Source organism: Medicago sativa, chromosome 6 (genome assembly GCF_051527215.1).
Source record: "Medicago sativa cultivar Bolivia chromosome 6, Bolivia_mono, whole genome shotgun sequence".
NCBI lineage: Eukaryota > Viridiplantae > Streptophyta > Magnoliopsida > Fabales > Fabaceae > Medicago > Medicago sativa.
This window is the reverse complement of record NC_140754.1, coordinates 69918324-69990412: the sequence shown is the minus strand read 5'-3', so window position 1 is coordinate 69990412 and position 72089 is coordinate 69918324. Positions and strand designations below refer to the sequence as shown.

General features: G+C 36.1%; 2 protein-coding genes, 1 long non-coding RNA gene and 2 pseudogenes across 5 annotated transcripts in view; 4 read left to right on the top strand and 1 right to left on the bottom strand.

Moving 5' to 3' along the window:
* The first annotated feature begins 31352 nt into the window (after positions 1-31352).
* On the top strand, positions 31353-32407 carry LOC146916561 (carboxylesterase 1 pseudogene; annotated as a pseudogene).
* A 6679-nt stretch (positions 32408-39086) lies between these two features.
* Positions 39087-39745, bottom strand: LOC146916560 (uncharacterized). The gene is made up of 2 exons (XR_015013909.1): positions 39623-39745; positions 39087-39527 (listed from the first exon to the last, which is right to left on the bottom strand). It is a non-coding gene; the product is annotated as an uncharacterized LOC146916560 (long non-coding RNA).
* A 3234-nt stretch (positions 39746-42979) lies between these two features.
* On the top strand, positions 42980-45192 carry LOC146916559 (uncharacterized). Its single transcript, XM_085718604.1, has 6 exons — positions 42980-43217; positions 43308-43526; positions 43619-43711; positions 43789-43893; positions 44520-44837; positions 44943-45192. Exons 1-6 carry the CDS (start codon positions 43014-43016, stop codon positions 45021-45023), a joined length of 1020 nt encoding a protein of 339 aa, XP_085574730.1. The 5' UTR covers positions 42980-43013; the 3' UTR covers positions 45024-45192.
* Positions 45193-49191: 3999 nt separating this feature from the next.
* On the top strand, positions 49192-50459 carry LOC146916558 (carboxylesterase 1 pseudogene; annotated as a pseudogene). Its single transcript, XR_015015125.1, has one exon. The product of XR_015015125.1 is annotated as a carboxylesterase 1 pseudogene (transcript).
* Positions 50460-71220: 20761 nt separating this feature from the next.
* Positions 71221-72089, top strand: part of LOC146916557 (ankyrin repeat-containing protein BDA1-like) — a 2195-nt gene continuing 1326 nt past the window's right edge. The window contains exon 1 of one of the 2 annotated variants that reach the window (XM_085718602.1): positions 71221-72086. In XM_085718602.1, the coding sequence (XP_085574728.1) occupies positions 71469-72086 (618 nt within the window). In that variant the 5' untranslated portion in view covers positions 71221-71468. The remainder of the gene's footprint in view (positions 72087-72089) is intronic. The other variant, XM_085718603.1, reaches the window with a different exon arrangement.

Sequence of the window (72089 nt, the reverse complement as noted above, 5' to 3'; positions counted from 1 at the left end):
ACAAAGAGTCGCGGAAAAGACGACAACTTTTATTGATAACGGCAATGCCGAAACAAACATGCCTTTACAATGATATCACTTTCGCCTTGGGCAGAGCGAAAGGATTGTTATTTTGAAAACAAAGAAAAACATGAGCAACAAGACACATTACATGGAAGCATGCATGACTAAAGGAACATCAATGGCCTCCCAATTTCTCACAGTGCCTCCTGGTACAACAAATGTAGGCACATAACTACTCTCAGCAGCATCTTCAGCAATAGCATTGATAAACCCAGCACTGTAGAAAGTTCCTGTTGAAACGCTTGAGGTCGGGGAGAATCCAAGGCCCTCTTTACGCTTGTTTCCCAAAATCTGAATCACTTTGCCCCAGCCAGCAGCTTGCCCTTCTTGAACAGCTTTCTGGGCGTCTTTCAACGAAGCCATGCTAGCACCGGCTCTTCGAGGTTCTGCACCTTCAACAGTCAAGCCTTGAAATGACGTCCCTTCAGCGGACCCTGCTTCAACACAAGAGAAAGATGATACTTGGCTAACTAGATATGCTTCTTCACCATGTATAGTGACAATCTTACCATTCCTTACGAACTTGAGTTTCTGATGCAAAGTAGAGGTTACTGCCCCAGCGTCGTGAATCCACGGTCTTCCGAGGAGACAACTGTAAGAAGCATTGATGTCCATGACCTGGAAAGTGATCTGGAATGTCTCAGGACCAATGGTAATTGGCAAGTCTACTTCCCCAAGAACATCTTTGCGGGATCCATCGAAAGCCTTAACCAGATAGCTACTTCCCCTCAAAGAAATTCCATGATGACTCAACTGTCTTAGTGTAAACTCAGGCATTACGTTTAAGGATGATCTAGTGTTCACCAACACATTGGATATCATGTCAGACTTGCAGTGCACTGAGATATGCAAAGCTAATCGAACTTACTATTCCATCGAACTGATCCACAGAGACTTCATGATCAACATAGGCCTGTTCCAGTACTTTCATTAATACTTTCCTGTGAGCTTCTGAGCTCAAGAGCAGAGACAAGATGGATATCTTTGATGGAGTTTGCAGCAGCTGGTCAACAATTTTATAGTCACTTTTCTTGATAAGCCTCAGAATCTCGTCCAGATTGGACTCGTCAATAGACTGGCCTGGTGGGCCGGGGCTTTTGTCAACAGGAGGAGCAACTGGTGGAGTTATTGTAGCAATAGGTGTAACCACCTTCTTTTGGAACAAGGGTGGACGGACTTTTCCGCTTCTCAGAGCTGTAATTTCACCCGCAACATTATCAACTGTAGCTGGAGATACCAGAGGCACTTCCACTCCGTTCTCAATCATGGTAGCATTGTACTTGTAAGGGATTGCTTTTGTAGAGGCATAAGATACAGGACCAGGTAACCTGATCACCAAAGGTTCAACATTCCTTGTCTGAGATGTACCTTCAGCAGGAGAGTCATGAAACACTGGCACAATCACACATACATCACTGACAATCAAGTGTTTGTCATCCATCAGGCTCTGTATATCATCTTGCACCACACAACAACCCATAGGATTTTGAAGACATTCTGAACAAGAAGCATGATCGTGATTGAACAAAGAAGCCTGGCAAAGTTTGACATGTAGCGGTACCAAGGGAGTAACAACATTGCGGACATCCAACATGGGATCCTCTTGGGGAACAGGAACTCTTTCGAAAGCCTCAATCATGTTAACAGCAGCATGGTTTGGAAGTGGATTGTCGAGAACATGAGGAACACTGTTTTCAAAAGTCAACCTTCAACATATTTCAAAGCATAACAACCTTCAACATCATGGCCTTGAGCGCCCTGATGGAATTCACATGTAATATCTTGTCGAAACCTAGGAGGCAAAGGGTTAGGCGGAGGCCTGCCTGGTCTGGTGGCACAATGTCCTTTAGCAAGTAGAGTTGGGAGCAGATCAGCATACCGCATTGGTATTGGTGGAAAATAAGTCCTGGGCCGAGGACCCTGTTGTTGCTGCTGTTGTTGTTGAGCAGGAGGTTGTGGTTGTACTTGTTGAGCAATGGCATTAACAGGCACTGGTGGTTGACCCGGTGGCAAAGGATATTGCTGGTAGAATGGTGCGAAGAAGGGATGTTGAGAGTACCGCATGTATTGGTAGGGCAGAGGCAACTGAGCAGCGTTAATAGGAGCGACAGTAGCTGAAGATTGGTTACCGGACACCATCCCTACTTCGGATTCCTTCTTCTTATGGTGGCCATTACCATACTTCTTAGGTGCGCTAGTTGAGGATTCACCCTTCTCAAGAACAATAATACCCTCTCTGACAGCCTCCTCTAGACGAGTTCCCATAGTAACCATGTCGGAGAAATTATTTGGAGCAGAGACTATCATTCTTTCAACATATTCCTTCTTCAAAGTCTTCAGGAATGTCTGTGTTAATTCTTCCTCATCGAGTCGAGGAGAAACACGGGCAGCTGCCCCTCTCCATCTCTGGGCATACTCACGGAAGGTTTCATCCGATTTCTGAGACAAGGACTTAAGAGAGTCCCTATTTGGCTTCAGACGGGTGTTGAACTCATAATGACTTTCAAAGGCAGCAGCAAGATCCTCGAAAGTATGGATATTATCTTTGCTCAAACCAGTGTACCAATCTGCCGCATCCTCTGCTAGGCTGTCTTGGAAGCATTGTATCATCAGTGCATCATTATCTGCATAATTGGCCATCTTTCGGACGTACCGAATGACATGGCTATGTGGACAGGAAGATCCATTGTATTTGTCAAAATCTGGCACCTTAAACTTCTTAGGGATCTCAAATCGGGATACTAGGCATAGATCACGAGCCTTTGCAGAGACGTTGTTTCCACGGCTAGCTTTGACCTCAGGGAGTTCTCCAGCCAACTCTCTTAACTGTCGTTTCATAGCTTCCATTACAGGGTCTTGTCCACGCGGAGTATCGATATCAATCACCTGTTGCATAGTGTGGACAATAGGATCGGTAACAACGGTGGTCACTTGAGGCATAGCAGTGGATATGGGAATCTGTCCTTGACCAGCAAAACCAAAGATACCAGCAGCAGTATTAGGAGAATAGTAAGCCGAGAGTCCATAAGGACGCCCATTGGGCATAACAAAACGAGCATCGGTAGCCACAGTAGACAGTGGGATAGATTGAATTGCTTCAGTAGAAGCTGGAACAGATGTGGCTGGTTGTTCTTGTGCAGCCATTAGAGCAGACATAGTGTCATGAGCCTTAGCCAAGTCTTCTTTCATAGCAGCCAATTCGGCGCGGAGCTGAGCATTTTCTTCTTCAAAGTTAGCCATAATCCTTCTCTTGTGAAATCTTGTTTGATGAACTCTATCTGGTTGGTAAACTTTGCGAACACGAGCCACTTTTCAGACTGCGGCGGACAAAACCAGGAAGCAATGAGCACGAGAGAAGCTTTTTGCGACCAATGAATGCATATGATGCATGAAGTGTGTAAATGCATATGCAAAAAGACTCTTTTTACGTTATCGAAGGGTTTTAGACAAATTAGAAGTTTGTAAGCATTACTAAACAACAATTAACGGGAGACAAACAACCAACATATAGTTTTACAAGACGATTCCCTTTGAAATGCTAAGCCAAGGGATAGACTTTGAAATGTAAAACAACATAAACAAATGGAAATAACAACAGGAAAAAAGGAAATCCTCAAGCATAGGAAGTGGAAGCATCATCCTCAGACTCAGACTCATAGCTGCAGTATCGTGCATAGAAGTCACGGGCACCCCTAGCCCTCTTGGAGTCCCTCATAAGCATCCTATCTTTTTCTTCAATTTCCTTCCTAACTTTAGCCAACTCCTTCTTCAGTGTCATCACCTCATGAGTCTGTTGTTCATCTTTTCCATCCAAAGTCATGATCAAGTTCTCAGCCTCATAGTATCTAGTCCTCCACTGATGCTTCTCCCGACTCTCCATAGCTAGCTGCTCCTGATACATCTCCTGAGTAGGTGGGAGTAGAGGCAAAGGCATGGTAGGAATAGATGCAGACACATATCTCATAGAGGGGTAAGGCATACCAATCTCCACAGCTTGGTTTATCACCCACTGTGTATAGGCCTCATAAGCAACATCGGACCTTACACCCATGTGCTTCACCTCTTTCTTCCGAAGCTTGGACCAAGCTCCTATGAAATCCTCTCTTATTCCTGTGGGAGCATTGGAGTAGTGGAAGAAGTAAGTAGCTGTAGCAAGATTGATGGGCTTTTCCTTCATCGGGAAACCAAATTGTCGCAAGGCGAGCTCCGGGTTATAGTTGATTCCACCCCGGGTACCAAGAAGAGGTACATTAAGAAACTTTCCACCACCAAAGATAATTTCTTTGACTCTAGAAGCTGGAGTGAGCCAAACCACTTCATTAGGAGTGAGAGCCATAATCCTCTGTGAAATAGACCAATTCTCCGGATTGTCGTGGAAAGACTTCGGAAGGTGCGAAATAAACCACCTATAGAGGAGAGGCACACAACAAAGAATGTATCCACGACCCTTGCCGGAACGATCGTGAATAGCATGGTATGTGTCAGCTAGAGAGGTAGGAACCGGATTCTTGGAATGGAAGATCATAATAGCATTCATGTCCACGAAGTCATCAAGATTTGGAAAGAGAATAAGCCCATAGATGAGAAGTGCAAGAATAGCCTCGAGAGTGTCCTGACAAGTGGTATTAAGGTTGGCTTTCTCAAGTAGATACTTTGAAGTGAACCCTCGGATGCGAGCCTTAGTGACAAGATTCTTGGAGACATCGGTGGTCTTGAGATAGAGATCTTTAGCAATAACCAATGGAGTAGGAGGATTCTCAAGTCCCGCGAAGGGCACCCCCTTAGCAATAGATAGACCCATCAAGGAGGAATAAGCCTCTAGAGTAGGTACCAACTGAAAGTCCGGAAAAGTGAAGCACTGATAGTCCCGATCATAGAATTGCACTAGAGTGTGCACAAGCTTCTCATCAACATTAGTCTGGAGAATAATAAGTAAAGCCCCGTAACGATGTCGGAAACCAGTCGGATCCTCAACCTTGAGTGCCAAATCTCCCAAACTAGCTAAATCCACCTCCTTGAACTTGTAGGACTTAGTCTTTCCCATTCCTACAATGTTTACAAATTCAAATTTGTCTAAGCCCTTCGATAGCAATGCATGGAAAAAGTTTATGCATGTATGCATGTATGCATGAATGCAAGGTTATGTTCAAGTTCGGAGAAAACATGGTGGGTTGAAATTCAAAGTCGAGGAGTCACGGGTGGACACGGTGTCCGGTGAATCTAGGGCTTTAGGAAATAGTAACCGGGTTCTAAAAGGTTCCCAAGTTGCAACCTCTCCGACGTATATCACGGTGTCACGAGACAACACTCGCTCCATGATTATCCGTAAGAAGGTCTAACTTGAGTGTAGTATCGCGTGACGGCTAAAACTCGAGACAACACTCGGTTTAGCCTCCGCACTACGTCCTAGAAAATGGCCATGGATGGGTTTGGTTATCTACGGTTCATAGCGTCATAGAACAATTAGAAGTAAAGTGCCTAAACGCGACAACACGCGCCGACAACATCACCTCCAAAATGCCTTAGCTATGTGGGATTGATCGCATAATCCGAAACACGAGGCAACCCCCGGAATGAATTGTCGATTATATCCCCCCTAAATCCTAAGTTCACTCAGCCCGGGTGCAGGACTTTTGATATTCTCACCCCACACGTTTGCAAGGATTTAAACATTTATTCACATAGGAAAGCAAGTAAAAGAAACAAGTAAAAACGAAGCGCAAGCGTGGAAATAAAGACTAGGCGTAACTCTCGAATCTCCCCAGTGAAGTCGCCAGCTGTTTTATCTTGGTTTTCGGGTGTCAAACATTGATTACGTTTGAACCTTTTTAACCGGTGATATCTTATTTTTTCTTGGGAAGGGAAAAAGTAAGCAAAACCCTTGAGAATCGAGGTCCGGGAGTTGTTTTCGCTACGGGAAGGTGTTAGACACCCATAACGACTATAGTATCCTATAGGAACCGTCTTTATTTTCTACGCGCGCGCTTTATTTTTAAATGCTATTTTGAAAGATGATATTAAGCCTAAGAGTATACAAAGTGAAGAATTGGAGGGAGAATAATGTTTTTGGATTTTTATTTTATTTGAATTGAAGGAATTTTGATTCCAAAAATGTTTTTGTTTTTGTTGGTTGATTTTAAGTTTGAAAATTGGAATTTTTAAGAATGAGAGAGAGAGGCCTTAAAGGCATGAGATTTTAAGAAAAGAGTGGGGTTTGATTAGTTATTTTGAAAAAAAAGAGTCAAGTATGATTAATTTTCATTGAAATTTGATTAAGAAAATGAAAGGAAAAATACAATGGGATCTTGATCCCAAGGTTTATTGTGAAAATGATTTGAGTGATATTGTTCAAGTTTTTGGAAAATTGATTTTTTCTAAGTGTAAACCCTAGTCATACATCTAAACATACAATCCTAAACATACATCTAAACATGCATATCCTAGCCATACATCTAAAGCTATCTATGTGATGTGTGTGCATGTGTCGGTGCTTGTGTCGGTGTACATTATTAGAGTCCATTGTCCTTATTACATCCTTGGCCTAGATACATTCTATGGTCTTGCAAGAAATTAGAATTGCATAAAAGTAAAGTACAAAAAATCCTAAGTGTTACATTCTAAGCCTTTGCATGAAAATTAAAGTGTATGATAATAAGGACTAAGAATATAAGATGGAGGATGAAATGCTTATGAAACAATGAACAAGTGGTTAGTGATAGAAGGCATGGTATAGTAGAAAAATTGGCAAAGAAATAAGGCATGATAACGTGGTAAAATGGCAAGAAAAAGTGACAAAAATGCACCTAATAGAACACCAAAATTCCAAGGCGAATGCAAGACCTATAACTCTCACATTTTGATCTTTTTCAAGTATTTTTAGGTTCAGCCCCAATGTGAGTGTTACAAGGAAATTATGAGCCAAGGAATTGTAGTATACTACTAGGCCAATTTGGCACTAATTCACATGTTAAAAATAACAAGTAACTTCCTAACTAAGCAACCAATTATCACATATCTAAAACAGCACCAAAACACCAAATCAATCACCAAACAATACTCCAAAATTATCCAACATGCCACAATTATTATGAACCAAACAATTGGAATTAAAACACGCAAAAACTCCACAAAATTGGACAAAACAACACAAAATTCAAACAATTTCTCCATGTATTTTCTCTAACAATTTTCAGCATACAAAATTAACAAGAAACAATCCTAAATCGTTCAACAAAAATTGCAACAAGAATTCACCAAATTTTACAAGCTTTTCATCAAGATTTTTCAACAAAAAGTACAAGAAAAAGCATTAAACCAAAGCAAAATAATTTTCTAGTATTTCTTGATCAATCTTGACATGCAATATATCAAAATTGATCAAAATATACTAGAAAAATTATAGGAATTTTCTTGGAATTTTTCAAAGAGATTTTAGGCATGCGAAGGTGTATTTAGCGAGAAATAATGTAGGAAACAGCAAGAAAATAAGGAGAAAGTAGTAACAAAAGTCCAGGCCCAAGGTAAATGGATCCTGGATCATCCAAACGCGTTAGGAGCGTTGGATTGATCCAGCTAGATCTAACGGTTGAGGAACAAGAAGAAGAAAACCAAGTGAATCGGTCCGGTTCAAGCGAACCGAACCGGTTCGTTTACACCTATAAAAGCCAATTTCGGTTTATTTCCTTCATAATTCCTTCTTCTTCCTCTCTCTACAAATTTTTAGTGAGAGAAGGTCTGCAAATGCAGCCTTCTTCTCCGATCAACCTCCGCCGGTCCGGCGCGGTGGCCGACCACCGCGAGGTGGCGGCACCACCGCGTCGGAATTTTTTTTTTGCCCGATCCAATTTTTTTTTAGCTTTTTAACAATCCTTTTTCGTTCTAATCACGAATCCGGGCTTAGTTTTTCAAGAAAATCAACGGTGAAGCGTAGATCTAAGTTTGAAGTTTGAGAAATTTTGAAAGAAAAAGTGACAAAAAAAGATGGTAAAAAGCTTCTAAATCCTTACCTCAAGTCGAATCCGGTTCGCAAGCGTTCTTCCCTCTCCGGTTAAGCTCCGACCGCGAGTTTTTTCCCGCCCCTTGTGGTTGTTGTGGTTAGAGTGGTGGCCGGAAAAGTTTGTTGTGGTGGTTAGAGTGGTGGTTTGGTGATGAATGTTCAAGAATGTTCTTGAATATTCATGAGATTTTTGTGATTTTGATTTGTTTTGATGGAGAGAGAAAAGATGAAAGTGTTTGTGATGATGTGTAAAAAAATGAGTAGTGTTTTGACTTTGACTGATGACTGGGCTTTTATAGATGATGTGTATGATGACTGGACCAATGGAATAATGACACGTGGCACTGGACTTGTAACAAGCTCTTGTGGACCAATCTGCAATTAACTGAAATAAAAGGACTAAAATCCAAAAATGACAAAAAAGGACTAAAAATGTAATTAAAATAAAATTGGTAAAAAATGTAATTTGAAAACAACGTAAAGTGAAACGATTAAAAAATGACAAAACGGACTAAAACGAACCAATTACTTAAATGAGGTACTTTAAAGTAACCTCTCTCTGCCGAAATTTTGCGTGTAATGACCAAAATGCCCCTTGGGCTAAAACGACTAAAAATGACTCAGATGCAAATTTTGAAATGGATTTTTAACAGGGAATTAAAGCAAGAATTTATACAAGCAAAATTAAAAGACTCAGAGACAATTTTAAGAGATTAGACAGAGCTTTAACACTTGAAGAGACTAAAATGCCCCTAGGGGCTAAACTGACTCAAAATGACTTCAAATGCAATTTTTGAAATGGGTTTTGACATAGAATTGAAATGAAGACTTATTCAAACTATTTGAAAGGACTCAAACAAATTTTTAAAAGACTGAAAGAAATTTTAACATAGGAAATGACTAAAATGCCCTTTTTCATGAATTTTGCAAGTAATATTGAAATAAAATGCAGAGAAAAATGCAACTGATCAGAGACATATCAAATGAGTTAAAATGTAAGAAAAGAATGAAGTTAGTATTTTTAGGTCCAAAATTAGGGTATAACAGCTGCCCCTATTTAAGTTTCTTTGTCCGGAGAGTCAAGGGACGAAGTCTTTGATTTGGCAGGACGAAGATACTTAAATATTAACATTTGCACTGCTTTTGGACATAAAAATACGTTTTCAAATTTTCAAAATCATGAATGCCATGCAACATTTTGATTATGAATGCAAGACAAACAACTGGAGTCTATGGAACATGTCATGTCACTGGGGGATTCAGATAGACACTGACAGGGTAGACAAACCAGAGGATAGAAAATAAGGTACAAGCTGTTCTTGGGATCGAACTAGGCACTTGACCAAGGAATACAAAACAAGAGATAGGTGCAAGCTGCTCTTGGGATCGAACTTGGCACTTGACCGGAAACACAGACATATAGGCAGATACAAGTTGTTCTTTGGATCGAACTTGACACTTGATTGAAGATTCAAACATATAGACAGGTACAAACTGTTCTTTGGATCGAACTGGCTGTTTGACTGGAGATATAGACAAAAGGGTAGATACAAACTGTTCTTTGGATCGAACTTGCCGTTGGATCATCACCACATCATGTGGGTAGGTGCAAACTGTTCTTTGGATCGAACTTGTCGTTTGACTGATAACAGAGCATAAGCTGGGTACAAACTGTTCTTTGGATCGAACTTGTCGTTTGTCCAGAAGTATAGGTATATAAGTAGGTACAAGTTGTTCTTTGGATCGAACTGGTCACTTGACCGATAACAAGATATGCATTGGAAGTTTGATTTAGAAAGATACAAATTGAGAGTAAGTTGATATTGATTTGATTTGGAGACTGACATGACCATTTTTGTTGGCCCAAAGCAAATTGAAACTGAATTAACATTGACAAAGACATTGGATTGAAAATTTGAGATTGATAGAGAGATTGAGAATTGAGATTGATTAGAGACATAGACATAGATATTGGATTGAGAGTTGAAATTGAATTGGATTGGAGATTGAAATTGAGTCGAATTGGAGATTGAAATTGAATTGAATTGGAGATCGACATTGAAATTGGATTGCAAGTTGAGATTGAATCTGAATTTGGCAGTTGAAATTGAAATTGAGATTGGATTGAAATTGGAGATTGAGATTGAGTTGATAATTGAGATTGAATTGAATTGAGTTAGAGATTGGAATTGAATTGAGTTAAATTGACATTGAAGTCGGATTGACAGTTGAAATTGAATTGAATTTGACAGTTGAAGTTTGGATTGAATTGAAATTGGGGTTGAATTGAAATTGGAATTTTGAGTTGAGTTGGAAATTGAAATTGATTTGAATTGAATGTGGATTCAAATGGAAAGTGGAGATTGAACTGAGTGGAAAGTGGACACTGAGTTGATTTGAAAGTCGAAATTGGAAATGCAACATGTATGTATGGTATAACAAGATTATTGATTGTATGAGCACATAAAATGCATGATTATGCATGTATGAATGCTTGAAATGCATGATTGGCTTGTAATTTGACAAAAAAGCTTCACAGAGATAGAGGAAACATTGGAAGATTGGGCACGTAGTGGCTCGTGCTGCAACATATTCACGTAGAAAATTCTCTTTGGAGAGACCGTCGTTTGGAAGACGTATCAAAACCATGGCTGAGGGCAATATAAGCTTGTAGAGGAGGGACCTTTGGAAGATTCTTTGATACAAGTTGCCGTTGTTAGGCGTGTCAGTGCTGAGTAAACATCGGATGTTCGCATCTGTGGTCAATGCTTTTATTTCATTTTCATTCTTCATTTTTCAATCCCATTTTTGCCTGAACCGCCCTTTCGGGTTTTCGATTCACCGGGGAGTAAGATTCTTTTCATTGCCCCATTTTTGCCTGAATTGCCTTCATAGGTTGTCAATCAGCGGGGTGCTCATTTTTGCCTAAGCCGCCCTTTCGGGTTTTCAACTTAGCGAGCTTTTTATTTGCATTTTTTTTCAATTTTTTCATTTTCATTCTGTTTTTTCATTCTTGCCATTGACCACAGATCATCCTGGGGAGTAACCTGCTTGTAACATGTATTGAAATAGACATTGACATTCATTTATTCATGCATGTTTCATTGAAATGTACCCTATTGCTCAGGTTTGTTTTCGAAATAGACAGGAAAACATGTTTCAATTTTCAAAAATGTTTGTTTCAGACATTGACATTATCAAATAGAAAAATGTTTTGTATAAAGCGTTGAAAGTAGAAAGAGAAGATAGAGTTTCAAACAATAGCACAGGCTCAAATTGATGTAGAAGAGTGAGAATTAGCCAAAGGCATAACTCCACGGATTTACAAAGCTTGGAAAATGGTAATTTTATTGGTTGGTGATACATTGAACACGATGACCGCTACATTTCATAGAAATTTTGAATTCACAAGTACAGAAGTTTCGGATGAAGACGATCATTGACAGTTGCAGATGCCCCAAGGTGTGATGGTGATTTGCCAGATATAGTTACTTGTCTTTTATTGTCAACCTCATTTTTGCATGAACCGCCCTTTCGGGTTTTCGGCTCATCGAGGCGCTCATTCTTGCCTGAGTTGCGTACAATCTCAGCAAGCTCTTTCATATTCATTTTTTTTTTGTCCCTAACTTTTGCCTGGATCGCCCTTTCGGGTTTTCGATCCACCGGGAAGCGCATTTTTGCCTAGGCTGCCCTTTCGGGTTTTCGACCTACCACGCTGTTCTTTTCTTTCTAGACAAAGTATTTCTTGACTATATCGGCATTAACAGGATTTGGGAGTTCAACACCATCCATGTGTGTGAGGATTAAAGCACCACCAGAGAAAGCCTTCTTGACAACATAAGGACCTTCATAGTTAGGTGTCCACTTGCCCCTTGGGTCGGGTTGCTGACTTATCCTTCTTTTCAATACAAGTTCGCCTTCCTTGAATTCTCGAGGTCGGATTTTCTTGTCAAAAGCATTCTTCATTCGCACTTGGTACAATTGTCCATGAGCCATAACATCCATACGTTTTTCTTCAATCAGATTCAATTGATCATACCGACTTTGGCACCATTCACCCTCAGTTAATTTTGCTTCCATGATCACTCGAAGAGATGGAATCTCCACTTTCAGAGGGAGAACTGCTTCCATGCCATATACCAGAGAGAAAGGAGTTGCCCCGGTTGAACTGCATACTGTAGTACGGTAACCATGCAAGGCAAAATGTAGCATTTCATGCCAGTCTTTGTAAGTAGTGACCATCTTCTGAACAATCTTCTTGATGTTCTTGTTAGCGGCCTCAACTGCACCATTCATCTGAGGTCTATAAGGAGAAGAGTTGTGATGTTCAATCTTGAATTCTTCACATAAGGCTTGCATCATGCTATTGTTCAGATTGGAACCATTGTCAGTGATGATCTTGTTAGGAACACCATATCGACAGATGATGTTATTCTTGATAAACTTGACAACCACTTGCTTGGTCACGTTTGCATAGGAAGCAGCCTCAACCCACTTGGTGAAATAGTCAATTGGCACAAGAATGAAACGATGTCCATTGGAAGCTTTTGGTTCAATTCTCCCGATCATGTCAATGCCCCACATAGAGAAAGGCCATGGGGAAGATATAACATTAAGGGCATGTGGAGGCACATGAATCTTGTCAGCATAAATTTGACATTTGTGACATCTCTTAGCATGTTTGTGGCAATCACGCTCCATAGTTATCTAGTAATAGCCGGCTCTTAACAGTTTTTTTGACATAGTGTGACCCGAAGCATGGGTCCCAAAAGTACCGTCATGTACATCATGCATCAATTTCTCAGCTTCTTGCTTATCAACACATCTTAGTAAGACCATGTCATAGTTCCTCTTGTATAGGATTTCTCCGTCCAGAAGGAATTTGCTTGCCCATCTTCTCAAGGTCTTTTTATCCCTGTTGGAAGCACCAGGTGGATATTCATGATTCTGCAAGAATTGTTTGATGTTGTAATACAAAGGCTTTTCATTATTCACATCTTTATCAGCTTGATCTGGCATATTTTCAATAGTAAACACATGAGCGGGTCTATCAAGACGCTGTACTTTGATTATAGGCACGTCATTCCAATGGTTCACACGAAACATGGAAGACAAAGTAGCAAGAGCATCAGCCATCTGGTTTTCATCCCGAGGGATGTGGTGCAGTTCAACCTTGGTAAAGTATGTCAACAGACGTCTTGCATAGTCATGGTATGGGATCAGCTTCTCGTGATGAGTCTCCCATTCACCCTTTATCTGATTAATAACAAGTGCAGAATCTCCATAGATGTCAAGGTGCTTAATTCTCAGATCAAGGGCTTCTTCAATGCCCAAGATGCATGCTTCATATTCAGCTATGTTATTTGTGCATTCAAAGGTTATTCGAGCAATGAAAGGACTTAGTCTTCCCCATTCCTACAACGTTTAGAAATTCAATTCGTCTAAGCCCTTCGATAAATGCATGGAAAAAGAGTTTATGCATGTATGCATGTATGCATGATTATGTTCAAGTACGGAGAAAACATGGTGGGTTGAAATTCAAAGTCAAGGAGTCATGGGTGGACACGGTGTCCGGTGAATCTAGGGCTTTGGATAATAGTAACCGGGTTATAAAAAGGTCCCCAAGTTGCAACCTCTCCGACGTATATCATGGTGCCACGAAACAAACACCCGCTCCATGATTATCCGTAAGAAGGTCTAACTTGAGTGTAGTATCGCGTGACGACTAAAACTCGAGACAACACTCGGTTTAGCCTCCGCACTACATCCTAGAAAATGGCCATGGATGGGTTCGGTTATCTATGGTTCATAGCGTCATAGAACAATTAGAAGTAAAGTGCCTAAACGCGACAACACGCGCCGACAACATCACCCTCAAAATGCCTCAGCTATGTAGGATTGATCGCATAATCCAATACACGAGGCAACCCTCAGAATGAATTGTCGATTATATCCCCCCTAAATCCTAAGTTCACTCAGCCCGGGTGTAGGACTTTTGATATCCTCACCCCACACGTTAGCAAGAATTTAAACATTTATTCACATAAGAAAGCAAAAGGAAGCAAGTAAAGACAAAAGCGCAAGCGTGAAAATAAAGACTAGGCGTAACTCTCGAATGCTCCCCAGTGAAGTCGCCAGCTGTTTTATCTTGGTTTTTCGGGTGTCAAACATTGATTAAGTTTGAACCTTTTTAACCTTTGATATCTCATTTTTTCTTGGGAAGGGAAAAAATAAGCAAAACCCTTGAGAATCGAGGTCCGGGAGTTGTTTTCGCTACGGGAAGGTGTTAGGCACCCATAACGACTATAGTATCCTATAGGAACCGTCTTTGCTTTCTACGCGCGCGCTTTATTTTTAAATGCTATTTGAAAAATGATATTTACACCTAAGAGTTTACTATGTGAAGAATTGGAGGGAGAAAAGATGTGTTTGAATTTTATTTTATTTGAATTGAAGGAATATTGGTTCCTTGCCTACGTACCCTTTTAAGGGATCAAATCCACCGTAGTTCTCTTCCACAAAAAATGTTTTTGCTTTTGTTGGTTGATTTTAATTTTGAAAATGGGATTTTGAAGAATGAGAGAGAGAGGCCTCAAGGGCATAAGATTGTGAAAATATGAGGTTGAATTAGTCATTTTGCAAAAGAGGTCCAAGTATGATTAAAATTCATTAAGATTTTTGTTTAAGAAAAGAAAAGGGAAAATTCAATGGGACTTTGATCCCAAGGTTTATTTAGAAAATGATTTGAGTGATGTTGTTCATATTTTTTGAAAAAAAGAGAATTTTTGTCTAAGTTTCAAGGCTCCTAAACATACATCTAGGCATACATTCCCTAAACATACATCTAAAGTATCCATGTGATGTGTGTCCATGTGTCGGTGCTTGTGTCGGTGTACATCATTAGAGTCCATTGTCCTTTACATATGCCCTAGTTTACATGCTATGGTCTTGCAAGAAATTAAAAACATAAAGAAAATTCCAAAATTCCTAGGTCTTTACATCTTAATTCTTTGCATGAAAATTAAAGTGCAAGAAAATAAAGACTAAGAATATAAGATGGAGGATGAGATGCTTATGGAATGTATGAAACATGAAGTAAAGTGGTTAGTAGCATAAGGCATAATAGAATGGAAATTATAAGCAAAAGAGACAGTAAAAAAACTTGGCAAAAAGTGATAAAACCCTTAACCTAAAAGTAGCAAAATATGCCTAAAGTTTATCATAACATCAAAACAAGTATATGACCTATAATTCTCACACCATGACAATTTTCTAAAGGTTTTATTACAATCAATAATGTGAGGATTATAAGAACGCATTCAAGTCAAGAATTATGATATGTTTAGACATATTTGGCACTTTATCTTCACAAACAAACATTAAGTTGCCTTGTAAAGCAAGTAATTAACCACACATATTCACATACAGCAAGAAGCACATCCAAACAGTGACAAATCAATCCCCAATCCACACACCCCAACTCACAAGCATACACTAAAAATTGGAATCAAAATTATGCATATTTTCACAAGTTCTTAACCTAAAATTCAAGAAATAAAGCAACACACAACACATTATTTTTTATCCATTTTTTATATGTCAAAATATCCTAAGTAACAAGTTTTAAGTGTCAAACCTACTTGCAAGGAGGTTCACAAAATTTTAGAAGTTTTTTAACAAGTTTTTTATCAAAAAATGAAAAAGAATTGAATCAACAAGGAACAAATTATTTTCATGTATTTTCTATCAAGATTAACATGTAAAACACATCAAGATTTATTGAGAATAACAAGAAAATATTGAACAAATTTTTAGGAATTTTTTAAAGGATTTAGAAAGAAAAGATAAGCAACAGAACAGGTGCAATCGGCAATACAGGGGGTGTAATCAGCATAGGCAAAGCAGGAAACAGGAAGCAATAAAACAGTTTGGGCTTAAGAACAAAGGGAATGAACCGGGTAGGGTTTGGAGCGGGTCGAACCGGTTCACAGGCCTATATAAGGCCTTGAACCGGTTCCTTGTCTCACTTTCAAACTCTCTTTCTCTCTCTAAAGGAAAAACTAGAGAGAGAGAGTCTGCAAAAGACTCATCTTCTTCGACGAAGCTTTGAATGCCGGTGACGGTTTCCGGTGACGGTTTCCAGCGCCGGCGAACTCCGTTCCACTCCAATCTCAAAAATTCTTACATCATTAGATTCCTCTAGTCATGTTCTTTTCGATTTCAAAGCTTATTTTCGAAAAATAAGCTCGAGTTGGAGTAGATCGGGTTTCAAAGCTTCGAAATGTTTTTTTTTTCATATGCACTAAATCAGAAATTTTACAACGAAGAAAGAACGGGAGAGTTATGTACCGTGTTTGAATCGTAGGCTTTGAGGAGACGAAGATGGAAAGCTTTGTGGAAAGATCCTTTTCACTGGTAAATCTGTTCACTTCTTTGAATCACTTCTTCTTCTTCTTCTTTGCTCCTCTGTGTTGATTCTTTGATCTGTGGGTTACTTGAGTTAGTTACGATTTTGTAACAAACTCGAGTTGTGCCTTACGATTCGAATTTGTGTTCTGATGATTTCTTGATGAATTGACGATCGGATTTGGTGGATTTGTGTTGAGAATTGGTTGAATCAGTGATGGATTGTGATGAATTTGGCGAAATTGTGTTGGTTCTGGGAAAGTTAGAGATGAATCACGGTTGAATGTTCTTGAGGAACTTCAATGTGTTCATCATTTTTCTGTGTTTTTGATCTATTTTTGGTGGAGAGAGAAATTGTGAAAGTGTTTGTGATGAGTTGTAACAGAATGAATGGCTCTTGTGATGACTTGGCCTTTTATAGGCTGACACTTGTACACTCTGAACCAATGGCTTGCTGCCACGTGGACCTGGACATGTTACTAACTCTTTGGACCGATCTGCAATTAACTAAAAACAAAGGACTAAAGTGCAAAATAACAAAAGGACTAAAATGTAATTAAAATAAAATTGGTAAAAAATGTAACTTGAAAATAACATAAAGTGAAACAAATAAAAAACACAAAATGGACTAAAATGAACCAACTACTAAATGAGGTACTTCAAAGTAACCTCTCTCTGTCAAAATTTTGTGTGAAATGACCAAAATGCCCCTAGGGACTAAAATGACTCAAAATGACTCAGATGCAAGTTTTGAAATGGGTTTTAACATGGAATGGAAACAAAGGCTTATTCAGACCAATTGAAAAGACTCAGAGACAATTTTTAGAGATTGAACAGAGTTTTAACACTGGAAATGACTAAAATGCCCTTGAGGACTAAACTGACTCAAAATGTCTCAGATGCAAATTTTTTTAAAAGGGATTTTGACATGAATTAAATCAAGGACTTATACAAACAACTTGAAATGACTCAAAGACAATTTTCAGGGATTAAAATGAAGTGGGACACATGGAATGACTAAAATACCCCTTGGTTATGAATTTTGCAAATAATATTGAAATAAAGTGCAGAGAAACATGCAATTGATTAGAGAAAACTTCAAAATGACTTGATATGCAAGAAAGCATTTGGATGGTTTTAAATGCAAGAAAACATAGACAAGTTCACAGTTGACAAGATTTTTAAAGCTAAATTGGGAGATAAAGCAGAGTAAAATATCAGTGTAAAACAATAGCAAATTGGCAATCTTTCAAGAGTAATAGACATATATCAAAGATGAAAAAATATTCTGAGCAAGTATTTTTAGGTCCAAAATTAGGGCATAACACACTTGAGCCAGAAGTAAAAAAGAAGATTATTCACCTTCTCCATGATTATCCAGATGTCTTTGCATGGTCCTATGAAGACATGCCGGGTCTAGATCCCAAGATTGTGGAACATCGGATACCGACAAGACCTGAATGCCCTCCCGTTATACAGAAATTGAGAAGGTCTCGTCCAGACATGGCTCTTAAGATTACGGCTGAGGTGCAAAAGCAAATTAACGCAGGTTTCCTCATGACAGCTGAATATCCTGAGTGGATCGCCAACATTGTACCAGTGCCAAAGAAAGATGGGAAAGTTCGGATGTGTGTTGATTACAGGGATTTGAATAAAGCCAGTCCAAAAGATAACTTCCCATTGCCTCATATTGATGTGCTCGTTGACAGTACTGCTCAATCCAAAGTGTTCTCCTTTATGGATGGTTTCTCTGGCTATAACCAGATACGGATGTCACCTGAAGATAGAGAAAAAAGTTCTTTCATTACTCCGTGGGGAACATTCTGTTATAAAGTGATGCCGTTTGGTTTGATAAATGCTGGTGCAACGTATCAGAGAGGTATGACTACTCTGTTTCATGATATGATTCACAAAGAAATTGAAGTATATGTTGATGACATGATTGTGAAGTCAAGTGATGAAGAACAACATGTTGTGTATTTGAAAAAGATGTTTGAAAGATTAAGAAAGTACAAACTGCGGTTGAATCCCAACAAATGTACGTTCGGTGTAAGATCTGGAAAGCTGCTAGGCTTCATTGTCAGCCAAAGAGGCATTGAAGTTGATCCTGACAAAGTCCGAGCTATCAGAGAGATGTCGGCCCCTCAAACTGAAAAGCAAGTCAGAGGCTTCCTCGGGCGCCTGAATTACATTTCAAGATTTATATCTCACATGACTGCTACCTGTGGACCAATTTTCAAATTACTCAGAGAGAATCAGCCTGTTCTATGGAATGATGAATGCCAGGAAGCTTTTGATAGCATTAAAGAATACTTGTTGGAACCACCTATCCTTGTCCCGCCAGTGGAAGGAAGACCTTTGATTATGTATCTGTCAGTGTTAGATGAATCCATGGGTTGTGTTCTCGGTCAATAAGACGAGACTGGAAAGAAAGAGCATGCTATCTACTATCTGAGCAAGAAATTCACCGACTGTGAGACTCGGTATACATTGCTTGAAAAGACTTGTTGTGCTTTAGCTTGGGCTGCCAAACGCCTGCGTCATTATATGGTGAATCATACAACTTGGTTGATATCCCGAATGGATCCAATCAAGTACATCTTTGAAAAGCCTGCTGTTACTGGAAAGATTGCACGTTGGCAAATGTTGTTGTCTGAATATGACATTGTGTATAAAGCTCAGAAAGCAATCAAAGGAAGCATCCTTGCTGAGCATCTTGCTTGTCAACCTCTTGATGATTACCAACCAATTAAGTTTGAGTTCCCTGATGAAGAGATTATGTATCTGAAAGCAAAAGACTGTGAGGAACCGCTGATTGATGAAGGGCCGGATCCCAACAGTAAATGGGGGTTGGTATTTGATGGTGCTGTCAATGCTTATGGTAAAGGGATTGGGGCCATTATTGTAACTCTGCAGGGGCACCACATTCCTTTCACTGCTCGAATAACTTTTGAATGCACGAACAATATGGCTGAATATGAAGCGTGTATCTTGGGAATTGAAGAAGCCATTGATATGAGAATCAAACATCTTGACATCTACGGTGATTCCGCGCTTGTCATTAATCAGATAAAAGGTGACTGGGAGACTCATCATGAGAAGCTGATTCCTTACCGAGACTATGCAAGACGTTTGTTGACGTAATTTACAAAGGTTGAGCTGCACCATATCCCTCGGGATGAAAACCAGATGGCTGATGCTCTTGCTACTTTGTATTCCATGTTTCGTGTGAACCACTGGAATGACGTGCCCATAATCAAAGTGCAGCGTCTTGATAGACCCGCTCATGTGTTTACTATTGAAAAAGCACCTAGTCAGACTGACGAAGATGTGAATGATGGAAAACCTTGGTATTATAATATCAAACAGTTCTTGCAGAATCATGAATATCCACCTGGTGCTTCCAATAGGGATAAAAAGACCCTGAGGAGATGGGCTAGTAGATTCCTTCTGGACGGAGAAATCCTATACAAGAGGAACTATGATATGGTCTTGTTGAGATGTGTTGATGAACAAGAAGCTGAGAAATTGATGCATGATGTACATGATGGTACTTTTGGGACCCATGCCACGGGCCATACCATGTCAAGAAAACTGTTAAGAGCCGGCTATTACTGGATGACTATGGAGCGTGACTGCTACAAATATGCCAAGAGATGCCACAAATGTCAAATCTATGCTGACAAGATACATGTGCCTCCACATGCCCTCAATGTTATCTCTTCCCCATGGCCTTTCTCTATGTGGAGCATCGACATGATTGGAAGAATTGAACCAAAAGCTTCCAATGGTCATCGTTTCATTTTAGTGGCGATTGACTACTTCACCAAATGGGTTGAAGCTGCTTCCTATGCTAATGTGACCAAGCAAGTGGTAGTGAAGTTTATCAAGAATAACATCATCTGCCGATACGGTGTTCCCAGCAAGATCATCACTGACAATGGTTCCAATCTGAACAATAACATGATGCAAGCTTTATGTGAAGAATTCAAGATTGAACATCACAACTCTTCTCCTTATAGACCTCAGATGAATGGTGCAGTTGAGGCCGCTAACAAGAACATCAAGAAGATTGTTCAGAAGATGGTCACTACTTACAAAGACTGGCATGAGATGCTACCTTTTGCATTGTATGGTTACCATACTACAGTGCGCAGTTCAACCGGGGCAACCCCTTTTTCTCTGGTATATGGTATGGAAGCAGTTCTCCCTGTGGAAGTGGAGATTCCATCTCTTCGAGTGATCATGGAAGCAAAATTAACTGAGGCTGAATGGTGTCAAAGTCGGTATGATCAGTTGAATCTGATTGAAGAGAAACGCATGGATGTCATGGCTCATGGACAGCTGTATCAAGTGCGAATGAAGAATGCTTTTGACAAGAAAGTCCGGCCTCGTGAATTCAAGGAAGGCGAACTTGTACTGAAAAGAAGGATAAGTCAGCAACCCGACCCAAAGGGCAAGTGGACACCTAATTATGAAGGTCCTTATGTTGTCAAAAAGGCTTTCTCTGGTGGTGCTTTGATCCTTACACACATGGATGGTATTGAACTTCAGAATCCTATAAATGCCGATATAGTCAAGAAATACTTTGTCTAAAAATATGAAAAGAACAACGTGGTATGTCGAAAACCCGAAAGGGTGGCCTAGGCAAACATGCGCTTCCTGGTGGATCGAAAACCCGAAAGGGCGATCCAGGTAAAAGTTAGGGACAAAAAAATGAATATGAAAAAGCCGCTGAGGTTGTACGTAACTCAGGCAAAAATGAGCGTCTCGATGAGCCGAAAACCCGAAAGGGCGGTTCATGCAAAAATGAGATTGATAATGAAAGACAAGTAACTATATCTGGCAAATCACCACCACCCCTTGGGGCATCTGCAGCTGTCAAGGATCGTCTTCATCAGAAGCTTCTGTACTTGTGAATTCAAAATTTCTATGAAATGTAGCGGTCATCGTGTTCAATGTACCACCAACCAATAAAATTACCATTTTCCAAGCTTTGTAAATCCGTGGAGTTATGCCTTTGGCTGACTTTCACTCTTCTACATCAATTTGAGCCCTGTGCTTTTGTTTGAAACTCTATTTTCTTCCTATTTTCAATACTATGTACAAAATATTTTCTTTCTATTTGATATTGTCAACGTCTGAAACAAACATCTTTGAAAATTGAAAAACCTTTTTGTCTATTTTGAAAGCAAACCTGAGCAATAGGGTACATTCCAGTGAAACATGCATGAATAAATGGCAAGAATGAAAAACTGAATAAAAATGATGAAAAATGAAAATGAAAAGCTCGCTAAATCGAAAACCCGAAAGGGCGGTTTAGGCAAAAATGAGCACCCCGCTGATTGACAACATGTGACGGCAATTCAGGCAAAAATGGGGCAATGAAAAGAATTTATTCCTGGTGAATCGAAAACCCGAAAGGGCGGTTCAGGCAAAAATGGGATTGAAGAATGAAAAATGAAAGAATGAAAAATGATATGAAAAGCATTGGCCACAGATGTGAACATCCAATGTTTACCTAGCACTGACACGCCTAGCAATGGCGACCTGTATCGAAGAATCTTCCAAAGTTCCCTTTTCTGCAAGTTTTGTGTATGTGAAGTGATATATTGCCCTCAGCCATGGTTTTGATACGTCTCTCAACGACGGTATCTCCTAAGAGGATTTCCATGTGTATATGTTATAGCACGAGCCACTACGTGCCCAATCTTCCAATGTGTTGTCTGTCTCTGTGAAACTTCTCTGCCAAATTGTAAACCAATCATGCATTTCCAAGCATTCATACATGCATAATCATGCATTCTATGTACTCATGCATTTGATATTGTTATACCATACATACATGTTGCATTTCCAATCTCAATTTCAATTCAATTCAATCTCAACTTCCAATTCAATTCAATTTCAACTCTCAATTCAATGCTTATGTCTATGTCTATGTCTATGCCTATGTCTATGTCTCTGTTAAACTTTCAATACAATTCAATGCCTATGTCTCTTTCAATCTCAATTTTTCAATTTAATGTCTCTGCTAAAGTCTCTGATTATGTCTATGTGAAAACTCCTGTGAAATTTCTGTGAGCTAACGTTACTTGGCCATGTTTCTACCTGAAAATTTGATGTCTATGTTAAAATCTCTGTGAAAGTTCCTTCTGGGCCAACGATAATGGTCATGCCAATCTTCAAATCAAGTCAATGACAATTTACTTTCAACTTGTATCTTACTAAATCAGGCTCCCCAAGTATCTCGCTATATGTTTTGTTATTGGTCTAGTGGCTAGTTCGATCCAAAGAACAGCCTGTACCTGCTTATATGCCTGTGTTTCCGGTCAAACGACAAGTTCGATCCAAAGAACAGTTTGTACCCTGCTTATGTTTTGTTATCGGTCAAACAACAAGTTCGATCCAAAGAACAGTTTGCACCTGCCTGCATGTTGTGTTATTGATCAAGTAGCAAGTTCGATCCAAAGAACAGCTTGTATCTGCCTATATGTCTATGTTTCCGGTCAAGTGACAAGTTCGATCCAAAGAACAGCTTGTACATGTCTTGTGCTTCTATCCCCAATCAAGTAGCAAGTTCGATCCAAAGAACAACTTGTACTCACCTTTTGTTTGTATTACTTGGTCAAGTGGCTAGTTCGATCCAAAGAACAGCTTGTACCTTCCCGCTGTCCCCTGGTTTGTCTACCCTGTTAATGTCTACCTAGATCCCCAGTGATATGACATGCTCTGTAGACTCCAGTTGTTTGTCTTGCATTCATAATCAAAATGTTGCATGGCATTCATGTTTTTGCAAATGTGAGAGCGTATTTTTATGTCCAAAAACAGTGCAAATGTTAATATTTATGTATCTTCGTCCCGTCAAATCAAAGACTTTGTCTCTTGACCCTCCGGACGAAGAAACTTAAATAGGGGCAGCTGTTATACCCTAATTTTGGACCTAAAAAATACTTGCTTAAAATGTTTTTTCATCTCTGATATGTGCCTCTGACTCTTGAGAGATTACCAATTTGATATTGTTTTACCCTGATATTTCACCATGCTTTATCTGCATATGTTACTGTCTTTGTTTTGAAAATATTTTCAATTGTGATTTTGTCTGTGGTTTTCTTGCATTTCAAGCCATCCAAAAGGGTTTTCTTGCATTCCAAGTCATTTGAAGTTGTCTCTAACCAATTGCATCTTTCTCTGCATTTTATTTCAATGTTATTTGCAAAAATTCATAAAAAGGGCATTTTAGTCAATTCCTGTGTTCAAACTCATTTTAGTCCTTGAAAATTGTCTCTGTCTTTTTAATTTTTTTAAATAAATGCTTGCTTTAATTCCATGTTAAAATCCATTTCAAAAATTGCATTTGAGTCATTTTGAGTCAGTTTAGTCCCTAGGGGCATTTTGGTCATTTCACATGAAATTTTGACAGAGAGAGATTACTTTAAAGTACCTCATTTGGTAGTTGGTTCATTTTATTCCTTTTTTTGTTTTTTAATTGTTTCACTTTACGTTTTTTCCATTTTACCAATTTTATTCCAATTTTATTATTTTCATTTTAGTCCTTCAAAGTTTTAAAAAAAAATTGCATTCAAGTCCTTTTGGTCTTAAAATTGTTTTTCTTAGTCTTTTTCTTAATTGCAGAACCGTCCCTATTTGTGTCAAGTTTATTGTTTAGTCCTTTTTTAAATTGCAGTTTGGTCCTTGTTTCTAAAATAATTGCAGGACAGTCCTTTAATTTCCAAAAATTGCAGAAAGGTCCCAAGTCAGAATTTCAAGTCCAAGGCCGAGCCATTTTAGTCCAATACAGGTGTCAAAAGCTCATTGGATCAAAAATCACAACTGGCCTATAAATACAAGCCAACTCATCACATGTGTCAGAATCAATCAATAATCAGAAGCCACATCACACAAACACATAACCATTTTCTCTCTCTTGGCAGTTAGATCAAAATTCAGAAAAGCTCAAGAACACGAAGAACACATCGAAACCCTAATTTTCCAGAATGAAAAATTCAACCAAATTCTCAGGAATTAACAAGAGTTCTCAGTGATTCATTGCTGAATCTTCATCATCGAACCTGTTTCCTTCGCAATTCTGGTGCGAATTCATCACCAACGGTGACAAACTCAAGCACGATCACGAAGGAATCGAGTTTGAGAAGAAGAGGAATCGAAGAAGAAGAATCTAACCAGAGAAGACGAAGAGAAACATCACCGATTTATTTTCGGTTTCTAGAGACAACAAATCAAACACCAGAAGAATCAGAAGCAGTTACGAAGTTCTCCGGCGAAATCTTTGTTTGAATCTCCGATTAAGATAGGTAACATCACAAAACTTCTTTTCTTTTCTTTCAAAACATCAATGAAGGCGCGTGAGTGTGTCTAATCAACGAAACGATGTAGATCGGTGAGCTTCGAGAAGGTTTCTTTCGAAAAAGTTTTAAGATCTAAAAAAAAGGTTTGAAAACCGTAAAGTTTTTCTCCGATCCACAACGTTTCAGTGCTTGCATGTGATTTCTGGCTTTGGATTTGTGTTTAGGAGTAAAAATAGAATAGATTAGGGTTTGTTTTGTTTAAATCGGTGAAAGTTTCAACTTCGTCGGAATCTGGAAGTGACGGTGGTTTGGATGAAGATTCTGGCGGAATCATGAAGATTCCGGCCGATCTTCATCTTCTCTGACCTATTATTTCCAGAAACCGTCCAGAAAGAGAGAGAGTTGCAGAGCTTCTCTCACTAGGAGAGAAGTTAGAGAGAGAAAGAAGAAGAGGAAATGAACTGGACCGGTAGTCCTTTCCTTTTATAAGCCTTTGAACCGGTCTGGTTCATTTCCTGTTTACTCTTCCTTCGTTCTCCACCCTTAGATCTAGGTTTAGATGGAGCTGGATCAATCCAACGCTCCTGATGTGTTTGGATAGTCCAGATCCATGTTAACCTTGGGCTTGGCCTGTTTTTGTACTGGATTTCGTTTTTGCCTATTTTTTTTACTATTTTGACACTGTTTTTTGATAACTGAACCACTGCTATGTCAAAAACCTTGTGAAAAATTAATAAAAATTCCTATGTGCTTCTTGATATATTTGTGATGTTTTGTGATGATTTTACATGTTGAAAATTGACGAAAATTTGTGTGATATTTTCTTGCTTATGTGATATGTTAATTTTTTTTCTTTTTTTGTGAAATCTTGCATGCTCTTCAACTTAAATTTTGATACATGATGTTGAAACTTAATATGTGGATTTGGTGATGGATATGCCTCTGAGATTGTGGTTTTGCTACTGTTTGTGATTTGGTTTGCTAATTTCTTGTTTTACAAGTTATGTGAATACTTTAGTATGTGAATAAAGTGTAAATATGCCTAAGGATGTGTCATAATTTCTTGGCTTGATACTTGATTTAATTCCCATGTTAAGACTGAAATAAAACCCTTGAAAAATCGCCATGATGTGAGGATTAGAGGTCATGTATTTGCTTTATTGTTGTGATGAGTCCTTAGGTATATTTTGCTACTTTTTGTTAAGTCTTGCTACTTCTTTTGTGGTTAATTTTGGGTATTTTGCTATGCAATTTTTACTTGCCTATATTTCATTTTTATGCCTTATTCTACTAACATTTTCATCTCATGTTTCATACATTCCATAAGCATATTTCATCCTTCAGCTTCAGTTTTATTTCTTGCACTTTAATTCTTCATGCCAAGACTTAGCATGTAAAAACTTAGGGATTTTGTAATTTTCCTCATGCTTTTAATTTCTTGCAAGACCATAGAATGTAAACTAGGGCCAATGTAAAGGACAATGGACTCTAATGATGTACACCGACACAAGCACCGACACATGCACACACATCACATGGATACTTTAGATGAATGTTTAGGGAATGTATGCTTTAGATGTATGCTTAGGAATCACGATACTTAGAAAAATTCTCTTTTCCAAAAAATATGAACAACTTCACTCAAATAATTTTCCAAAGAAACCTTGGGATCAAAATCCCATTGAATTTTCCCTTTATTTTCTTAAACAAAAACCTTAATGAACTTTAATCATACTTAGACTTTTTTTTTTTTGCAAAATAACTAATTCCACCTCACATTTTCCAAAGTCTTATGCCCTTGAGGCCTCTCTCTCTTATTCTTCAAAATTCCATTTTCAAAATTAAAATCAACCAACAAAAACAAAAACTTTTTTGGAAGAGAACTACATGGAGTTTGATCCCTTAAAAGGGTATGTAGGCAAGAAGTCAAAACTTCTCCAAGTCCAATAAAACAAAAATTCAAACACATTCCTCTCCCTCCAATTCTTAAACTAGCAAACCCTTAGGTGTAAATAACATTTTCAAATAGCATTTAAAAATAAAGCGCGCGCGTAGAAAGAAAAGACGGTTCCTATAGGATACTATAGTCGTTATGGGTGCCTAACACCTTCCCATGACGAAAACAACTCCCGAACCTCGATTCTCAAGGGTTTTTTTTTTCTTATTTTTCCCTTCCCAAGAAAAAATGAGATATCAAAGGTTAAAAAGGTTCAAACTTAATCAATGTTTGACACCCGAAAAACCAAGATAAAACATCTGTCATCGCACAAACGAACCCGTGAGATATGTTCTCGTACCCACTAGTCATGAGGGGAGTCAGACCAGACATATTCACTTCATCCCAAAACCACTGATTTTGTTCCCCCGGTATAGGCAATGCCAAATTTTTAATGCTCCGCTTCTTCCTGTGCGAGATATCTTTCACCCTATGTCTTCTTCGAAACTGAAATACAAAAACAATACACAACAAACAACACCGTTAAATAAACAACAAGTAAAACAAACATTAAATATATGCTAACATAAATGTTAAGTCTAACATTAAATAAGTTAAATAATAACTAGAATAAGTTGTATAAATAGTAAAAGAAGTAAAATAAACACTGAGTAAGAATAGCATAGACATTTAACAACAACATTAATTATTTTAATTGAATTTCAAAACAAAAAAAGAAGTAAAATAAACATTAAATTATACTTACATCGGCATCAACCCATATCCTGCATGCCACATGTCCACCAAAGTTAGGTAAAAGCGTGAGATCAGAAGGCCCCCCTGCAAAGCCGTCCGGGCCGGCCTCGTACACCACCCTCAGCAACCCCTGAAAACGAGGCTCAAGCTGCTCATGCTGCTCAAGCTCATCATTCTGCTGAGGCTCCTCAATAACAGACGACTCCTCAAAAGCAGGCTCCTGCATAACAAACTGATATAGCTGAGGCTGAGGCTCCTGAAACTGATGCGCATGATCATGCGGCTGCTGATAGACCTCATAATGCTGCTGATACTGCGTCGGGTCCATAGTCTGGGATGGACCCGTCTGCGACGTTGACTCCCCTGCAACATCAACTCTAGCACGTCTCGTTCCCCCACCTCTCCCTCGACCAGCCATAGGAGGGCATAATGCTTCTTTCTCCCTCCGTGCACTACCAGTAGGGGCCATCCTCCCTGCCCTAAGTCTGTCACTCCTATCCTAATGCGGCTCAGGCGGTCTCTGAGACGTATTCCTCCGAGGCATATCTGCACAACATTTAACAAAACACAAATTCAATATACATTTTCACACGCACATTGTGTCATTTCCAACAATTCAACAACAACACTAAAATTCCAACAATGTCATTTCAATCTGTAAACTACCACATTGCAGTCAAACATGTTATAATCAAAATTAACAAACCATATGCTAACTAATTTGATAAGTCACAATCCAAAAAAGCAAAATAATTACCATTGAGACATTTTACCAAACACATGGTGTGCAGTTTTCAAACAACTACCTTAATCTAACAATTTGTAGACCCTAAACTACCACATTCTACTCAAAACAACTTCTAAACAACAATTCCTAAGTTAATTCGTCACTAACAATCATCAAAACTAACATGCAAGCCAAATATATAAAAACCTAAAAATGTCATATTTCTTCCAAAAAAACTAAAATTTCTACAAGTTAAATGCAATTAAGTAGGGTAATCATCACTTACTTGATAATGTGGGAGAAATTGGCTTTGAATGGCGCAAGAATGATGAAAATCGGGTATGGGGGGAAAAATTTCGAAGTTGGGAAGTTGGAGAAATGAGGGAAATGTGTTTCTGTGTTGCTGATATATGACTTAACTAACGCTGCGCAAGTTAACTCACGCATCGCATGTTAAGTCACGCATAATATATAACTTGCGCAAGTTAAGGTGCGCAGCTTGACTTAACTTGCGCAGGGGTAAAAATGGCAACGCTGCAGGGTGCGAGTGATTTGTGCTGGGTGGAGAGCAAAATTCGTAAAACACACGACCGTGTAATTGAATGGACAATCCAACACTCTTGTGCTATTTTTTTCATATTAAAATATCATATTCAAACCCGACAAAAATATATTTCACACGTTGCCACTAATTGGTTTGACAGCACATTCAAGTAAAACCAAACTCTTAAACAATAGAAACAAGGGGTAATTTTACCAAATAATAATAATAATAATTTTGGTTCATGAATGTATAATGAGTAGTCACAAAAATTCTTTAATGTATCAAAATTTTAAAATAGTTTCTGATTTTAGCGTCTGAAAGATATTTTTACTTACATAGTTTACAATCAAGACTAACAAGTGCATGGTTTATCGATGTAGTAATAAAAAGAGTATCATTCCAACAGGGAGTTGTTCAATTCAATTAACTTTTAGAGAATGATTAGAAGAAAATTCAGTTGAAAAAGGTTTGATTTTTAACGGAAGAAAATAATAATAAAAAGAGCTTTGGGATTATTGGTTTATCATAATGACGAATCCTTCACAAACAAACCCTAAACCTCTAACTTTGTATTTGATATACTTTCTAAAGACAAGTTTCTTTTTAACCTATCACATCTCCTCTCGGTCTCAGTGAGTGTGATCCTCTAACAAACACGCATATTCTCATGGTTGATTGTTATTAGAATCCTTGAAGAACGAAACTTTATGTGTCTCAAGGTTCACTAGACTATTCTCATATTTTGCAACCCTTGTCTAATTTTACTTGTTCCAATATTAAAACTTCATCTTTCGATCCTTCGCCTAATATTTGTGATGATGACTTAACGATTACTAATCCCTCCGCGTTCGCTTCCTAGCTTAGTAATTGTTAATTCATTATAAAAACGGTAAAATTAGATTAGAAAGTAGATGTATATAAAACTAGGGTTTATGGTTTGGTTTGATTAGGATTACGTCATTAGACTTATCCAACAATCCCAGGACAAGGAGAGTCTACTCACTCATGTTCATCGTAGACATAGAGAAGGAGAAGAAGAACATAAATAAAATAACAAGCAAGAAATAAAAGAAGAACTTTATTGAGAAAGACAATTGTCACTTATTGAATTCCAAGAATAAAGATGATTCTGTTTGTGATGGCTAGCTACTCTATTTATAGTTTACATTCGACTTAAAATCTAAGCAATTACATCACTAGAATGTTCCACAAGAAACTGCGGGCTTTTTGGTCAAACCTAAAATAGAGTAGCTTGAATTCTAAGCAAAAGCAGCAAAAAGCTGTCCTGGGAGGTGGCACGGCCGTGCCAATGCTAGCACAAGCCGTGCCAAGCTTCTGACTTGGGGGAGACGTATTTTTGTCTCCAAATCTTTGTATTTTTGCTCCGAATCAGCTCCAGACTCCTTTCTTTTGCTCCAAGACTCAATCCATCAAATATTTATTCCTGAAATATAATAATATGCAATTGAAGTAAAATAGTTCAAAAAGAAAATAATATTAAAATAAAATAAACTTAAATCTAATTAAAACGAAACTAAATATTATATAAAAATAACTATTTTTTTTGAGGGAATAAAAATAACTAATTATTGACTCATCAGAGACCAACATGACATTTACTGTTTACCGCAGTTGCCTCTAAAACAGAGATAAATGTAACTTTTGCCAATATACAAACATTTGAGCAAATTACAATTGTTTAGACGAATTTATGCATGTATCTCAATGCCACAATATATTTCAGTATAATTAAAGTAGTCAAAGGCTTCTTTAGTTGTGTGAATGAAGAAAAAATAACCAAAAGATCATCATTTGATTGTTCGTGTGATTCACGTGGATAGGTTGTCATACCAAGTAGCATTTTTCTTTTAAATATTATTTCCTTAAAAACACATGTAATTACACTATCTTATATTTACACTAATTCCTTATGTTTTGAATGGATTATTGATCTTCACATGTGACTTTTTAATTTAAACTTGAATAAAACAATGTTATTTTTCGATGAACATGTTAAACTTTTTTCCCCTCAAAATTTAAAATCTTTTGTTTATAAAAACAACTTTAAATTCCTCGGAAAAAAAAAAGCATAACGTTAGGGTTTTTTTTTTTTTTTTGTACTCGAAATTAGAAAAATCTCAAAAAAAATTTAGAATATTAAATATCGCAATGTAACTGCGTTATATCAGCCAACAACCAAAGATAAGTTTATATCAATCCTCAGTTTAAATAACTGCTCCAATCCATCTAACTCTTCTTGAAAGGATTAGTTTCATTAACAATATTAGCCGTTAAGATAAAAAGAGTTTCTTTTTTGAAAAAAAAAAAGTAAGGACTAATTTATTAACTGCTCCCAAGTTCTAACTATTTTGAGCAGAATTAATGTTATCTTTATTTTAGCAGACTTAGTGTTATATTTTAGCTGTATAATATCATATAATATAACAGTCACATTTGAATTTAGCTGTATAATATCATATAATATAACAGTCAAATTTAAAGAAAGAAAAAAAAAACGGTTATAACTAAAATTAATTAATATATTATATTCACAAACAAAATTAATTAACATATTATATAATAACTTGGTGTTCAATATTCATCGTAAGCATTGATCTTGAACCAAATCTCAAAAACGATCATGTCTAAGAATGAATCAATAGACGCTTTACCATTAGACTCAAATTCCACCATTGAACCTATTATCATTAATCATGATGGGAGTGTCACAAGGATCATGAAAATACCTAACACTGAACCTACACAAGACCCAAACAACATTGTTCTCACAAAAGATGTCCCACTTAACCCTATCTTCAACACTTGGATACGTTTGTTTCTACCTCGCATAGCACTTGACAATCCTAAAAAACTCCCTCTAATTGTTTACTATCATGGAGGTGGTTTTATATATTTTAGTGCTTCTTCAACGGACAACCATAACTTTTGTTTCAAATTAGCCGAAAAAATCGGCGTCATGGTTGCCTCCATCAACTACCGTCTCGCGCCTGAATCGCGTCTTCCTGCTGCCTATGACGACGCAGTTGAGGCGTTACATTGGTTGAGAACAACAAATGAGAAATGGGTGCAAGAATTTTGTGATATGTCAAATTGTTACCTTATGGGATCTAGTGCGGGAGGGAACATCGCATACCAAGCAGGTTTACGTTGTGCCACAACTGTTGATAAGTTTGATTTTGACGAACTAAAGATCAAAGGGTTGATATTGCATCAACCATTTTTTGGTGGCTCCCAAAGGACAAATTCAGAATTGAGACTCGAAAATGATCGTGCATTGCCTCTTAAGGCGAATGATCTAATGTGGGAGTTTGCATTGCCTGAGGGTGTAGGTAGGGACCATAAGTTTTGTAATCCGATGGTTGTGGATGAAGGAGATGATGAGTGTTTTGATGAAATCAAACGGTTAATATGGAAAATTCTTTTGACAGGTTGTTATGGAGATCCCTTAATTGATCGTCTGACTGAGTTTGGGAAGATGTTGAGAAGCAAAGGGGTTGATGTTGTGGAATACTTTGGGGAAGGTTTTCATGGGATGGAACTATTGGAGCCAAGCAAAGATGGACCACTGTTTGAACAAATAAGATATTTCATAAATCAATGTTGAAACAACATTCAAATCTAAAGTTCGTAATATATGTTACTTTGTTTCTTTTGGTTAATTTTTTTGTCCTCTTAGATTCGGTCAAAAAATAAGTAAAGTCTTAATCAACAATTGTTTCATATTGGGATCAAATTCAGATTCTCCTAAGCAATTTGTTATTGGTGAAATTCATTAACCGTACAACTGCCTGGTTCTTTTCTTGTTAATTTTGCCTGGTTCTTTTCTTGTTAATTTTCATTTATGACGAAACATGTTTAGTTCCTTTTTTTATGAACAAAATTATTAAAACAGGCGCAAGGGTAATGAAAACCCATTACAATGGTGAAGTTTAAACATTTTGAATCCAAGCAAGTGCACTCAACCACTGATTTGGATAAAAGAAAATTATTCAACTCTCCTCCGTACAAATAAACTACCACTATGATAAATGCTTGATTCGATCACTCACTTCAAATCAATTATCCACCTTTCCGTTGAAATTCTTTCTCTAAGTTAAAACCCAATTAGAGGATGCAAAAGATAACGAGAGAAAGAAGAAGAGAAAGACACAAATATTTACCATATTTTATCCTTCAATCTGAATTACGTACAGTCTCCTCACACTTGAGAGATTTTTCCACTATAATCGCACAAAATTGCAATTTACTTAGACACATAAGTCTAAGATTTCCTGCCTCTTGAGAGCTTCTACAATCAGAGTTTACAATAAGTTGAGGACTTCTAAGATATAAATTTTGTAAGAATTTTTCTTATTGCTTTTGTGTTTGAAATTTGATCAAAGTTTTTGTACAATTGAAAGCGTGTAGTGTGTTTTATCTTGGTTTTTCGGGTGTCAAACATTGATTAAGTTTGAACCTTTTTAACCTTTGATATCTCATTTTTTCTTGGGAAGGGAAAAATAAGAAAAACCCTTGAGAATCGAGGTCCGGGAGTTGTTTTCGTTACGGGAAGGTGTTAGGCACCCATAACGACTATAGTATCCTATAGGAACCGTCTTTATTTTCTACGCGCGCGCTTTATTTTTAAATGCTATTTGAAAGTGTTATTTACACCTAAGGGTTTGCTAGGTTAAGAATTGGAGGGAGAAGAATGTGTTTGAATTTTTGTTTTATTGGACTTGGAGAAGTTTTGACTTCTTGCCTACATACCCTTTTAAGGGATCAAACTCCATGTAGTTCTCTTCCAAAAAATGTTTTTGTTTTTGTTGGTTGATTTTAATTTTGAAAATGGAATTTTGAAGAATAAGAGAGGAAGGCCTCAAGGACATAAGATTTGGGAAATGTGAGGTGAAATTAGTTATTTTGCAAAATGAAGTCTAAGTATGATTAAAATTCATTAAGGTTTTTATTTAAGAAAATAAAGGGAAAATTCAATGGGATTTTGATCCCAAGGTTTCTTTGGAAAATTATTTGAGTGAAGTTGTTCATGTTTTTTGGAAAAGAGAATTTTTCTAAGTATCGTGATTCCTAAGCATACATCTAAAGCGTACATTCCCTAAGCATTCATCTAAAGTATCCATGTGACGTGTGTGCATGTGTCGGTGCTCGTGTCAGTGTACATCATTAGAGTCCATTGTCCTTTACATATGCCCTAGTTTACATGCTATGGTCTTGCAAGAATTTAAATTGCATAAAAGAAATTACAAAGTCCCTAAGTTTTACATGCTAAGCCTTGGCAAAACTTAAAGTGCAAGAAACAAGAAACTAAAAATATAAGATGGAGGATGAGATGCTCATGGATGAATGAAACATGAAATGAAAGGGTTAGTAGCATAAGACATAATAGGAATTGAAATAGAAGCAAGTAAAATAGCATAGTAAAGCAATGAAGCTTGACAAAGAAGTAACAAGTTCTTAGCACACAAAAATGGTGAAATGTGCCTAAACTTTGTCATAAAATTCACATAAACATAAGGCCTATAATTTTCATGCCATGACAATTTTCAAAGTGTTTTATTTCAACTATGACATGAAAGTTATAAGACAATATCAAACCAAGAATTATGACACATTTCAAGCACATTTCACACTTTGTTTTCACATAGAAATATTCACATGACTTGTGAAACAAGAAACTAACAAATCAAACCTCAAAACAGTAAAGAATAGCACCAAATCAGAGGCATACACATGGTAAACTCGCATATCAAGGATCAATAGATCATAGTGAGACTTTAGGATCAAGAACATGCAAAAAAAATCACAAAAAATTAACAAAAAGTAACACAAAAATCACAAGAAAGCTACACATATATTTTTATCAATTTTAACATGCCAAAATATCATAAGAAAAAAAGTTTTAAGTGTCAAAACTAATTGCAAGGAAGTTCACAAAATTTTAGAAGTTTTTAACAAAATTTTTATCAAGAAACGAAAAAGAATTGAATCAACAAGGAACAAATTATTTTCATGTATTTTTATCAAGATTAACATGTAAAACACATCAAAAATTATTGAAAATATCAAGAAAACATTGAACAATTTTTTTTAGGAATTTTATAGTACAAAAACAAGCATGCAGGGGTTCAAACAGCAAGAAAACAAGTATACATAGCAAGAAACCCAAGAAAAACAAAGAAACAGGCCCAAGCCCAAGGAAAAAACGGATCCAAATCACCAGGGAACTACAGGAGCCGTCAGATCGATCCAGATAGGTCAGACCTAGATCTGACGGTGAAGATTGAGAGAAGAGTGAACCAGGAGTGAACCAGACCGGTCCACTGGTTATATAAAGGCTTGAAACCGGTCTGGTTTCATTTCCCTTTCTCTTTTCTCTCTCTAAGTGTTTTTAGAGAGAGAAGCTCTGCAACTTCTCTCTTCTTCTCCGTTCATCTTCTCCGACGAACACAACGGCGGAGGTGCGGTGGTTCGCCGGTGGCGCCACCGCACCTGAACGTTTTCTGAAATTTTTTTACATCGTTGTGTTCGTCTTTGACTCCTCTTTATGATTCTGGAATTATTTTTGTGAAACTGTGATTAAAACGGAGTAGATCGGGGTTTTAAGCTTACGGTTTTTCAAGAACTTTTAGATTTTGAATCTTTTCACATATGTTTTCCAGAAAACACCGATCTACTTCGATCTAACTTCGTTGATGTGTTTAAAGAAAGACTGAGAAGTTTTACGTGTTTACCTGTGATTTAATTTGGAGATTCGAAGGAGAAGATGAAAGAAGCTTCTTGAATCTTTTCCCTGATCTTCTGGTGAATGCTTCGTTGTTGTTTCGAACTGAAAATGAATAGGTGAACACGTTCCTCTTCTTCTCTGGTTCAATTCGAATTCAATCCTTCTTCTTCTTTTCTTACCAAATCCTTCGTGATCGCGTTGGATTCGTCACCGTTGGTGATGGATCTACGCTAGAATTGCGAAGGTAAAAATTCGATGATGAAGATTCCTCAGAGAATCTCTGAGACTTTTTGTAAATTCGAACTAGTTTGGTGCAATAATTGTTGAATTGAGTTTGTTTGTGATGAGATTGATACGAATTTGTGATGAATTGGTGTGGATTTTGATTCTGGACAGTTAGGGTTTATGATTTGGGGATGAAGTTCTTCATGAACTTCATCGTGTTCTTGGTGATTTTTGGAAAACGGTTAGGGTTTGATTCTGTGGAGAAGAGAGAGAAATGGGATTGGTGTTTGTCGAGTTGGCACTGAATGAATGGTGATTCCCCTGTTGCATTGATTAGGTGGCCTTTATATAGGCTGCCTTGTGTACCACTGGACCAATAACAACTTGACACCTGGACTGGATTGAAAATGGCTCGGCCTTGGATTGTTTTGGACATAGGGACCTTTCTGCAAATTTAAAAACTAAAAGGACCAATCTGCAATTTTAAGAAAGGACTAAAGAAACAATTTTAAACAGTCAGGGGACTAAATTGAAAAAGACTTGAAAGGAAAACAAAATGGAAAAAGGACTAAAGTGCAATTAATCAAAAAGGACTAAAAAAAAATGAAAAAATTAATAAAATTGGCTAAAAAATGTAATTTTGAAAATAACGTAAAGTGAAAACAATAAGAAACACAAAATGGACTAAAATGAACCAACTACACAAATGAGGTACTTTAAAGTAACCTCTCTCTGTCAAAATTTTGTGTGAAATGACCAAAATACCCCTATGGACTAAAACGACTCAAAATGACTCAAATGCAATTTTTAAAATGGTTTTTAACAGGGAATTAAAGCAAGAGTTTATACAAGCAAATTAAGAAGACTCAGAGACAATTTTTTAGGGATTAAAAGGAGTTTTAACACAGGAAATGACTAAAATGCCCTCAGGGACTAAATTGGCCCAAAATGACTCAGATGCAATCTTTGAAATGGACTTTAACATGGAATAGAAACAAGGACTTATACAAACAAATTGAAAAAACTCAGAGACAAATTTCAAGGACTAGAATAAGTTTGAATGCAGGAAATGACTAAAATACCCTTTTTATGAATTTTGCAAATAACATTGAAATAAAATGCAGAGAAAGATGCAATTGATCAGAGACAATTTCACATAACTTGGAATGCAAGAAAGACCCTTTGGATGGTTTAAAATGCAAGAAAACATAGACAAAGTTACAATTGAAAAATTTTCAAAACAAAGGCAATAAAACATGCAGCTAACACATAGTAAAATATCAGGGTAAACAATACCAAATTGGCAATCTCAATAGTAATAGACACATATCAGAGATGGAAAAACATTTTGAGCAAGTATTTTTAGGTCCAAAATTAGGGTATAACATAGTGATGTATTTTTCATTAAATGCTCCAAGTCCTTTTATAAGAGATTTGAATAGAGGCTTTGTTCAAAGAGATTGTGAGCGCATCAAGAGCTTTCTTCTGGTTTGAAAACTTTTCCTTCAAGGGATAATTATGTTGAACAATACTTCAAAATTTCTTTTCTTCTTTTAGAATGATATGTTGCATTCTCTTTGTATTGTAAGAATTTTGTCCTTTTCTGGAACGTGTTCTTCATTTAATTCAGCAAGGACAAACCGTAATGCAGTACTTGGACAATGACGTTTCTTTAGAGGAATACAAAATTGGTCAGATGTTCTTCAGAGCGTTGATCATTGACTTTATCATTCAGAGCTTGTATTTAGATCAAAGCTTATCTTCATAACTTGATGCATACTGAACAAAGCTTTGACTTTTTGTTGAACATCTTCAATCAGAGCTTTGTCATGAAATTTTCATCTTGGGTACCAAATACACTATTGCATTCAGAGCTTGGTGTTTCAGAGCCAGCATTTTGATTTCAGAGTTTGAATTTAATTCTATGGTCTTGCACACTTGAATAAACTTTAAAGTACCTAATTATTCTTCTATACATTGTTATTATCGAAACCTTAGAGTTATTGTTCTAAAACTCACATGTCTTGATTCTAGTGGGGGGTGTTCAGAGATCATCCTACCAAGATTTCTGGGAATGGTTTGCTTTTAGTATTGGTACATCTTATGCTTTACAATTATGAGTGCTATTTTTTGCTATTGAAATATGGCTCCTGAGGAAGGATGGACTCATCTTTGGATAAAGTATGATACCTACTCACCAAACTTTTTTTTTAAAATGCCAAAAATTATTCCCTGGAGTTTACACATTACCTGGCATAATTGTTGCATATGATCAAAAACATGTCTTTCAATATCTCTCACATTTTCCAGGAAGGGAATTGTTGCTATGTAAAAATTGCTAATATTAGTTTTTTTTTTTTGAAAGGATTGCTAATATTAGTTGATATGTTTATAGTTACACCTTATGGGATAATATTCAAAATGCTATTGGGGAGGATTTTCATGGAAATAGGTTAGGATTAACCTGTATAGATTTTGTTGATTTGATGCTGAAATCTTTACTGTTTTACTTTGCACTCTTTTTTCCTACACCAATATTTTATCCATTTGGGTTTTCACGAGGAAGGTTTTTAATGGGGTAGAGATTATTATAGACCATGTGCGTTTCCTTGGCTAATTGTGTAGTCCCCAAGTTTGTACATTTTTTCCTTTATATTAATAAACTTTTTAAAAAGCTAGAAGATAATAGGTGGTAGGAAAAGTCTTTCATGGACACAAGCTCAAATAAATATCATTTAGGCACACTCACATAAAACTAACAAAATTAAATAAAAAGTATTCAGTCACACCAATTGATATATTATAATTGTTTCTTTTTAATTTTTGTATTGATTTTGTATGTGCGCCTAAATATTTTTATTTGGGTTTGTGCTTAACCAAATGTGCCTCTTAGATGGTAGCTATGAGGTGCCAATAATGTTGGAATGTCATGGCAATCACTTTTTTCATTCACTTTACTTCTTAAAAAGTAAATATTTTAAAGATCTAAATTACATGCACTATAGTGTATTGTGAGTATAATAAATTTTTATTATGAACTTTAAACATAAATTTTAGCTCATTTCAATGATTTGTTGATAACATATTAAATGTAGATAAAGAACTAATAACTGATTTACATAGCCATATAATACATTATTTATTATTATTGTATTTTATTATTGTAAATTACATGCACTATAGTGTATTGTGAGTATAATAAATTTTTATTATGAACTTTAAACATAAATTTTAGCTCATTTCAATGATTTGTTGATAACATATTAAATGTAGATAAAGAACTAATAACTGATTTACATAGCCATATAATACATTATTTATTATTATTGTATTTTATTATAAGTATATACTAACATTATTGTTTGTGATATATTCAATGTCCAATGAAGGTAAGAATATTTGCATATTAAAATAATACAATTTTGAACTTGTATATAAATTGAAAGAGCAAAGAAACATAAATAAAAACATGAAGTAAATTCTTAAAGTACAAACAATATTAAGTACTAAAATAAGAAAAAGACTGGTAATACTCTCTTTTCAACACTCTCTCAAACATTCATCCTCTTATTGAGTAAAATTAATGTATGTCTCACTGCTTTATGTGGGTTTCATTTTCGAAACATAAGACCCATATTGATTTAAACTAATTAGAGAGTGAGTATTAGGGAGAATGTTGCTAGCACTACTCCAAAAATAATTACCTATTTAATAATTCATTCTTCCCATACCAAAACATGACAAAAATTATCAATGCACTTGCAAACTAGAGGATATGATGCTGTTGGACATTCTTTGTCAGAAACGCATATAAAGGGAGCTGCTTTGTCAAATAAGAAAAAAGTAATGTTACTCGGTGATAATATTGTGTACAAGAAAAATTAAAAATTAAAAATTTTGCGAAAAATGGCATACTTTTGCTTGTTACGACGAGAAATAGAGAAATAAATATGACCCAAGAATAAACAAATACTAGAATGTGGACCATATTTTTCTTGTTTTACATGTAACAAATATAATTTTTCTATCACTTTATAAGAAAATATTTCATATTTTTTTTAACTTCAATAGTTTTTATCACTTAAGAGTTGCAAGAAGCCATTTATAAAATTACATTTCATTTAAAATGTGTCTAATCAAATGTGTCTAGTGTATCCTTTGTTAACGTCTCAATTAAAAATCTTGGTGATCATCTAAGGTCATTATGTTTTTATTTAACTTAATTATATATTGGAAACCTCTTGAAACAAAAACACTAGTTATGGATTTTAACTTAATTATATATTTTTAATAATATATATTGGAAACCTCTTGAAACAAAAACACTTGTTATGGATGATGAAAAAAAAAAGATTTTATAATTATAATGCATCAAAGAAGTTGATAACGGAGCATCATATGATAGTTTAGGCTATGTTTTTTGTATTTTTATTTTTTTTGCATTTTAAGACAAATAAGAAGTAATTTAGAGGAGTTGCTGATGGTTTGGGGAAAATATTGTATTATTTTCATTCGAGTCGACGTAATTCACTTTTATCCTAAATCATGCAACTCTAAAGGTGTTTTGAGTGTTTTGTAGTGAGGACTCGTGTAAATTGGCAAATCAATACATCATGTGAGAGATCAAGGATATGAAGTTTGAAAACCAATAGTTCTTAAAAGGTTTTTGAAGGCAATGCATATTAAAAAGAAAATTTATTTCAAAAGTTCTAAGGTATTTTTGAGGTATTTTTGAAGCTATATTATTTAAAATGGTTAAATTTAAATGGTCCTCTCCATACATCATAATTAAATGAAAAAATCTACTTTAAAAAAGAAGGAACCAGAACATAAAATAAAAAAGGGACTGCGTTGAAACATAAACTATAGATAAGTGAATATATAAACATAATTTATATTCACTACAAGAAATTTGCCATATAGCAACACACATCTTTAGTGACCGCAAAAAAAGGCGTTGGAATAGATAAAACATAGCAACTAAAATCTCATTCGGGCGTTGCTACAGGGTTGGAGGAAAAAAGGCTTCACATGTTTTCATCAAATATTCACATACCTCCAAAAGTTAGCGCTCAATTTTTCAGTCTCTTTTCAGTTTTTTTCCACCTATTCTTTCTCTCACACAACAAAATAAAACAAAACAAAACAAAAAAAATTAGTAATTTTCCTTTCTCCTTTCTCCTTTTGAAACCCAAAATCGTGAAACTATAATCAGTATTACTGAAACCCAAAATTTTCCTTTCTCCTTTCTCCGTCTCAATCTCCATTCTCTGTCTCCATTAAATTTCTCCTTTTCTCATCAAATTACTGAATCGTGAAACCCTTTTTTTACCGTGAAACTCAAACCCAAATCCTCCTTCGAATCCAACCACCCGATTCTGACTTCACCACCGAGCTCCACCGTTGAGCTTCACTCTTTCTTCATCGTCACCAACTTTGCAGTCTCCGATTGAATAGTGTCGTGAGACCCTCTCTCAGTTCCTTTCTAACCGTCGCTGTAAAACCATGTTCCGTTGTGGTTGCTGTGCCACATATGAACAAATCTCAGGTTCACTCTCTTTCTCCTTCCCTTTACATCTCTTGTTGCTTATTTGATTTATTTAGTAAAACTGATGTATAATAAGCATTTAGAAATTTTGAATTACACTAATAAATCTATAATAAACATTTAGAAATTTTGAATTAGGAAATAGGCGTGTGTACAATATGGATATATTGAAGTTTTTAAAACTGAGAAATTCAATTCAAGACCAGTTTTGAGGAAAACATAAATATGATTGTCCCTCATGTGTTTGCTTCATTTGGCTGCTGATTACAAATTTTCATTGTTGCAGATTTTTCTATCACAGTGATCTCTGGTGGTTTCCCCGAATTTGGGTTAGTTTACCTGTTAAATTGTTTTTTCTGTTTTTGATATTATTATTTAAGATAGCTTCTCCTATTTTACATATTGCTTTTAGGAAAAGTACTCGACAACTTTAATAAGGGTTAGGAACTTCTTATAGAATGAAATTGGAGAAATTTTGAATTAAGCTATTAAGCTATTATAAGCGTCTAATAAGCTACTTAATAGTTGTTAGATTTATTTGGTGATTGAATGGATAGAAATTATAAAAAAATTTATTCAAGGCATCTGTCTTAGAGGCAAACATTAATCCTTATCATAACCTAGTAAATACTGATCCGAAATATGTAGAGTATATATTATATATAACACTTGGCTATATATGTTGCTATGACTGATTACTTGAATTCAGATGATATTGACTGTAGTTTGCATGCTAAATATTTAGTATGTATCTAAATTGCACACTGTTGATTACTCTTAGAAACCATGAAGCTTGATTTTCTCCTTCTTCACAATTCCCACCTGCACGAGGAAAGTAGAAACATTCTTCCTTTGATCTCCCTGAAGTTGTATGCCTTGTCCCAACTCAGGGTCCTCGACAACAGTACCATTACAGCAGAACTCTTTCTTCAGGTCCATGGGTATCTTGCTATAGCTAGACTCTATCTTTAACCCTTGAACAGTTGTTAAGCTTTTCCTTCCGTTACGCAGATGCACACGAACATGAACATATTCTTTTGTATCAGGTACGCATGATTACCGGAGACAACCTTCAAACTGCAAAGGCAATAGCTCTGGAGTGTGGGACACTGGCTTCAAATGAAAATGCAGTTGAGCCATGTATAATTAAAGGAAAGGTATTTCAGGAGCTATCTGAAAAAGAAAGGGAACAGGTTCCCAAGAAAATTACGGTATGCTTCGTTCTTTCTTCCATTGTGAATGACTTTATACCTTTTTGTATGCAATTGGACTTAACTTATTAGTTCCTTGTGTTCATCACTCACTTAATTGAAAGTATTGAAGCAATGGCAAAGAAGAGAAAATTGAATATTGGGAGTCGTAGGCTAAAAGAATCAAGCCAAGGAACTAGTGCAACTCATACAGCCTCAGCTCATGCCCAAGGAAGTAATGTTGAAGAAATGCATCCAACATCAACTCATGCTCAAGGACGTAATGCAGAAGAAACTCATACAACCTCAACTCATGCCTAAGGAAGTAATGTTGAAGAAACAAGGCCCAACCCAAGTCATGTGGAAGCTGTCACACATGAGTCTGAAGATTCCTACTCTATTCCTTCAGATATAGAAGCAGAAGAAGAACTAGAAATTAATAAAGGTCTCAATTATATATAGTTTCTGTTTTTGTAATTTATTTTATATATAGTTTATGTTTAAATTATATAACATCTTTTGTTTTACCTGTAGATGTTCAACCCAAAAAAAAAGAGGCCCAACAAGAATGTATGATGTATGGGAAATGGATCCTAATAGTTACATAGTTGTTAAGATGGACAAGCGTGGTCGATTCATTGGTACGGAAGGGTCAACTCTTACTCGTTTCATAGGGAGTTTGGTTCGAAGGAATCAATATGCTCCAATTAACTACACATCTTGGAAAGATATGCCTGATGACAATAAGAATGACATGGTTCTGGAAATAGAGGTATTTGATTAACAATATATTTAAATAATTATGTACCCAATTTTTTTATCACTGATGCTGTATTTACTTAACACATCTCTATATGTGTAGAAATTCTTTGGGTTTGATCCTCCTATGAATGAGACTACAAGAGAATATCTGAAATATGAGATGAATATGAAGTGGAAACAATGCAAGTGTTCTATAAAAGAAAAGACATTTGACGCAAGTAAAACGGAAGAAGAAGTTGCATCCGCTAAACTAGATTCTCGTGTTGATCGAAGTCAATATCGTGAATTGGTTCATCATTGGTTTTCTGCAGAGGCACAAGTAAGTCAAATTTAAAAGAGATATTGTCATATTATAAAAATATTCGAACTTGATTCCTTCTTTCGACTAACATTATGTTGTATCAATTGTAGAAAGAAAGTAAAATGAATAGTCAGAATTGTAAAAGATACAAAGATAATCATTGCATGGGTACAAAAAGTCTCCCAAAATTGATGAGAAGGTTAGTTAATATTTGAACTTATAATTGAATAAATTGTATTTATAAAACAAATTACTTATAATTTCATTTGTTTGGTATTAGAAAGAAAAAGCCAAAGGAGTGTCGCCCACACGCAAGGAGATTTACATTGATACACGTACTCGTAAAGATGGTTCAATTGTTAATGTACATGCTGCAAGATTTATTGTAAGACTTTCTTTTGTTCATACCTTTTTTGATTCTATAACTTATACTGAAACAATATGTTAAATCAATGAAATTGGATCCCCGACTGTTGTATAAAATTGAATGTTGTATAAAATTGAATTGAATGTTGTATAAAATTGAATTATGACCGTAAGAATTGAAACTGGTTCAATTGTTCTGTTTTAATTGTTCCCTTTGAATGATTTTTATGATGCCATTCAGGTGGGGAATTTTGTTATTTATATTGGCCTTATTTCGGATTGTCTTGTCATGATGCTGTGTGTTTTTATTGTTGGTAAAATTGAACTAGTTGTTACAAATAACTGATATATTCAAATGAGCGGTCCCCTATTCGAATGACCATCCACAACCATTACTTTGATCCTGCTTATTTTGTTTTAATTGTTCTGGTTCAGTTGTTCTAATTTAATTATGTTCTGAATTTTGTTTTAAATTAATGAACTCTGTTTTGAATTCTGTTCTGAATTATGTTCAGTTGTTCTATTTTAATAATTCTGTTCTGATTATGACATAAAAGTGACCCTTTTCAATTGTTTTGATTGTCATCTTAATGAATTCTATTTTAAAATGAATTCTTATAATCTATATATCTTATAATTTTTCAGGAAGAACTAAAGAAATATAATAATGAGGCAGAAACTTCTCAATCGGTTGGGACACAAAGTCATATGCCTTGGAAGAATGACATTTATTCCCGAGTAAAAGGAGCTGAAAAGAGGGGACATGTGCGTTGTATAGGCAATATTCCCAAACCTAAGAAATCAAAAGCTTCTTTGTCTGAAAATCAAGAATTGAGGGATGAACTTAAGAAAATGCGAGAAAGTCAAGAGTGGACAAATGTGTTTATGGCAAATATGGTGTTAGTGATTCAAAATCGATTATCTCAAGAAGATTTGAATGATATTTTACAAGCTGCAAAACAGGTATATTATATAATTGATATTTTACTTTTCAAGTTCAGATTTCGAATATTATGATAACATGAATTAAGTAGAGTTTGTAACATATTTTATTTTTATTTTTAATAGGCCACAAATGGTGCTAGTACTCCAAACCAGATAAATTCTTCAAGTCGATGCAGTGATGAAGACGGAAGAGAGGAAGATTAGAAATTGTTTTTATCTTGGATATGTTTAGGCTTATCTAGTGTTTTTTTGATGTAGTATCTATTTTTGTGTTGGTTATTATATAAAATTGACATTATTTTGTTATTTTGATATGTTTGTAAGACTTACTACTTTGATCATATAATTAATTTTTTTTTTATGTTACCTTAAATTTTGTGTAGTGCAATAAAAAAGTATTGTCGAATATATTATTTTTTTGGTCAGGAATTATTGTGAAAATTTTATTATTATTAAAAAATATTTATATTAGGGTGAATTTTATTAAAAAAAAAACAGAGAGAGAACCTATAGCAACGGACAGTTTGGTCCTGTACCAACGGATATGGTGGTTGACTAAAGCTATTTAATAGGTGTAAAATGCCGTTGCTATAGCTCCGAAATCTATAGCATCAAGCTAATTTTCCGTTGGTATAAGCTATTGGGACGGCATTCTTGCCGTTGGTATAAGCATAGTATCCTAGATGGTAGCAGGTGGGCGTTGGTATAGGTTTTATGACCTATAGCAACGGCTTTTGAGACCTTTACCAACGGTTTCTGCCGTTGCTAAATGGCAAGTTTCTTGTAGTGATTCCTTCAAAAAAAAACATAATTTATATTGGATTATTATTATGTTTTTGCATGATACACATGTATTAAATTGACGGATCTCTTACAATTTATTCATATCTTAAATAAATAAATAAATAAAACAAAAGTATAAAAATATTACAAAGGATTAATAAAATAATCAAAATTGATAAAATAACAAAGCTACACTCTTCATCATACAACACACAAAATCCTAGACACACCCGATGATCATGAAGAAGAACAAGTTTTTGTAATCGTAAATCTCGTACAACCAAAGAACATGGTTGTCTTTTCACCAATAAGAAATTGCCAGCTTGTAAATGTCTATGTTCCACGTCCGTATCCGTGTTTCATAGAGAGAACCGAAATATGAAAGAAAGCTATTAATCCAAAATATGAAAGAAAGCACTTAATGCTTCTAAACTCTCAGATATGAAAGAGAGCTATTAATCCAAAATATGAAAGAAAGTTCTTAATGCTTCAAAACTCTCAAGTTGTGTTCGAATAACATATGAAGAGCCACTCTAACATAATTAATCAAAGAAATTACACTCGATCCATGAAACTATTCGTTTATGAATCCTTTAGACGGCGTCGGATATGACAAAGATATATAGGTCACTATTGACCATCTTTGTAGCATCAGATGTCTAACAGATGCACTGATGCGGCATGGGTTTGGTGCCTTGCTCATCGATTCAATCATAAGTAGGAAATTCAGATACATTAGCACAAGAAAAGTTGTGAGGATGAGATGAGAAGTGAAATTGCAGAGCAACTTTTTGTTACATATATAGAAGCAGTGGTGGCTAATGAAAGGGTTGGAGTGTGTAACCCTGTGTGAGAAAGAGAGAGTATATATAAGAGTGGGAGTGAGTGATGTAGGTTTGTGAAAATAGGGTTTGTTGGTGTAACGTGTGATGATATTGAAAGAGTCAGCTGCTGAAAATAGGGTTTTTTTTTTTTGGTAGTGAGGGAAAATAGGGTTTATTGTTAGGACTCTTATTTTTATTTTTATATAAACAATGCCTCTATATTGTTTTGATAGAATTCCACCTAAGAATATATTATATTTTTCTTTACTCAAAAAAAAAATATATTTTTCTTGTAAAAAAAATATAATATATTTTGGAATATAATATTTTTTTATTGAAATCGAAATTGCACAAAGAATAAGATGAGTTAATGAAATGAGATAATTTTATTCTTTCCATAAAAAAAAAAAAAGAATATATCTCATGCCCCTTACATTAGTGTCATTTGTAAATAGTTGTTAGTATTGTGTTTGTGGGAGTCAAGTTTTCCTATAAACTGTGTTTTTGAGGCACTTGATTCGATTCATATTATAACTCTAAATCGTAGCATCCTTTGCCTCTGGTTGTTTGTGATAATTTTACAATTTGCATCGATTCGGATATTCATTGAATATTTTGAATCGGATCCTTTAACCTTTCGGTTATGTGTCCTTATTAGAATCGTATCATTGTTCTTTGAATCGTATCAATCTTCATCTAGATTTTATGATTTGATTCAAACTCTTGCCCGTAGAGTTTTGAATGGTATCAATATTCATCTGGAAAAAGTCTTGAATCAATTCAAATTTCTTCTGAATCGTATCACATTTCATAGTTTCAGATGTCCTCTTTTTACATTAGTTGAATCAATTCAAACTTATTATGATTCGATTCAAGTTTGCGATTTGGTGTCAAAATTGAATCCTTTCGGTCACACCTATATATACCCTCTTTTCCTTTTTGTTTCATTATTGAAACATTTTGCAAATAGGCTATGAAATCTCCAAACTCTTTCTCTCTCTCTCTCTCTCTCTCTCTCTCTCTCTCTCTCTCTCTCTATATATATATATATATATATATATACACATACATCTTCTTCAGATTAAACACTTTTTCTAAGATCTTTGTAGAGCGTGAGGTCTAGATTGTTAGGGTGTTATAAGAGTTGTTAGATTTGTTTCTCTCAAGGGTCTTGGAGGTGGATCAAGGACCTAATAAGAATAAGGCACTTTTCACCCCCAAATGGTTTTGGGGGTTGTTACTCAACTACTCAAGGTTCAAGGGGATCAAAGCTTCAGACATAGCAAGTACGAATTCTCGGAGTAGCAATTCAAGGGATTGCATGGAAGCTTGAGATTCGAAAACCTTGTGGTTGTTCAATTTCAAGAAAACTTGAAGGTTAGATCTTTTGTGATTGCTTAGCATAAAAGATGAGGGAATCAAAAGAATCTTTATAATCATACACTTGTAAACATTTTCATGACAGAGGAAGACCATGATAGAGACATTTTCTATCACGAAGAGAGGATACACCCCTAGTGAGGACAAAAGGGGGAACCTCTATAAATCTCGGTGTCTTTATTTCCCTTACCTTTTTAATTTCAGCATTTTACTTTTGGTTATACTAATTTCTTGCATGAAGTGATGACCACTTACGTGTGAGCTTTGTTTTCAATAGCCTATCCAGAATTTTCTTAACTGAGGTTTTCACACTTTCAACTTTCTCACAAGCAAAGTTGGAAATTAGCTTCAAACAATTCTTTCATATATTTTGTAATCATTGGTAGTTAGTGTAATTTGTTGTTAATATGTTTGGTTTGAGATTGTTTAGTTTTGTGATTTGAATTGTGTATTGATTATTGAATAGTTAAATAAGAATCATTTGTGAATTGTTTATTCATATTTGAATTTTTATTTCTACTTTATTTTAAGTCTATCATCATAATTCACGCATAACCCAATATTCATCATCAAACTTCAAACTCACGATTTCACAAACTTGTTGAAAATCCGTAAACGCTATTCACACACCCCTCCTCTAGTGCAAAAAAATTATTTAAATTTGGAAAAACTAACTTCAAAATTAGTAAACTTACCAATTTTTGGATTTAGTATTTCAAAACTAATTTCAATTGCGGATAACCAATTTTAAAATAAGTGTTTATGGTTCTTTAATTTTTATGCACACATGTCAGAAGTGATTACAAAACTAAAGTTGTATTCCAATTCCTAAACTATATTCACGTGTTTAACAATTTTGAAAAACAAACTTCAAAAACACAAAAAACCCTAAATGCAAACCATCAACCCATGAATTGAAGAACCAATAACAAGATAAAGCACACCTTCGATAAAATCAACAACAAAGATAGAGAAACGATGATTGGGAGGAGATAGAGAAACTGGGTTATCGACGATGACATTGAGAGAACACAACAACGCCTTCAAGTGTGTGGGATCAATCATGTTGGTTGAGACGAAGTATGTGGTTATCGCTGACGAGAAAAACACAAGAGTAAGAGAGAGTGAACATTCAAGATGATATGGGAGAGGAGCATTTCATTTTTCTTTTTCTATTTTTTTGTTGACTTGGTATAAGTATATTATTTTATGATTATTTTTTACAAGTGGGAGGGTGTAAAAAAATGGTGTGCCACATGGGTACACATATCGTAACTGAAAAAATATATAGTTTCTTTTTAAAGATTAAAAAAAATACATGTGACATAGAGGAGCGGACACTTAAATTAATTTATTATTCACCAATTTCGTCCGCTAGCTATGTAGAACATGAGGTCCGAAAAATAGAAAGAGGATAAAATATAAAAAAGGACCTGCAATTATTTAACTTTCATGACCGTTTCCTCATTCTTCCTACATAGCTTTTTCCTTTTAATACCATCATATAATGTTTCTGAAATCAACCATGTCTCTCTTTTCATTTTCAGTTACATTTGCATTCACCTTAACATTCCTCTTAATGTTAAACTCAACAACACCCCAAACACAATCACCAAAACCATGCAACGATCCATACAAACAACTCAACCTTATCCTTAATCCAAATGGCACAATCACACGACCAAACAAACCTCCAGAGACTCCTCCCTCACTAGATCCCACCCTCCCCGTTCTCTCCAAAGATCTCATCATCAACCAATCAAAAGGCACGTGGGCTAGGATCTACCTACCCCACAAAGTATTGGATCATACCCCCAAAAAACTTCCCCTTGTGATTTTTTTCCATGGTGGTGGATTCATTTTTCTAAGCGCAGCATCAACAATGTTTCATAATTTTTGCCTCAACATGGCAAAAGACGTTGAAGCCATTGTTGCGTCTATAGAGTACCGTCTTGCACCGGAACATAGACTCCCAGCTGCATATGAAGATGCAGTGGAGGCTCTGCACTGGATCAAAGCTAATCTATCAGATGATTGGTTAAAAAACCATGTTGATTATTCAAATGTTTTTCTCATGGGTAGTAGTGCAGGTGGAAATATCGCATACAACGCGGGTCTACGTGTAGCCAAAGTAGAAGATGAAACTTCCAAGATGATCAAAGGGCTTATATTGATTCAACCTTTTTTTGGTGGAATTCATAGGACACGTTCGGAGGTTAGGCTTGCTAATGAGTCTCATTTGTTATTGTGTAGTAATGATATGATGTGGGAATTGTCCTTACCCATTGGAGTTGACCGTGATCATGAGTATTGTAATCCAACGGTGGGAAATAGTGTTTTAGGATTGGAAAATATTAGAAGACTTGGGTGGTGTGTGTTGGTGACTGATTGTGATGGTGATCCACTTGTGGATCGTTCAATTGGGTTAGTGAAATTGATGGAGGAAAAGAAAGTGAAAGTTGTGGGACATTTTACAAAAGGTGATTATCATGGTGTTCAAGATAAGGAGCCTTTCAAAGCCAAGGAACTCTTTGGGGTAATCAAAAAGTTTGTATCGTCTTTGCCTAATCATACCATCTAATGATGCACACTTTGTTTGTAGGTCATATATGTTTAAACTTTTAAAACATGACCATCAATTGAACCATTCTAACGCTTTTTCTAACATCAATTCTCTTATTTGTTGAAAATACTATGAGTATCACACTTTGAAAATTGATTCTACAGAAAATATTAAAAAGATAACGTTCTTAATCATCAATTCACTGCTACATCAATTCACTACCCACGAAGTAGTTTTTTTTTTTGAAATAGCATATTCAATTGAAAGCCAAGCACAAGCTGTGCAAATGGCAGAAAAATACAACAGTGGCTAAACATCCTTACAGGAGCAGTGAGCACAACCCACCTAATAATCAAAGGCGCTAGCACCACACAGAAAAACAGAAAACAGAATATGACAGGAAGCCAAAAAGCCATGCCTAATATACCATAACAGCCTAATGACCGAAATGAAAGTCAGAAAAGCCGAGACCCAAAAACTCCCACACCAAGACCTAGACATCACTTCCTATTAATACATTCTCTTGGGTTCCAACACCACTCATAAAAGAGGCAAGAAGCTATCCTCAATCTACTCAGAGACCAAACCCAAGATACCGCTTTGATTTCTTCCACTATCTCGTTCAAGTGTTTGGATTGGTTTCTAAAAATCCTCGCATTCCTTTCCTTCCAAATCATCCAAATAGATGCATGCCAAATCAACCAAAACGCTTTCCGGATGTGTCTCGAATTCCCCGCTCCACTCCAACACGCAAAATGTACAAGCAAATTCGGAGGAGTGATAAAGTCAATATCTAACCAATTTAGCACCTTACGCCAAACTAACAACGCCACCTCACAATGCAAAAAAAGATGGGAAGTTGATTCCTCCAAATCACCACATAGCACACAAGCACTAGGTTCCCCGGGAGCCAAGATATTTCGACGTTGAAGATTTACCTTTGATGGAATACGGTTCATAATTGCCATCCAAGAAAAAGCCACAACCTTAGACGGAGCCGGACTCTTCCAAAGATTGGCAAACACTTCCTCCTCTAACCCACTTAACCCCTCTTAAAGAGTATCAAATTCCTCCAACAATCTATAAGACGACCGCACCGTGAACATACCCCCCTCTTCCGGCAACCAACACCACCTATCCTCTTCCATACCCAAATTAACACCTTCTATAAGAGCTATTAAATTACCAATAAGATTTCTTTCCCATAGGAATGGTTGTCTCCTCCAAGTAAGGTTCCAAACCACCCCCCCATCAACGTTACTCCACAAGTCCCTTACGGTAGCCTCTTTGTGAGTCGAGATCGAAAAAATTCTAGGAAAGAGAAGAGCTAAAGGTTGCTCACCCATCCACCTATCCTTCCAAAAACTAGTATTCCTCCCATTTGACACCTTGCGAACCACATTTGTAGAGAACCAATTCTCCCCCGAACCAACTTCCAACGACTTCAAATCCTTCCACCACCCCGAAGCAAAACGCGACCATCTAGCCCCTTCCTCCAAATTAAGCTTACAAACACTCTCCCCATATTTCTCTATCAACACCACCTTCCAAAGAGGAAGGTCATCTTGGAGTAAACGCCACTTCCACTTGGCCAAAAGACTTGCATTTACCATCTTAACATCTCTCACCCCTAAACCTCCCTTACCCTTTGGTTGGCAAATCCGCTTCCATTTTACCCAACAAATTTTTCTCCCTCCACCCACCCCTCCCCAAAGAAACTCTCTTTGGATCCGGGTAACCAACTTCACCACTTTTGCCGGAATTTTCAAAAAGGACAAGAAGAATATAGGGATTGCATTCAAAATGGAGTTAAGGAGAGTAATTCTACCTCCAAGGCTTAAATATTTGTTACCCCAAGAGTTGAGTCTATTTCGAAGTTGTTCCAACATTGGTTCCCAAGTGGATAGCTTCTTGGAGATTGCTCCCACCGGTAACCCCAAATAGTTAAATGGCACACAACCTTCTTTACAATCCAAGAATCTACAAGCCGCCTCCATAAAATCTCTCGGGACATTCACTCCAATAAGAGAGCTCTTATGATAATTAACCTTTAAGCCGGACACCATCTCAAATCCACTTAACATTGCCTTTAGAGTCCAAAGATTATCAATTGTGGGTACCCCTATACAAAGAGTATCGTCGGCATATTGCAAGTGGGATATCACCGCTCCTCCTTGCTTAATTTCAAATCCTTTGAACAAATTCTGGTTTACCGCATTAGACATTAACCCACTAAAGCCTTCCGCCACTAAAAGAAACAAGAATGGAGCAAGGGGATCACCTTGTTTCAAACCCCTTTTGACATTTATTTCTTCCGTTGGGCTTCCGTTGACAAGAATTGACATGTTTCCCCCAAACACACAAGCCTTCATCCATCTAATCCACTTGTCACACATACCCACCCTTCTCATCATATACTCCAAAAAACCCCAATCCACCGAATCATAGGCCTTTTCAAAATCAACCTTGATGATCAAACACTCCCTTTTTGATTTCTTTGCCAAGTCCACCACCTCGTTCACAACCACCACACCATCCACCAAATGCCTACCTTTCAAGAATGCCGATTGTGAACCGGAGATAATAGAATTCATCACCTTGGAAAGTCTTGTAGCCAAAACTTTTGAGAGGATTTTATAAAGGCCTCCTAGAAGAGAAATAGGGCGAAATTCCTTCAAGGTTGACGGAGCTTTCACCTTAGGAATAAGAGTCACAAAGTAGGATAGGAAACTCCTTGGAAGTTTCTCATTCGCATGGAATTGGTCAAACATAATACGAATTTCATGCTTCAAGAGATACCAAAATTCCTTAAAGAATGCAAAATTGAAACCATCGGGACCCGGACTTTTACTACCATCACTAGTTTTAATCACAACCTCAATCTCCATTAGCGAAAATGGTGCTATTAGGTCCCGGTTTTCATCTTCGGATAAGGTGGAGAAGGGAACTCCATCTAAGTTCGGCCGCGTCCACCTTTCGTCCGCCACTTGTCTTTGGAAATACTCCACCACTTCTCTTCGCACCTCCGACGGAGAGTCAACCCATCCATGATCCACCTTAATCGCCTTTAGAGAATTTCTAGCCGCCCTAGCCTTCACACATCTATGGAAATACTTGGAGTTATCATCATCCTCTTTGAGCCACTTTGATCTTGAACGTTGGAACATACTTGCATCTTTGGTTTTGAGAAGTTTCCACATGTCTTCAAATTTAGCTTTTCTCCTCTCGACATCTTCGCTACTCAAGACCCCCAATTCCCCTTTTACATCAAGGTCCGCTATATCATTTACCAAGGAAGCCACTTTAGCATTTATATCTCCATATTCCACTTTGTTCCATTCTTTAATCGCTTCTTTCAAGACTTTAAGTTTATTCTTCAACACCACTCCCATCCAACCGGTGGCATTTTGATTTCTCCACACTTCCTCCACCATATTCTTGAACCTTTTATTTTCCAACCAAAAGTTATTGAAACGAAACGGTTTAGGCCCCCATTCCACATTCCCACTTTTAAGAACCAACGGGCAATGATCCGAGATTGATCTAGGGAGCACCCAAAGGGAAGTACTCCCCCAACAATTAATCCAACCTTCCGAGATAAGTGCCCTATCAATCCTACTCATAGCTTGCCCACTTGCATGATACCACGTAAAATTACGACCATAGGGAATAACATCTAGTAAATCCACATCCGCAACAAAGGAATTGAAAAAATTAATTTCCGTTACCGTGTTAGGAGAAGCTACCAAGTTCACACCCCTCCTCTCATCCACATGAGTCACCGCATTAAAATCACCCACCATACACCACACTCCATCTCCAAAGGTATTTTTTAGCAAAACTAGATTCTCCCACAAACTTTGTTTTGCCGCCAAATCACATTTTGAATAAATATTCACCACCAAACACCTCTCCCTTGATCTCCCCCATTCCAAACAAACTCCCACAAAACCTTCTCCCTTAAAAGAGAATATAAGATTTGAATCGGATTTTCTCCAAATAGAGATGATTCCACCACTATTGCCGACGGAAGGGAGATAAGCCCAATCACAATCGTCACCCCCCCACAAACTACGACACAACGAATCCGTGACTACTTCAAGCTTTGATTCTTGAATTGCCAAAAAATCCACCTTTTGATCATACACCAATTCCCTAATAACTTTTTTCTTCACTCTCCCCCCCCAAGCCTCTAACATTATAAGAGAGAACTATCATTGGGCAACCAACTCTCTCTCCCTAGTGACTTCCTTGGCCCACGAAGTAGTTCGTAATATCAATTCAATTATTTTATTTTTACTTGCAGATTCTTGTATGATTCCTTTGTTTTGTTGTTCTTTCTTATCATACAACTACATTAATTTCACCACTACAAATTTCTTTATTACTTGTAGCTAACTTCCTTGTAGGACATACATGTGAAATTTATTGTTGTATAAAGTTATGAAAATGCTTAAGGAATCTAATATAATATTTGCTTAGAGTCTCCTGAGTAGGTTAAGGAATCTAATATAATATTATTCTCTTAATTACTACCTAACCTGTACTTATCAACAAAATCAAATATTTATCATTCCTCTTGCACATGATAAAAAGCATATGGTTTGCAATTGCTCTATCAAAAATTTCTAAATGACAATTTTAAAAGGAAATTCTAAATCTAGACGTTGACTATGATGTATGATGACCGACAGAGAGATGTGGGAGAAGAGAAATAAATCAAAATTCTGATCTCTCTAATTGGTTTTATCTATATATAAAACCAATGAAAAAGATCAAAATTTTGATTAATTTCTCTTCTCCTACATCTCTCTTGGTCATCATATATCACAATCAGCGTCTAGATTTAATACTTTCTATCAAAATTGTCATTTAAATTTTTTTAATACTATTGCTAGCTTACTATTAATTCAATCGACTTTTTCATATATAGTCATCAATGTATTCTTTAGTTTGTTTTTTTTTTTTTTGAATAAGCAAATATAATTAAAAGCTAGGTTGCACAAGAAGCACAAACCCGCAAGGAGGAAAAAGAGTACAAAGGCCGCCAATAACGAAAGGTCGAACACCTAAAACAAACTCAATAAAAAAAAACCCTAAAAGTCGGATAAAAAACGAAATGGCTCAACAAAACCAAACAAAAGAAACCTCCAAAGACCAAGAGGCTACCCAACCTGCTGCCAAGACAACACTGCAAACACAGCCGCAGCGCCCAGACAGCAGGCCACACAACAGCAGCGGCCACAAGGCCCGAACAGAACCTCCTCGACGGCAGAAAACCGCATCAGGAGCACAGAAGCAGACACACACAACAACAAGGCAAGCAGGCCACACAGCCGCACAACCACCTCCAAAACAAACAGAAACTCCCTCCCAAAAAAACCAACAAGGCACAACCACAAAACACAACCAAAAGGCTGCCACCACAGTTATCGCAAAAGACACTCTTTCAGACTCCAACACCACTCATAAAACATGCAAGCCGAAATGTTAAATCTACTCAACAACCATCTCCACGAGAGCACCTTAACCTCTTCCACAAGCTCCTCCCACGTCACCACTACATTATTGAAAATAACATCATTCCTCGCCTTCCAAATCACCCAAATCGCAACATGCCAAATCATACGCAACCCCTTCCGAATTTTCTTATTAAAGGAACCCCCCCGACCAACACTCCCAATGAACAAACAAGTTAGGAGGCATTATAAAATTCAAATCCAAGCACAACATCAAATTAAGCCAAATGTTTCTAGCCAAATCACTATCGAGGAAGAGATGCAAAGTACATCCGGGAACCGATTCACACCAAACACAATTATGACTAACCTCAAGAGGTAAACAATTATGAAACTCCAAATTAACCTGATTTGGGATCCGGTCTAAGAGAGCCTTCCAAACAAAAGCACACACCTTAGTTGGCTCCCCGGAGTTCCAAATTTGACGACCCTCTTCTCCCATTCCGACCTTGCGTCATCCCCAAGCAATCTCTTATCCAACTTCAAATACATAGACTTAACCGAAAAAGAGTGATCATCCTCCAAGTTCCAACTCCAACAATCTTCTTCTAAAGTCAACACAAAGCCTTCTAAATCCTCCATTAAATCTAAAAGAAGATTATTCTCCCAAACAAAAAGCTCACGCCTCCAACTAAAACTCCACCGACCCCCATTAGCATTAAACATCCACAAATCCAACACCGACGCCTCTTGATTGCTAGAAATAGAAAAGAGCCTTGGGTATTTTATCATAAACAGAACACCCCCTCTCCAAGTCACCTTCCAAAAACTAGTCGTGGCCCCATTTCCTACCTTCCTCATCACCTCCTCATTAAACCAAACAATATCCTCCCCTTTGGCAAGAGACACCAAGTCCTTCCACCACCTAGAGATACTACCCGGCCACCATCCACCTCCACCCTCCACCAAGTCACTAACCTTATAACCATATATCTCCACCAAAACATCCCTCCGAAGATCATTCTCCTCCCGAAGCAACCTCCACCTCCATTTAGCAAGAAGACTCAAATTAACCAACCTTACATCTTTAACCCCAAGACCCTCACTCTCCTTGGATTGACAAACCACATTCCAACTCACCCAATTGATTCTCCTCCTTCCCTCCGTACCTCCCCAAAGAAACTCTCTTTGGATACGAACAACCTTCTTAACCACACTAGCCGGCATCTTGAAAAAAGAGAGATAGAAAATCGGGATCGCATTCCACACGAAATTGATAAGAACGATTCTACCACCGTGACTAAGGTACTTATTCCCCAAGAGGACAATTTCTTATCAAGTTGATCCAACATAGGCTCCCAAGTGGTAACTCTTCCCGGATTGCCTCCCATTGGTAACCACAAGTATTTAAAAGAGAGGAAGCCTTGACTACAATTCAAAAAGTTACAAGCTATCTCCATAAAGTTGGGTTCCACATTAATCCCCATCAAACAACTTTTAAAATAATTAACTTTCAACCTGGAAACCATCTCAAAACCTCTAAGAAAAGCCTTCAAAGTCCACAAATTCACCACCGTAGCTTTTCCCACACAAAGCGTATCATCGGCATATTGAAGGTGAGAATACACTTTCCCCTCCTCTTTTAATTTAAAACCTTCGAACAAATTGAGCCTCACTGCATTCCTCATCAACCCACTAAAACCCTCCGCCACCAAAAGAAAGAGGAAATGAACAAGAGGATCCCCTTGTTTTAAACCTCTATGAATGTTAATTTATTCCATCGGAGTACCATTATCAAGAATAGACACGCTAGCTCCACACACACACGCCTTCATCCATTCAATCCATTTCGGGCACATACCAACTATCTCTATCATATACACCAAGAAACCCCAATCCACGGAATCATAAGCCTTTTCACAATCAACCTTAAGAATCAAACAATCCAAATTTGGTTTCTTAGCGAAATCCGCAATTTCATTCATCTCCAAGACTCCATCTCCCAAACTCCTTCCTTTTAGGAACGTCGATTGGTTTTGAGAAATAATACGATTCATAACCCTAGCCAACCTCCTAGCTAGAACCTTTGCCAAGAGCTTATAAAGACAACCTAATAGGGAAATAGGGCGAAAATCCTTTAACTCAAAAGGCGAATTGATTTTAGGAATCAAAGCCACAAAATAAGCTAACATGGACCTTGGAAGCTTCTCATTACCATGAAATTGGTCAAACATGATTCTCACCTCCCCTTTTAGTAAGTACCAAAACTTCTTCACAAAAACAAACTTAAAACCATCCGGACCTGGGCTTTTATCCCCCTGGTGTAACAGCCCGATTTTTCGCTAGATTTATTTTATTATTTATTAAATTGCTTTTATGTGTGTGATATGTACTCATATGTGATTAATTGTCTCTGTGTGTGTTTTTGGTTGGGAGTATTAGAATTCGATGTTAGATGGGTATTTTAGTCATTTTGGACTCAGGGGTATTTTGGTCATTTTGAGAGTAAGGGTAATTTAGTAATTTTGTTGAGGATTATTTCTAGTGCTTAGTGAGAGCCGTTATTATTTTACTAAGTTACTAGAGAGTGTAGTAATTTATTTACAACCGGTAGGTGACCGTTAGTATTACATTTTACCGTTAAGTGAGTATTAACATTTTGGGTTAGAATAGAAATGGGTTAGGCCCATTAAGGCATTGTGAGTTGAGCCTAATTAGGTAGATCCTATATAAACTCTACTTTGTAGAGAAAATAAGGTTTTACCAACATTTTCACAATTGAGAAGAGATAGAGATAGAGAGAGAAGATAAGGGTTTGAAGAGGAAGATCTAGAGAGAGTTAGAGGAGGCTAGAAGCTTTGGGAGCTAAAGTGAAGCCTTAGTTGGTGATTGTGAAGAATTAAGGTAAGGGGGTTAGTCTTTAATCATAATCTAGTAGTTTAATTTCTACCCTAATTCTTTGCATAATTGTAGTTAAGTGGTTAATTTGATTTTAGATGTAGAAATTCGTGCTTAATTTTGATGATATGATTATATGCATGAATTGAATGATAATTGTGTTGTTGTTGTTGAATTTGTATGTCAAAATGGGTATATATGAACATGATGAGTTTTTGTATGAAATTGATGATGAATAATGTTGTGGTTGTTAGATTGATGATGAATTCATGTTCAAATGTTGTTGTTGTTGTTGTTGTTTTAACATATGTTGTTGATGAATTGATGCATTGGGTATCATGAATTGATGAATTGGTGATGAGATTTGTTGTTGTTGTTGAAAGTTGTAAAAGTTTGGTGAATTGGTGAATTTTGATGTGTTGATGTTACAATCTCAAAACTTGTGTATGTTTAAGTATTTTGAAGGGTGAGATTTAGCATGGGAAAGGGAAGTTCTTTCCCACCATGGGAAAGTAAATCTTTACCATTAGATTAAAGAGGAACACTGATTTTATTATAGTCTGCACACACTATATCTTTCTACACTTTATCTTCAACCTCACTACCATCTCTCTCATTTCACCACCACCACCACAAGTCAACAACCCAAAAAATTAAAATGTTGTTCTTAGGAAAACATACCCAGAAAATTAGATACATAAAAAATCTTCACGTGGTGCAATAAAGAAGCACACTTTTTATGGAACATGTAATTAAAAACAATCTTCATGATATGTAATCTAAGAACAAATTAAAAAACAATCTCCATGGCTTCAATCAAAGAAAGCCAAAACCACTGTTTATGTTTGTTTAGTTTTAAGTGGCTTCACATTGCAATGCGTCTTGAATCCTACGAGGTTCCATTCATATGCTATCTTTTTTTTTTAATGGTAGATTCACATGCTATCTAAAATTCCTTATGCTTGTAGCTTTAACATTTCAACTCAACATTATTCTAACAATCTAGCTTTTTTTTATCCTCAAACTCATCGATTTTTATTTGTATATGTTTTTGGGTTTTTACAAGAAAGGTCATGAACAATATACGAGATCTGTGAAAAAACGTACCCATGGAAGGGATTGAGAGACCAATTTTATGTCAAACTTCAAAGTTCAAATTGAAAATCAGTATTCAATTTGATATAATTTTTTCACGTCAAACTTTGGTGAGGTGGGTTGTTGACTTGAGTGTGGTGGTGAAATGAGAGAGATGGTAGTGAGGTTGAAGATTAAGTGGGGAAAGATATAGTGTGTGCAGACTATAATAAGATCAGTGATCCTCATTAATCTAATGGTAAAAATTTACTTTCCCATGGTGGGAAAAAACATCCCTTTCCCATGCTAAATCTCACCATTTTGAAGTGTATATAACCTATAAACATCTTTGGGATTAAGTTTTGGGGTTTGGAATAATCAAAATTGGGATTGAGGTGGAAAGTGGTTGGAACCCGAAACTTTTTGAACTGTTCTGGTGTAGGACGCTTAACCGTGCTCACCAGCGAGCCAAAAGCGTGCTGCAAGCGAGTAACTCCCAGAAGCTACTGGAAGTTGGACGCTTAAGCGTGCTGAAGACGCTTAAGTGTGCAGCTCCCAGTTCAGCCATTTTTATTTCTTTGGTTCGTGCACTTGGGGACCAATCCGGGCTTTCTAAAATGTTTCTTTAGACATGTTTAACCTCTGTTTATACATTTAATCCTACTGGAACTTCATTTGGATCAATTTGGACTTGATTTGGTAAATTTCACTTAACTTTTGAAAAATGGTCCAAAACGTCAATTTTTCGGAAACTCGTTTTTCTCGTGAAATTGAAGTAGGGTTAAGGTTGTATAATGTTTATATGATTTCTAAAAATGGTTGTGATTGGTTTCATCAAGTCTTAACATGTTTTGTTTTGAAAATGGGATTCCTTTGTAAAAATGACAAAGAGAGACGAACTTTGGGAATTTCATGATTTCGTCGTGTTTAGCCGGTGAAACGTAATTGTATGCTCTACTGCACTTATATGTGGACTAGAGGTATACTTAGTTGAGGCATTGAATCTTGTTTACTTGGTTTTAGTTCAAAAACTTCAATTATTTTAAAATGGTGAAGTTAGAGACGAACTTTGATGAAAATGGTTTTATGAGCCGAATGCTTTATAAATCCTCTAAGGATAGTCTGATATGATTGTAAGAAGGTGTTTAAATGATTTTTAGGTGAAGAATATGATGTTTATCATAATGTGTTGTAACTTCTCCTTTACTTGAATTGTGAGGAATTATATGGAGTTGTTGAGTTATAATGGTGTTATTGATGTTGATTACTTGCATATATGTTAAATGATGGTGATATTGTTGGTGAATGCATATATGCTAAATCATGATGATGAATTATGTTGTTGAGTCATTATATGAGAATGACGTTGATTGTTGGTGGTGAGTTCATACATGCTAGTTTTGATGTGATTGGTGATGAATGCGTGTATATACATATAGCCGTTGATTATAGCAGTTGTTTATAGCCGTTGAATTGTTGTGAACATATGCATGGTTGATTGAATCATATGTCGTGTCGGATGTTATATCCATATTGCCGTTGACTATAGCTGTTGATAATGATGTTTTTGTTGCATCATGAGGTGACGACCTTGGAGGAGTTTGGTACAACATGCATCTAGAAGAGTCTATAACATTCCATGCATTTGATTAGTTGATGAGTCGTGCCGTATTTGAATATGTGCATTGGTGAAATTTGGAGAACGTTGTGATTATGTGGATTGGTGTATATGTGCATTGGTGGATTTTGTTGATAGTTGCGAATAAATGATCTATTCTCTAATTGCATGTCTTGCCTATTTGTGCTTATACACTTGGTGAATCAATTGATGATAATTATTTTGATAATAATGATGAGGTGAGATTTGTATATGTATATACGTATATGATGTGGTGATTTCTTTGATAATGATGATTGCTTGCTTATAACTTTGAAATAATGAATTGTACTTGTTGAGTTAAGTATGCTAGATGAGGAATGAGGTGAGTAATCCTTTCATTGATTTGATGTTGATAAATGATGAGCTTATGTCGATTACTTGAATAGAGATTGAATATGCTTGCTATGCTATGTTAGAATTGTGATAGCTTGATGTGTATGGAATGAGGGATAATAATCATATGATGTTAGCATTCTATAAGGGATGGGTATGTATATATGTTATGCATGAATCCTTGAATGCCTATGTTTGTTTATATTGATTATGATTGATGTAAAGCTTACCCCCAGCGGTTTTGACCGCCTACCTGTCTGTATGGATGGGTAGACGTTGTGCAGGAGTAGTCACTTTGGTGAGTGCTTGGATAGCGGGAGCTATCTCCGCTATCGGTTGGAGTCGTAGGTTTAGGCTCTGATTAGGGTCGGTGTCTTTATGTCCTGTTGGATTTTGTTTTATTTCGTTGAGATTTGTCCACTTGTTGGGACTTGGAGAATTTTTATATGATGATGTATTTTTGACTATGGCATGTATATGTTGGAGATATTTGATTTGTATCCGCTGTGACTATTGAGATATTTTATATATGCATGATGATTTTGGATTTTGTGTTAGACGTAGCGTCTATTTCTTGAATATTTGTTATATTCGCGTGTTTTATCGCTTTAATAGAAATAGGGCGTTACACCTGGCACTCTTCGAAAACACCTTCAATTTCCTCCATAGTAAACAGAGCCACCAAACTAGCATTTTCCTCCTCCACCAACCCCTCAAAAGTTTTGGTCGATCCCACACTGATTCCGCTACATGATTGGTAAAATAATCAACCACCACCCTCCAAACATCCATCGGAGATTGCACCCAATCCTCACCCACCTTTAAAGCCTTAATCGAATTCCGATTATTCCTCAATTTTACACACTTATCAAAATACTTGGAATTTGTATCCCCATCCTTAAACCATCTAGATCTAGCTCTTTGCACCATATTGGAATCCTTCACCTTTAAAAGTCTCCATAAATCCCCAAAAAGACCTTTACGGGTTTGGACCTCTTCTTCACTCAAGCCCACCTCCTCCCTTCTCACATCTAAAATACGGATATCCTCCACAAACTTATTAATTTTAGCTTCCATGTCACCATACACTTCTTTATGCCAATCCTTAATACTCAATTTCAACCCCTTAAGCTTCTCTTTCAACACAAAGCCCATCCATCCTACACTAGGGAGGGCGCTCCACCTCTCCTCCACCAACCCTTTAAACTCCCGATGTTCCAAACAAAAGTTATTAAACCGAAAAGGCCTCGACCCCCAATCCGACCCACCTTTTTTCACAACAAGAGGACAATGATCGGAGACATCTCTCGGAAGCACCCAAAGCAAAAATTCACCCCACAAAGACATCCATTCTTCGGAAATAAGCACCCTATCAATACGAATCATAGATCTACCGTGAAGATTGAGGAGCTGCAAAGTTCACTGGAAGCTCATGAATTGATGGTTTCAGAAAGAAGTAGTGAAATATCAATTCAACAAGCCTTGCAAGTTCAAACTATCAAGAAAGAGGATTATGATAGGAAGAACTTCAAGAAAGGGAAGAATAACAATAAGGGAGCAAAATAGTCTAAAGGCAAGAACAAAGCATCTGAGAAAAGTGAATCTTCAAAGGAAGGAAATTCTAATCAAAACAAGAAGAACAGTTTTGATAAGAAGAAGATTCAGTGCTTCAAATGTGAGAAGTTTAGACACTTTGCATCAGAATGTTGGTCTGGTAAAGGAAAGCAAACAAAGAATGATGAAGAATAAGCTAAGATTGCACAAGACTGAGAGCTGAAATTTTGAAAGTTGGTTCTTAGATACTAGTTGTTCTAATCATATGACTGGAAATATGGTTTGGTTAAGGGAATTTGCACCTGGAAGGAACACAAAGGTGAAGCTTGCTGATCATAGAACCTTAACTGCAGAAGGAATGAGGAAGATTGCTATTGAAGGAAAGAATTGACAAATGGAAATAATTGAAGATGTTATTTATGTCCCTAGCATGTAGTGCAATTTACTTAGTGTTGATCAACTCATTCAAAAAGGATATTCAGTGATCATGAAGGATAACTCCCTGAAGTTGTTTGATAAACATCAAAGTTTAGTTTTGAAAACTCCTCTTGCAAAGAATAGGACATTTCAGACTAACATGAAAGTTGTGGAATTGAACTGGTTATCTGCTATAGTAAAAGATGAAGATGGCTGGTTATGGCACTATAGGTTTGGTCATCTCAATTATAGAGGTCTTAATCAACTAGTTGATAAAGAAATGATTCTTGGTGTACCTAAAATTAAGATACCTAATACAATATGTCATACTTGATTAATAGGGAAGCAACCTAGAAATGCATTCAGTTCAAGCACATCACATATATCAAAAGAGCTACTAAATGTTGTGTATTTTGATGTGTGTGGTCCTTTAGAGGTTCCTTCATTAGGGGGAAACAAATATTTTATCAGTTTTGTTGATGAGTTTAGCAGGAAAATATGGTTATATCTGATTAAGACTAAGAGTGAAGCATTTGATATGTTTCAGAAGTTCAAAATCTTAGTAGAAAAACAAAGTGGAAAATCTATTAAGAATTTAAGAACTGATGGAAGTGGTGAGTATACTTCAAAGGTGTTTGAGAAGTTTTGTGAAGACAATGGCATTGTACATGAAGTAATTGCTTCATATACTCCTCAACGTAATGGTTTGGCTGAAAGAAGAAATAGAAGTCTGCTTGACATGACCAGAAGTATGCTCAAGATGAAGAAGATGCCTAATACATTTTAGGGAGAAATTGTAAGAACTGCAACATACATATTGAACAGATGCCCCACTAAGAAACTTGATCTAATTCCTGAATAAATTTGGTTAGGATGCAAGCATTCTGTTAAACACTTACGGGTGTTTGGCTCTTTATGCTATAAGCATATCCCTGATGCAAAGAGAAGAAAGCTAGGGGACAAGAGTAAGCCTATGATACTGGTTGGATATCATGAAACAAGTGCATACAGGTTATATCATCCTCTAAATCATTCAATAGTGATTAGTAGAGATGTTAAAATCCGTGAGAATGAAGCTTGGGATTGGAACAAGAAAGATAAGAGTTTTAATCATACAGTTCCCACAATAGATACTGAAGTTCAACTAGATACTAAAGTTCAGGATGAAGTACATGTTGAAGAAAATCAAGCCACTATAACTTCAGTGAAACAAAGATTTGTTTCCACAACGCTAGCTGGACATGAAATTACTCATGATAATCAAGTTAATGAGGAAGGGAAATTTCATCACTTTGCATTATTAGAATATTCAGAACCAATGAACTATGAAATAGCAACGAATGAAGAAGTATGGAAGAATGCTATGATTGAAGAACTGAATACAATCAACAAAAACAACACTTGGGAACTGAATAAGCTACCTATGTAAAATGGATTTTTAAGTTGAAATTGAAGCCAAGTGGTGAAATAGCCAAACACAAAGCTAGATTAGTGGCAAGGGGATTCATGCAGGATGCTGGTATAGATTACTTTGAAATATATGCTCCAGTAGCAAGGCTAGAGACTGTGAAACTGATAGTTGCCATAGCTTGTGGAAGAAACTGGGCAATGTATCATCTAGATGTGAAATCTGCTTTCTTAAATGGTCCACTAGATGAAGTAATGTATATAACACAGCCACCATGTTTCAAAATCAAAGGGAAAGAGGATATGGCGTTTATGTGAAGAAAGGAATTGAAGGTAGTCAATTACATATCTGTTTATATGTTGATGACCTGGTAGTAACTGGTAGTGATGTGAATGAGATAGAAGCATTCAAATGTCAAATGATGAATGAGTTTGAGATGAAAGACTTAGGATACTTGACATATTTCTTGGGCATGGAATTCACTGAAGTTACAAAAGGATTGTTGATGCATTAGATGAAGTATGCATCTGATTATTGAAGAGGTTCAATATGATGAGCTGCAATCCATCATCATCACCAGCTGAGACAAATGTGAAACTAGTGATGAATGAAGAAGAAGAAGAAGAACTAGCGGATCCTACATTGTTCAAACAATTTGTGGGATCACTAAGGAATCTATGCAATAGTAAACTTGATATTGCATATGCAGTTAGAATAATAAGCAGGTTCATGAGTGAACCAAGAGCATCTGATCTGCTAGCAGCCAAAAGAGTGATGAGATGCTTCAAAGGAAGACTAGAGTTTGGCATCTTATTTCCTAAGTGTCTGGATGAAAACTCTATGACATTAGTAGCTTATTCTGATGCAGATCGTTGTGGGGATAAGCATGATAGAAAGAGTACCTTAGGTTACCTATTCAAGTTTCTAAACGCCCCAATTTCATGGTGTGCTAAGAAGCAACCAGTAGTAGCACTATCAACTTGAGAATCTGAGTATATTGCAGGGTGTATGGCAGCATGTCAAACAGTTTGGCTTGAAAACATACTCAAGGAGATGGAGATAGAGGTTAGCAGACCTATAACATTTTTCATAGTTAACAAATCTGCTATAAACTTAGCAAGAAATCCAGTTCTGCATGGAAGAAGCAAGCACATAGAAGCTAAGTTTCATTTTTTGAGGGAACAAGTGAACAAGGGAGCACTGCAGATTGTTCATTATTTTGCTGAGTTGTAGCTTGCAGACATATTCACTAAGCCATTGAAAGTTGACAGGTTCATCAAGCTAAGGAGTTTGATTGGCATGATAAAAGTGTAAACTTGAATTAAGGGAGGATGTTAGTTTGTTTGTTAATTCAAGTTAATCAAGTGATGTAATCATACTTAGTTGGTTAATATATCACATTAGAGTTTTAGCTTGTTATGGATTAGTTACAAGTTTCCTAGAATATAGCTTATATTTGTTAGGGTTTGTTACTTAACTTGTACTTCAAGTAACCTAGCATGTACTTGTATATAAGCTACTTCACTTGTACATTTTTCATATCTCAATAATACAATACAAGTACTTCTATTCTCAATCTACTTTCATTCTTCAATTCTCTCTAAAACCAACAAAAACTCAAAAACCTATATCTTAACTCGTTGATCAAGTTATAGTTGCTGCGTTAACATATCTTATATCCATACCAAATAAAAAAATTACTTTCTGATGCAATGAAAAATTCCTTTTTCTTTCTTCGTTCCAACCTTTACCTTAAACTAATAAAAAAAAAAGGAATCCCTAATAGAAATGAGATTTTTTTTTTCTTTTTTATTCCCTTTCACATACGAAATCAATTGATATTTTTAGGATTTGTATCCATCGGGGCTGACGGGACTCGAACCCGCAACTTCTATATTTTCGACACATTTTAGTTAAAAAAAGGGTTAGACATATGAATCAACCAGTAGGAGAATAAATTTAAAATTACAAATGAAATAACCTACTGTCCCAGCTCTGCTCCACGTAGAATTTGACACAAATATGTAGTTCTGTGTTTGAATGAAATAACTCCTTTGTCATTGTTGTAAAATTAGGAATAAATTATCTCTATAAATAATAATATCATATGAATAAAAGCATCAATAAAATATTAAAGAGAATAAATAAGAGAGATTTAAGAGAACTTATCTTTGTTTAATATTGTTGTATAGTTTGGCTGCTGAAATAGTTCTATCAACATCCTTCACCAATACTTCATAGGACACCTACACAAGAGTAAATCGATAGATAACCTGAGGCGTGACGAAGTCACTGTCCTTAAGGATTTATCCGCCTCATAAGCGAATATCCTCCCAGGATACAACATGTTCTTCTCTGACATGAATCATATCAGAGGCGACAGAACAACTTAAATTTGTTAAACACAGGAATGATGTAACCCAGGAGAGAGCATTTTTATGTAGGTAGTGCATAAGTTTTCATCTCTATGAAAAAATAGTGTTCCAATTGTTTTAGCTTGGTTCAGTATATAATCATACGGGGGGGGCTTTTTCTATATCTTCATGTCTAACAAAAACCGTCCTTTATCATAAATAAAAACAACATTAATGCCAATTAAAATTGACGGTTATAAAAAATTGGAATTAAAACATAGGAATAAGACCAAGTCAAACCTTATAATTAAAATATGATAATAATTTTCTTATCAAAATATTTTTCTATATTTCTCAATTAAAATAAGGGATAAAAAATATTTGAAACTTTTGAAATATACTCAAAATTTACAACAATCCCCCACATATTTCAAAAGTTTAAAATAAAAATGTTAAAAAGAGTTTTTCTGGGTAAACATCGTAGATGTAATGCATCGGAACGGTGTAGCAAGCTATGGAACCCGTCCTAGATTAATGAGACTTAACACACAGTGAATTGGTTTAGCAAGCTATGGAACCCAAGACACTTGTTGTATGCATGAGGTCTCACAATCACATTACACCCCCACAATTCTTGCTGTTACGCGGTTGTGCGCTAATAGGCCGTGCGCGTGCCTGGTATTCATGAGTGCTCTAGAGACCCGCCACGGTCTCATGCAAGCGGCCCCACTTGACACTCATATAGGTGATTCCATCTAGTGTATGCTACAACCATACACCACCCATAAGGGCTTATGGTAATCATTAAAAGCTTTTAAAGCTTACCCATCAATTTTATATTATTTAGCACATCTCATCCATTATCATACACTATAGGAAAGAGACAACGTTATTTTAGTGCTAACAGAACTAACAAGTAACTTGTTTTTACCCATTGAACCTTCTTCATGGGATCTCCAATCACAAAGGTTGGGTTCCCATTACTTGTCGTATTCGAGTGGCAAAGTCTCATTTCCCTAAATTTCTTCCCAAGGGGTTTTATATACGGATCCGCTAATTTCACAAATATTGACTAAGACGTCTCTAAGTCAATTAACCTCATATTTCATCAAGTTTATAAAAATAAACTCGGATTACACAATAAATTAATAAAAGTCGTTGTCTATTAAGCGACAATACATGTTCATCAATAAGATAAATCTACTTATAGATTTATTCTCATTGGATTCATATCTCATATATTATGAACTACCTTCCATAATATACTTCGTCAGGTCTACTTAGATAATACTAAGCGACAACACCCACATTGAAAAAATATAACTCTGTGTGGATTTTTATATTATACAGGTCTACTTGAATAATTTTCAAGTGACAACCCCCACATTGGAGTAAATAATTCCACACATAGATAAATTGAACATCAAGGTATTATTTTAATACAATGGATAATCCATAATAATAATTTATTTGTTTTTTTCTCATAAATTTATCATATCAACATCTCATGTTAATTCACTTCTAAACTATAAGATAAATTCCTCCAATTAAGGCACTAAAATCATACATGCATACAAATGTTATGCAACAATCAGAGGCATACATGACCAAACTCAAAATTATTCTCATATGTCGCCATATAATTTCAATTCATTTCATCTTCTTATACTATATCTTAATTCCAGGGTTTAAAATAAGCTCATGAATAAATAACCAAACATCGTGAGCAAACATCGAAGTATAAACAAATAAATTGCTTATAAAAATTCCTTCGGTTAGCATGATCATATTCTACGTCTTTTCAACAAAATATAATTGAACAAATATCAAAGTATTTTACGCTAGCAAAATTTTCCTGCTTTTGCAAATATTCCTAAATTTCCAATGTTACACATAAACACAACAAAAAATACATTTACTATCCACTTCCTTTCTATCGAGAATTCTTTTTTTCTTTTCTTTTATACACTTTCTCAAATAACAATAAACTACAATCATTAACTAGATATAACCATCCGTAAATACTAACAACAGACTCCAATTAACATGTGATTGACTCCAAATTTTATTTTGGCATGCATACATAGATGAATTGATTTACATTATAGAGAAATTGGATTTCATTCTTAAAATCAATTCCACAAATATGTTTTAAAAAGTCAAACAGTAACATAAACATATAGCACATGACAAGTTCAATTATAACTGATTAATAAGGCTAACACAACAGCTCATACTATATTATCATAGTGAAGACAATTTAATAACCAAATAACTAATTAGAAAATCTGAACGTAAAATTCTATTAATCTCAATAATAATATTATTATCCAAAACCCCTTTAAGAAAATACTTTTCAAAGAATGCTATCCTCGATAAAACATGAATTTTGGGATAGCAACCATGTTAGCAATATCAGAGCACACGTATAAAGAATAACATCAGAGCACACACTAAAAAAAATAAAGAATATGAAGAAAAGGAACCTGTTTGAAAGAATCGTTGATTTAAGAACCAATACCATAGTCTTCAAAAAAAGAACCAATACCATAGTCCAATGATGATAATCACAACAAGCAGCAATCACTGCGGTAATTCTTAACATGAGTGACATCAAAACTCTCTCTTTGTTGGATCAGCTTCGTCATTCACAATTTTTCGCTTTCATTTCTCAAAATTGACAGTCCATTCCTTAGACATAACAGTACCAGAATCCCAAACAAAAAAAAATTATAATTAGGGTTTAGTTTTATGATATCAAAAAGATAAATCCTTAAGATTGTTGTAAAATTAGGAATAAATTATCTCTATAAATAATAATATCATATGAATAAAAGCATCAATAAAATATTAAAGAGAATAAATAAGAGAGATTTAAGAGAACTTATCTTTGTTTAATATTGTTGTATAGTTTGGCTGCTGAAATAGTTCTATCAACATCCTTCACCAATACTTCATAGGACACCTACACAAGAGTAAACCGATAGATAACCTGAGGCGTGACGAAGTCACTGTCCTTAAGGATTTATCCGCCTCATAAGCGAATATCCTCCCAGGATACAACATGTTCTTCTCTGACATGAATCATATCAGAGGCGACAGAACAACTTAAATTTGTTAAACACAGGAATGATGTAACCCAGGAGAGAGCATTTTTATGTAGGTAGTGCATAAGTTTTCATCTCTATGAAAAAATAGTGTTCCAATTGTTTTAGCTTGGTTCAGTATCTAATCATACGGGGGGGGGGGGGGCTTTTTCTATATCTTCATGTCTAACAAAAACCGTCCTTTATCATAAATAAAAACAACATTAATGCCAATTAAAATTGACGGTTATAAAAAATTGGAATTAAAACATAGGAATAAGACCAAGTCAAACCTTATAATTAAAATATGATAATAATTTTCTTATCAAAATATTTTTCTATATTTCTCAATTAAAATAAGGGATAAAAAATATTTGAAACTTTTGAAATATACTCAAAATTTACAACAGTCATTAACATTTATAATCCCATTCTTTTCTTACAAATTCTATTGGACAAAAACAGAGCAATTTATTATATTACCTCCACCAAAGAATGTTGTAAAAAGGACCAACACAAAATGCAAACACCCTTTTATACAAACGGCGGAATTTACTTTTGCTTTAGACTTTAGTGACCCGCAAGGCAAAGACTGACTTTCCAGGAAGAAGGAAATAGATATGCAAATCATAAAAAGCATGAACATGGTAGCTCAGTAGAAATTTCACAGAGCTTTTTTGATAAAATAATTTGGCCAAAAGCAAAAGGTGTAGAAATCAGGTACAAAAAAAATAAAAAATATTTTTATGTACTCCCGTGTCATTGTTTTATAAATGAGTGAAGAAAATTGAAACCATGTCAATCATATACCTTATTCTTTGTTTTATCACATTACTGAAAAATTGTAGCTTCAAAAATGAACACAAATACCATATATTGTTTTAACCGATTGAAAGCTGCAGCTGAAGCAGGTGACATAGATATCATCTACACAGTGATTCAAGATGATACATCAATCTTGGATATTATAGATTTAATACCATTTGTTGAAACTCCTTTACATACTGCTGCATCTATGGGTCAGCTCGAGTTTGCCTCTGAAATTATGATATTGAAACCTTCATTTGCTTGGAAACTAAATCCACAAGGATTCAGTCCCATCCATCTCGCAATGCAACACGACCAAAAGAGTATGGTGGCTCGCTTTGTGAAAATTAATAAAGACCTTGTTAGAGTTCAAGGAAGAGGAGGCTTAACCCCTCTTCATTATGCAAGTCAAACTGGTGAGGTTGAACTTTTAGATAACTTTCTCTTTGCTTGTCCAGAGTCCATTGAATGCTTGACTGCGAGGTTCGACACTGCATTACATATTGCTATCAAGAATGAACAGTATGAGGCCCTTCGAGTACTTGTTAGCTGGCTCAGATCAAATAAACAAATAGGTGCTAGAAAGCTGGAAACTAAAATTCTAAACAAAAGGGACGAGGCAGGCAACACTATCTTGCACATTTCAGCGCTAAATAGTGAACCACAGGTA

Bases quoted from the DNA above. Each gene is read 5' to 3' on its own strand.
- LOC146916559 (XM_085718604.1), top strand. From the start codon at position 43,014: ATGTATGATGTATGGGAAATGGATCCTAATAGTTACATAGTTGTTAAG. The intron at 43,218-43,307 runs GTATTTGATTAA...CTATATGTGTAG, and splicing joins ACATGGTTCTGGAAATAGAG to AAATTCTTTGGGTTTGATCC. The intron at 43,527-43,618 runs GTAAGTCAAATT...TATCAATTGTAG, and splicing joins GGTTTTCTGCAGAGGCACAA to AAAGAAAGTAAAATGAATAG.